We start from the raw sequence: 71,818 nt of genomic DNA on the forward strand, positions 1-71,818 counted from the left end.
ACAATTGGCAGCTGTTGGAACCGCTTATCCTTCTGTTGCTGTCTGCTGTATAAACTGGAGGGTTTTTAAATCTCTCTTTCCTACAACACAGTTCATAGCCTCACCTGGCTAATCCCAGACTGTTCCTTTACCTTCCCCCACTTTGACAGTGATCCTGGATTTATTTTTCCGTAATGAAGCTGGGCTGACCTCTCAGTGAGGAAGCATTTTGCAGGCAGTAATCATAACTCAAGATTAACATGGAAAAAGACAAGGATGAGGGGGAAATCAAAGTTCTAAACTGTGGGAATAAGATCGGGTGTGATTAGACCGAGAGCAGAAACGTTTAAATAAATCCATGTCAGAGCAGTGGGATGTATTGAAGGCGGAAACAGGGAAATTACAGGGTCACAATGTTCAATGAAAGATAAAAGGTGGTACTCGGAAATGATGTGAACTCTGCATATCAGGGGATTTCCAGGATAACTTCACCGGTAATGCAAAAATTGTTGGAAATTGGAATTCAATCCATGAATGTGAGCTGATGCACTTGGCGGGACACAAAACACAAGGGATACATTATGAATATAGAAACCTGGGAAATACTGAATCAGGGGGATCTTGGTGCACATGAAGGTCTTAAGGTAGTAGGACAGGTCGATGAAATGGTTGAGAAGGTATTGGGATTTTTTGGCTTTTAAATGCAAGACATAGAGTTTAGGAGCAGGGACAATATGTTGGCACTGTATAAAATATTGGCCAGGCTACAGCTAGAATGTTGGAGTACTTTGATTGTCTGAAAGAAGGTGGAGATTTCTTGAAAGACTCCAAGTAGTAAAGTTTTGGGCATGAAGGGAGATTGGATGGACTGGGATTGTTTTCCTTGGAGCAGGGGAGATTGATAAGGGGCATCATTTAAAAGTATATTGTTATAAGGAGCATTGACAGCACAAAAGGAACTATGTTTTCCCCTTTGTGGTCTGGTCAAGCGAGGCAGAGGTTTGAGTTTTCTCGGTGTAGGGATGCAGAGGTTTGAGTTTTCCACCGGAAGTATTGTGACAATGTGGAACTTGCTTCCTGGAAGGATAGTAGAAGCAGATCCCCGATGGCATAGAACTTTAAATGTGCACTTGGAATGCCTGGGTTATGGACTTAATGCTGGAAAACTGGATGAGAATTCTGAGGCAATTGTTTCATGGATTCTGTTGGGCAAAGTGCATTTTTATTTTCTGTGCATTAAGTCTCTATGTCTCCAAACTTTCTCCAACTCCCAGCTGGACCATTGTATTTTTAACCAATACTTCCCCCAGAGCCATTGACTCCAACAATGACCCTGACTGCCATTGTCCCAAATTCTGTTACTGTTCGGGGTATCTTTTTGCTTTTGCAGCATCTCTGCCATTTCAGCAACTTTCCCAGTGATGCAGCATTCCATGCCAGTGCCTTTGAAATTGCAGCAACCCCTCCAACATTGAGCAAGCCATCCTCAGGCATTTCACACTGTTCAGCTATAGACACCATGTAATGTGTCTTGCCTCACAAGGTATTCCACTGGCTCTGCTGATAGGCAGGCTTCCTCTTCCATCATCTCTGTCATTTACCATTTTTTAATAAACCCTGAATTGATTTAATTTATTATTATATTGTCACGTTTACCTCTGTACTGTGTGAAAGAAACTTGTTCTGTTTGCAGTGCAGCGAATCTTCAGTGCAAAGACACAAAGGCCACCGGGTGATTGAACAGAGTGAGGGATACAGAGGTACAGCTACAAGGAAGGTGCACAAGAAGCAAGATCAACATTAGGTTTAACATTTGAGGTCCATTCAGAATTCAAATAACAATGGGGAAGACCCTAGTCTTGAACATCTTGTTCTCTGTGTTTGTGGTTTTGCATCTCCTGACTGACGGAAGAAGTTGGAGGAGAGTTTAATCGGGGCGGGAGGGTCTTTAATGGTGTTGGCTGGCTTTCTGTGGCAACAAGAAATGTACATTCTGTCAATGGATGGAAGGTTGGCTTGTGTCTGATCTGGCCTGTGTTCACAACTCTCTGTAGTTTCTTGCATTCCTGGGCACAGCAGTAGCAGAGCACTCAGTACGGTTCTGTTTGATCACGAGTTTCATTCCCTCTTATTTCCTTTCATCTACTCTTGTAGGAGCATACAAGTGTATGTAGGTGGGACTGAAACTAATGTTCACTTCTTTCTCTGTAGGTACCTGTCCACATGAAACCTTCTGTAACACTGAAGTTACAGTGTATGCCTGGATAGTTTATTTTGCTGAAGGTGCCCTGGGGATCTGCCCGAGCTTCTCCACAACACCCGGTTTACCTCAACTTTCTGCCTTTGTATACGGCTCCTACATCTTTACATTTTAAACTGAATGATGAACAGCATATTATTAATTTTCAATATCTTGCAGGAATCCAGTTGAAAGTAAAGAATCCAGTGTCAATTCACTGCAGTTATCTTCTTGGATGTTATGTGTTGATAATTGAGGAACATTAATGCAGCTTTGCCGGGGGTGGCAATTTTCTTTTACTGTCACCCCTACGTCCGGGCATCCACAATGTTGCTTCAATCGACAGGGTCTGCCCCTCATTCTCCATCATATTTACAGAGGGTTGGGGTTCGCGCTTGACCAGATTTACAACAATCCCCCCTCCCTCATCTTTCATTGTGCTTCGAGAGTCAGCATTTGCCTCTGCCTGGAAATCACATTTTAACACCATGGATTATCACTGCCTCGGATCATTATCCCTTTGTAGTTAAACTGCATCTGCCCTCAAACTGATCATTAAAAAAAACTTTCTCTACCTGTCCGCATACCCCTTTTCTCTTTCATAACAATCGATTTATATATGCCCTTTTTTGATATTTAACAGCTGTGATGATTTTTTTCCTCCTCATAAGTTAATGCTAGGATTCACTGTAGAGATTTACTTCACTTTTCAGAATCTCAGAATGGCCTCAGGCACACACACACACACACACACACAGACACGCACATGCACTGAGCCTCAGAGAGCGGGGCACACACACATGCACACAGACACACACACAGTCTCAGAGAGAGGGGCACACACACACACACATGCACACAGACACACAGACACACACACACACAGAGTCTCAGAGAGAGGGGCACACACACACACACACACATGCACACAGACACACACACACACACAGAGTCTCAGAGAGAGGGGCGCACACATACACACACACATAGGGAATACGAAATGAAAAGAAGAGTGGTTAAACCTTTGGTAGTTCCCTATCGTGTGGAGTCATCCAATTCTCTCACCACATTATACAGCTGTATTGATACTTCTTGGGGGAATCATGGCTACATGTGGTGTAAATTCATCCTGCTAAATGTTACATGTTTTGGGGGTACCTTTATGACCGGTATCCTAGATTCCAACTGCTGTTCACCGGCTGCCTGTTTCTATTCAAGCTAGAAATTGGCAAGTTACACATTTACAGTTGACATCACAATTCTTTTAATACTGGGTGATCACATGTCCCTGTCATTGCAAGTATACAGATTGACTTTAAATTTATGCAGAAAAGAGTGTTCATTAACATGAAGTCATTTTTCCATTATCCTCTGACAGTGAATTTCGTGGCTATTACGATTCTCTCCCAGGGAAAGTGTGGCCTCGCTCTCTGCACAACACGCTATCTGGTGGCCATGGCAGCAGCAGATCTACTGGTCATTATCAGTGAGGTCATACTGAGGCAAATAAATTTTTATTATTTCCCAGTATGTTTCCTGGACATCACTCCTGTGTGCAGTGTTATCCATGTCCTGATCCGTGCATCCATAGACTGTTCTGTCTGGTTCACCATTGCATTTACCTTTGATCGGTTCGTCAGCTTTTGTTGCCACAAACTGAAAACTAAATATTGCACTGGGAAAAACGCATCTGTAATTCTCTCAATAACCGGGATTCTGCTTTGTTTAAAAAATGTCCCTCGGTACTTTAGATTTGAGCCCACAAAGATAATCGGGAACATACCATTTTTCTGCAGGAATAAGCGAAGCTACTTCACTGACTCTCGCTGGATTGGATACAACTCATTTGCTGTGGCTCTAACCCCATTGGTGCCATTCTTTTTCATTGTGTTCCTCAATGTTCTGACAATCGCACGCATTTTATTTAAATCAAGTCAAGTTCATAAGGGATTGAGGGGTCAGAGTAAGGAAGGGGAGCAGGTTGACCCCGAAATGAAGAGTAGAATTAAGGCAGTGATTTTACTCTTCACCATATCTGGAAACTTCATCCTTCTCTGGCTACTATATGCTTTATATATTCTCGATGTCCCAGATCATTTAAATGATTATGACTATGAAATCTTTGAAGAAGTTGGGTACATGCTGCGCAATTTAAGCTGCTGCACAAACACCCTTATTTATATGGCAGCTCTGCCCAAGTTCAGAGCTCAGTTCAATAGAGCGGTGAAATATCCAGTTTCCGGAATTATTAAACTAATCACTGCATAAATCTGACAAAAGCTCAAAGTCCCGTGGGTGATGGGCAAGAAATGACCATGGAGGACCAAAGGGATCCCTTCAAGAGATGCAAATCTGTCAGAGAGATCAGAGAAGATGGAATATTTAGCAGACATCAAAAGACTCGAAAGAAGATGAAGGTAAGGACACAGGTTTCCCATTCAGAGATCAGAGGTAATATTTCGGTCCTGAAAGAAGGTCACTGGACCTGAAACATTCACTCTGATTTCTCTCCCACAGATGGTGCCAAACCTGCAGAGTCTTTGCAACAATTCCTGTTTTGTTTTGGTTTAACATTTTGGGGACCAGTGTGAATGAGCTGGAGACACTGCACAGGCCAAAGGTCAGTGGAGCAAGGGGAAAGAGCCATGATTTGTCCAAGATAACCAGGTGGGAAGTAGCAGGAGCAGGGTCTCTGCTTTCTCCTGTATCAGAGGAAGTGATCCAGGTTGTCGACTCCAACTCTGCTTTTTCAGGTCTCAGCTCCATCCGAGAAAACAAACAACATTTCTGTTTTCAAAATGAGAATCCATGTCGACGCTGGAATGCTTCGTATGTTAATAAAACCATCCATATTATTTATATAATTCGGATTCTCACTCTAGTAGCTGGTGCGGGGGATATTCTTTTCTCGAACTGCCTATTGAGAGTGCTCGGGTGATTGGGAAGTGGGGGAGATGAGGGTGGGGGGGGACGGTAATCTAGACAGATTATTTGTGTCGATGATTGTTAACATTAAGTATCTCAGTGCAAGGAACCTGTCTAAAGGATTGGGAGAAAAGCTGGAGACAGTTCCAGGAACTGAGTCTGCATTCAGCACAGGGGTCAATGTCATCACTTGACAGCAGATCACCTACTCCACACCTTCCCGGGAATTGTCTCAGAAAGTTCCCAATCTCAGTTTTTAATCCGAGTTTTTGGATAACTTCGAACCAGGTCTCAGCATCAAGTGAGTTTGTTTGTGTTTAATTACTGCATCAATCCACATGCTGTTTAAATCTTCCTATACCCTGTTCTTACACCATTACTGGAAATTTCAGACTCAGACTTGACATGTTAACCATGATTTTATTGTCAGTCGGCTTCATGTCGCTGAAGTGTCTGCCATCCATTAGGTAACTCCATGTGGTTTCCATCTGAACTGCGCTGTCTCCAGCAACATCTGCGTTTCAAAGTGGCTTTGCCTTCAAATCTGTATTTTAATGTTATCTTGCTATCAGATATGTCAATGATTTCACCCAGCCCGAAGCATCCATGAGTGTGCACGGCCTCTATCTCTGTAAGTATCTCCAACCTGGAAACGTTCCCTGTTTCAGGAATCCATCTCAATAAGCAGCATTGGTCTGTACAGCCACCTAGTGACTCACTCAGAGTGGAAGAGAATCATCCTCAATGTGAGAGACCCCAGTGATGCTGTGTGGAGAATGTGTTACAGAGCGATTGTGTGACAGAGGATCCAAGGGGATATTAATATCTTCAATGAAAGGGAAAACCTGGCTGAGAAAGTTTCACAGCAGACTACCTCCCTGTCCTTATCCGGTCTGCTGGAAATAACTGACAATGTAGCCTTTATCCTCCTCCTCATTGACTCCACTATCAGTTACATTTCTGATCCCATAAATCCCTCTGGATAATGATATTAAATAACTTCTCACTATTTTCAACCGAGTCATTCTGTTTTTTATTTCTGTTCCTCCTACAAATGTGAACCACATGCCATTGTACCATCCTCCACCACTTCCTCTGACAGCTCATTAGCTTCACTCAGCAGGTCCCAGGGATGACAGGGCTGTCCCATGAGAGGTTGGTTTATCTGGGCATGTATTCAGGACAATGAGAGGGGGGTCTAATGGATATGCATCCAATTCTAACGGTTGGACAGACGAGATACAGGGGGTGGGCTGTATCCCCTGGGCAGGTATTCTCAGAACAAGCATCACAGTCTCAGGACATGGGCTCAACCATTTCTTGTAGGGAGGAAGAGAATTATCTTCACACAGAGTGAGCAACCTGAGGAATTCTCTCCCACAGAAGGCTGTGGAGCACAGGTTACTGAGTAAATTCAGTAAAGACATTGATCATGTTTTTTACTGGTTAATGACATCACACGGTTTGGAGAGAAATTGGGAATATAGCGGCGAGATAGAGAGTCAGACATGACCACACTAAATGGGAGAGCAGGTTGGAAGGGCTGAATGGCCTCTTCCTGCTCCTGGTTTCTGTGCTTTTGTCAGTTTAATGTCCTCCTGAAAACCTCCCCCCTGAAAAGTATCAGTGATTACATTGGGGAAGCACATCAGTAGCTGTTTTCGTTCACATTCCTGCATCTTGAAAATGTGGTTTTATTTGCAGAGACGATGAACAGTCAGTGTGAGGATCAAAGTGGGCCACAGGATTCCTGATGCTGCCTCAGGGAAACAGTCACAGGAAGGCTTCCTTACTGTCGAAGGCCAATCGCCTGCAATAAAGACCGACACCTCATGGACCTTCCGGATTGTTCACGGTCCCTGGGTGTGAATGTTCTGTGTGATTTACGGACAATATAAATGTAGCAGAAATACACTGAATATCCTCATTTAAACGGAGGGAGTGGGCAGTTATAAAGCACTTTCTGTTTTATATCTTAAGGGTATCCCAAAATGTTTTACAGGGAATCGAACTGTTTTGGAATATATCCGGCATTGTAGGGAATGGAGGTAATTTTAGAAACAGGAGACTTACAGACACTGATACAGAGCCAGAGCCACAGATACAGGATGATGTTGTCCTGGAGATGTTTCAGAGCTCAATCTGTGACCAACACAAGACCGGGACACCAGTGGATGGAAGACAATCAGTTTTTGGTCATATGGAGAAAGTGTTTTATTGTCTCTGTGATTGTTATCGATCTAGACTTCCAAAAGGCCTTTGATAAGGTGCCTCATGGGAGGCTGCTGAGTAAGGGGAAGGGCCATAGTGTTCGAGGTGAGCTCCTGGCATGGATTCAGGTTTGGCTGTCTGACTGAAGGCAGAGAGGTGGGATAAAAGGTTCTTCTTCAGAATGGCAGTTAGTGATAAGTGGTGTCCCACAGGGTTCAGTGTTGGGACTGCGGCTGTTCTCTTTATATATTAATAATCTGGATGGAGGGACTGGGGGCATTCTGGCAAAGTTTGCCAATAATATGAAATTAGGTGGACAGACAGGTAGCACTGAGGAGGTGGGGAGGCTGCAGAAAGATTAAGACAGTTTAGGAGAGTAGTCCAGGAAATGGCTGATGAAATTCAATGTGAACAAATGCGAGGTGTTGCTCATTGGAATACAGAATACAGACATGGGCTATTTTTTAAACGGTGAGAAAAGTCCTAAGCCAAAGTACAAAGGGATCTGGGAGTGCGAGTCCAGGATTCTCTAAAGGTTGACTTGTAGGTTGAATCTGTGGTTAAGTAAGCAAATGTAATGTTGTCATTTATCTCAAGAGGGTTGGAATGTAAAAGCAGCGATGTGCTTCTGAGACTTTATAAAGCTCTAGTTAGGCCCCATTTCGAATATTGTGTCCAGTTTTGGGCCCCACACCTGAGGAAGGACATACTGGCACTGGAGCATGTCCAGCAGAGATTCACAAGGATGATCCCTGGAATGGTAGGCCTAACATACGATTGGCTGAGGATCCTGGGATTGTATTCATTCGAGTTTAGAAGGTTGAGGGGAAAGCGAATAAAAACTTACAAGATAATGCATGGCTTAGAAAGGGTGGATGCTGGGAAGTTGTTTCTGTTAGGTGGGGAGATTAGGACCCATGGGCACAGCTTTAATATTAGAGGGAGTCAGTTTGGAATGGAAATGAGGAGACATGGAAATGATCTCGCAGGGAATTAAGGGCTACTGGGAGAGTGTGGGTAAGTGGAATTGAAACACCCACCAGCCATGATTAAATGGTGGAATGGACACAATGGGCTGAATGGCCTTGCTTCCACTCCGATGTCTTATTATCTTATGGTCTTATGGTCCCTATCCTGGGAGGGTTTCATGGGGGTGATGTAAAGGGAGCTTTGCTCCTCATCTAACTCCATACTGTACCTGTCCTGGGATTGGTTGATGGGGACAGTGTAGAGAAAGCTTTACTCTGTACCTAACCCCATGTGGACCCTTTTTCTGCGAGAGTTTAATGGGGACAGTATCGGGTGGTTTAAACCAACCTAACCTCACGCTGAACATGGCCTGAGTTTCCAAAGGGCTTCAGTCTATTGTTAGGTTACTCGACAATGAGCCTCCAGAAACAACTAAAATATTTTCTCCCTATCTAACACAACATTCCCTGTCATAAATCTCAAACTGACATAACTTTTGATCTTTCTAAATCCCAGTGACACCATCCTGGGCTTGTGTCATTTCCCTGGCCATTGAACCCGTGCTGTCCAGCTATAGTTCTGTGAATCTTCGCTGCATTCACTTGCACATGGACTCCCAAGTCCCCACTCGGTCTTGCCTTTCCCTGTTTATAAAGTCACTGTCAGTGCTGTGCTAACATGAAATGGCTGCTTTCAACAAACCTAAAATGGCTAACTGACTGACACTTCTGAAAACATTTGTCCTGCTTTGCAGATTAAGACACACCTTACACTTTGTACATTATCATCTCTCGGCCTCCTGCAGATGAAATAAAGCGAGATGGGAACCGATGTATTTTGGATGTTAGAGGAGGGACAATCTAAACTAAATGATACAATGGTAATCTGGGTGCAGGAACAGGGAAGGCTTCAGTTTGAGTCTGGAATTCAGTTAGCACAGAAGAGAGGGGCAAATGAATGAAAAGCCTTTTCCATTCATGTATTCCTGCATTGAGGAAATGTTAATTTCCAAATTAAACAGCAAAAGCAGGATATGGAGAACTATGTTACAAAGTTTCAATTGATTAAGATGTGGATTCAAGAATCTGTTTAAAGTCAGTGCCCTGAGATAATTAAAAATGTCAGCAGTCTGTCTGACTTTCCAAACTTCAACCATTAAAAACGATGGAAATACACATAAAATAACATAACAGGTCTGCTACTGAATTGTAATTATGAAGACTTGCGCAGAATCTGTCAGAGTTTTGGTGTGGAATCAGGAGCATTTATCCAGAAAACGGGCATTTACCAAGTGTCACACTGACGCACTTTGTGTATTTGAATCTTCATTGACTGCCAGGGCCATTCGGTAACATGTCTCCCTCTGTGCTGTAAGGAACAAACAAACACAAGAAAAATGAGCAGGAGTCAGGAATTCGGCCCCTCGAGCCTGCTCCGATATTTAATACAGTCATGGCTGAACCCATCTATGAAGTGCTTTGAGAGGTTAGGAATGGCACACATTAACTCCAGCCTCCCAGAATGCCTCAGTCCACTATAATTCACCTCCCATCGAAATAGATCCATGCAGACACCATCTTCCCCCGCTTCACACATCCCAGGAACGTCTGGATAACAAGGACACCTCCGTCAGACTCCGAGATATTGACTTTAGCTCTGCCTTGATCACCATAATGCCAACAAGACCCATCGACACAGTCTGAGCCCTGGGACTCTTTCCTCACCTCTACAACTGGATCCTCACCTTTCTGACCTGCAGATCAGAATCAATAAGGATGGTTGAGAACACCTCCTCTATGATAATCCGCAATGCTGGTGCCCTGCAAGGCTGTGTACTCAGCCCCCTTCTATATTTCTTACCCTCTCATGACTGTATGGCCACATTCAGCTCCAACTCCATTTACAGATTAGCTAATGACACCACCATAGTGGGTAGGATCTCAAATAACGTTGAGACAGAGTACAGGAAAGTGAGCTTAGTGGTATGGTGTAAAGACAACAATCTCTCCCTCAATGTCAGCAAGACAAAGGAACTGGTCATTGACTTCAGGAAGTGGACTGAAGGACAGACCCTAGTCTCTGTCATTGGTGCTGAGGTGGAGGTGATTGAGAGCTTCAAGTTCTGAGGAATGAATATTACCAGCAATCAGTCCATCCAGGTCAGCTCTACAGCCAAGAAAGCTCATCAATGCCTCTACTTCCTCAGAAGGTGAAGGAAATTTAGCATTTCGGCAATGACTCTGACCAATTTTTATATTGCACTGTAGAAAGCATCCTATCCAGATGCATCACACCTTGGTATGGTACCTGCTCTGTCCGTACTGCAAGGAATTACAGAGAGGCATGAGCCCAACCCAGTCCATCACCCAAATCACATTTCCTTCCATCTGACTCGGTCTCGACTTCCCTCTGCTACAGGAAAGCAGCCATCATAATCAAAGGCTCCTCCCACCCCTGCAATACTCTCTTCCACCTTCTTCCATTGGACAGAAGATACAAAAGTTTGTAAACATGTACTAATAGGTTCAGGAACAGTTTCTTCCCTGCTGTTATCAGACGTATGACTGGGCCTGTCATATATTAGAGTTCATCCTTCTCTGTACCTGTTCTATGGCCACAACACTATATTAACCCGATGTCCTTATATAAGGCATGATTTGTACTGGATATCACACAGAACAATACTTTTCACGCTTTTCACAATGTCTCGGAAAATGTCACAGTCATAATTATCAAATAAATCAAAGCTCCTCACCAATAGGTTTGGGTCTGGTCTGGTCTATAACACCTTAAACCTATGTCTCCTGTAGCCTGTGTAAAAGGCTTCGGCTATCCATTACATCCATACCTGTCATAATTTGGTAAGGATATATTAGATCACCCTCAGTCTTGACATTCAAGTGAAAGCAATGATTTATTAAATTGTCCTCCATCATTCACGATGGGAGGTGGCAGGACTGCAGAGCTTATGTCTGATTCATGGGGGCAGGAGTCACTTATTTTGCTGCTCATGGTTTCTGACATGCAAGTATTTCTGTGTTGTACCTACACCCGGTTGACTCCTTACTTTTAGATATACCCAATCCTGCACTCTTCATTTAACCAGGTTTGATAACTGGCTCCATGTAATAACCTTCCCATTCATCTGTTTCCCCAGCCCCTCCATTTCTTAGTTGTCATGCCTTTGGAATGTGCTTCCTTTAGAGCCTTGGTAAATTTGTGCATTGCATCTTGCAGGCTGTCATTGATTTACAAGAGGCAGAAGGACTGGTTAATACTTATAGACAGCCCCTAACACACTTATTAAAAGGCAGAGCTCATAGGAACAGCTGAAACAAAAATAAACCAGGTTTCTTCAGGATTAAACTGCCTTTTACTGCAGAGAACAGAGAGAGCTCCTGAGCAGCTGAAGACTTCTCTGTATCTTGTTCAGGGTCCCAAGCTGTTTAGCTGCATGAGAACCAATCACTTCACTGTTGGCAGGCAGACAGCCTTTGTCATTGGTGAACTAGTAGCCAATTATCAATCAGCTCCTTGTTTCAATCCAAAGTTCCATCTGTGAATAACTCCGTTCATCTCCAACCAGACTTCGTTCATTGGCTCACTCTCAGGTGAATTGCTGTCAAACCGTGCAGCAATCTTCCACTAATCGGCTGTTTGTAAGGTCGCTTTTTTCACATTTTAGTCCACAATTAAACTGAAGATTTAAACAAAAATTGTTTGATTTGCAGTCGCCCTGAGAAAACTAAAATGCCATTTCAAAAACGCATTTACTTGAAAAATACAAGATGCACAAAATTTACAAAAAACTGCAATCTATTTATTCTTTCTCCTTTCTTACAATGTTATGCAATCATAGCATTCCTTAAATCTTTTACATATTCCAGTATCTGACTCTTGGGGCAATCCATCTGAATTCACATGGAGTTATCCAATAATGTGTATGACATTTACATAAAATGGTGACAACAAAAGATTCGATCGGAACGGCCTTGCATTGTTTATTTGAACCTTTGTAAAGAAGGCCAGTGGATTACAATCTGTGTCGTTTAGTATTTCATTGTTCTTTGTTGGATAGACTTCAAAGTGCTGAAGAGCCAACAGTAATCCCAAAGCCCCCTTTTCTATGGGAGAGGATTTTTCCCAATGACTGGTATTGTTTCTAATAGCAGCATCCTCCAGGTTTCACAATTCCTAACTCATCATCCTGGAACAAGACAGCACTTTGCCCCAATTCACCAGCATCAGCGGCCATTGTGATAAGACTGGAAAACTCAGGGATGGCCAAAAGTGGTTCATTGATTCAAACTGCTTTCACCTTTCAAAGGTAACCTCGCATTCTGGGAACTAAGTCACTTTTTCTTATTTCCATCACAAATTTGTTAAAGGCACAGCCATCCAGCTAAAATAATGGACAACTTTCGAGTAAAGTCAAATGTTCCCAAAAAAAACCTATTAATTTCTCATTTAGTTTCAGGAACAATGAATTCTGTTAGTGTCTTCTCTTTTGCTGTCTCCATCAATATCTGTCTGTGTGTTTGTGTGTGTGTGTGCCTGTGTGATTGTATTTGTCTCTCTATGTTCTGCTGTATGTTTCTCTGCACATCTCTCACACACACACAGACATGAAACATACACGCATACACACACACACATTGACATCTGTCACACACACACAGACACGAAACATACACACATACACACACAAACACGCATCAATATGACCAAAAGCATTGTGTCACTTTAAACATAAGAGAAATACACAGAGATACAGATAGAGGCGAGTTTAAGCCCCACTTTAATACATTTAATTCCCAACAGGGAGCCCACTGCACAGAGATACAGACACAGAGATACATAAAAATGGAGACACTCACTAAAACACACAATGAGACACACACATACTCACACAGGCACAGATAGTCAAACAGAGATAGATGGGTAGACACAGACAGAAACACAGAGAAAGAAACACACACGGTAATTGCGCACACACGTTAAGAGATACACGTGCAAAAAGACAGACAGAATCGGTGTGCAGTGAGTGACACTGCCCTGAGCTTAACCATCTGGAACACAGTCTGTGTCCCATCAGCTCATTCCCAGCTTTAACAGATGGAATGTCCATGAGAAAGTGCAACAGTCGCGGGATGTCCCTCAGCCCATTGTCAGGGAAGAGGGCAATCTGGTTACAACCTCATGGTCATTGGGACAATTAACAGATCCGTGTAATCACTGGGTGTCCGTCTGGGAAATGGATTGATGATGATGGAGAGGAGTTGTGTTCTCCATAATTAGGTGGAATAAACTTGCAGTGCAGCTTGCTCAGCACCACAGCCACAAACAGCCCCTGTCTCCACCACCGACACTCAGTAGCAGCAGTGTGAACCATAGACAAGATGTACTGGAGACATTCCCCAAGGTTCCTTCCAGAGCAGCTTCCAGACCCATGGCACTATCATGTGGAATGCTGAGCACAGCAGATACACGGGAACACCACCAGTTGGCAATTCCACATCAAGCCACTCCCACCCTGGCTTGGAAAAACATCTCAGTCCCACAAGTGCCATTGGTTGGAAATCCTGGAATTCCCTCCCTTACATCATTGTGGGTTTATCTGCCCCAAATAAATGGCAGCAGTTCAAGGCAATAACTCACCGTCACCTTCATCTGAGCAATCCGTGGTGACCCAGCGGCAATGACCCAAACACATTCATGAATCACAAAATAAAGCTCAGTATTTGGGACCCGTGTGCTCCAGTGCTGAGCTTGTAGAAAATTGAAAGGCGATTTCATTGGAATGTATCTGATTGTAAAGATGCTTGAGAGGGTAGATACTGAGAAATTAATCCTGTGTGTCTGAGAATCTGAAACACAATAACACAGTCTCAGGATTTGCTGGAAAAGCTCAGCAGGTCAGGCAGCATCTGTGCAGAGAAATCAGCGTTAACGTTACAGCATTCACAGTTCATTCGGGTAAGATTGCCACCCTCTCAGGGTAAGGGGCAGGTTATTTGGGACTGAGATGAGGAGACAGTGCTTCTTTCTAAGGCCTCTGATTCTTTAATATTCTCTCTCCCTGAGGATTGTGGATGCTCCCTCACTGAGTACATTTCAGATTGGAATAGACAGATTGCCGGGGTCTCAGGGAGTCACGGGATATGGGGAGTGGATAGGAAACCGGATGTGAAATCTCAAACCAGCTCTGATTGGATTGACTGCCAGAACAGCTTCCTCTGGCAGTTCATGCACACAGTGCCCTCTGCGTGAAAAATGTCCCCCTTAGGTCCATTTTAAGTTTCCCCTCTCAACGTTAACACATGCCATCTGCTTCTGGACTCCCCCACCACAGGGAAATCACCTTGTCTTTTTACCCTAATGATGGTTTCATGGTTTTGTGAACCTCTATGAGGTTACCCGTCAGTCACTGATGCTCCAGGGATAATAGCCTCAAACTATATAATCTTACCCTCCAGCACATACCCTCCAACCTTGGCAACATCCTTGTAAATCTTTTTGAAACCTTTAACGTTTCACAACACCCTTCTTATAGGAGGGAGTCCAGAACTGCAAACTGTGGCCGAACCCATACCGCAACATGACCTCCCAACTCCTTCACACAGTTAACTGAGCAATAAAGACAAAAGTGCCAAACAGCTTCTTCACTCTCCTATCGAAATGTTAGTCCACCTTCAACGATCTATGAAGCTGCACTCCAGGTCTATTTGTTCAGCAACACCCCTCGTACCTTGTCATTAAGTGTGTAAGTCCTGCTCTCTTTTGCCTTTCCAAAATGCAGCACCTCACATTTATCTAAATTAATCTCCATCTGCCACTCCTCAGCCCATTGGCCCATCTGATCAAGATCCCGTTGTCCTCTGAGGTAACCATCTTCACTGTCCTCGACACCTCCAAATTTACTGTCGTCTGCAAACTTACTAACCATTCATCCTATGGTCACATCCAAATCATTTATATAAATGACAAAACAACTGGGCCCAGCACCGATCCTTGTGGCACACCGCTGGTCACAGGCCTCCAGTCTGAAAAGCAACCCTCCCCCATTACACTCTGTCTTCTACCTTCGAGCCAGTTCTCTACCCAAAGGGTAATTCTACTGCCCCAATACACAAGTTTGAAAATATGACACCAGTCTCAAAAGTATAACAAGAATCTATTCCTGATGACAACAGGCGGGTCAGTTTGCCACCGGTGCTGTTTACACTTGGAATATACCTGGAGCAGAGCAAGATTAGAGAATTCTGTCAGCGGACTACTAAATGGGAGAATTGTTGCAGGGAAATACTGAATGGAAGACCTGGTGCACAGTGGGTCTAAATTAGAGAATGGGTGCGGGCCATCAGTAAATGGGAGAATTAGAGTAGCGCACCCTTAAATGGTAGAATCGGGCTCGGGCATCAGTAAATGGAAGAATTAGTACAGGGACAACAGTAAATGGGAGATTTGGTGGAAAAAAAAACAAATGGGAGATTTGGTGCGCAGTGCCGTTACATTGGAAAACTGGTGTGAGTGCCAATACATGAGAAAATTGGAGCTGAGCTTGTCTAAATTGGAGAATAGGGGCCAGGGAATCAACAACATAAGACATGATGCAAGCATCGGTAAATTGGAGATTCAGCTCAGTGCATCACTAAATGAAAACAATTCAGCAGGGCACCCGTACGTGGAAGATGTGTGTCAGGGAATGACGAAATGGCAGGAACTGATGCAGGGCAACAATAATTGGAGAATTCATGCAGGTGCCATTAAATTCCAAGTGGGAAGACTGAGGCAGGATAACCTCAATGGGGGAGTTGGTGAAATTCCCGAATTAGTGAAGGATTGGTAAATGGGAGAATTGGTGCAGGGAAGCGGAGCACGAATTACAGCCTTAGAGATGTACAGCACGGAAACAGACCCTTCAGTCCAACTTGTCCACACCTACATTTAAGAATTCTGTCAGCTCTCCACTAAATTTGAGTATCATTGCAAGAAACTACTAAATGGAAAATTGGAATAGGGCTTATTGAAATGTGAGAATTTGCAACAGGGCATCAGATAATGGGTGAATTAGTGCAGTTCCGCACAAAATGGGTGAGTTATGCTGTGTTGCACGAAATGGCAGAATTGGGGCAGGAAAATACCTTTTGGGACATTGAGAGTAGGGCACCCCTAAATTGGGTGAGGACATCAGTCAGTGTGAGGATTGGTGTAAGGCAAAACTGAGTAGTGAACTTGTTCAGGGCGTCAGTAATTGGGGGAAATGGTGGGAAGCAACACTGAATTGGAGAATTGGTGCCGGCCAACAGTAAATGGGAGAATTAGTACAGGGATATGAGTAACTGGGAGATTCTGTGGGAATCAATAAATGGGAAATTTGATGCACAGTGCCATTACTTTGGAAAAATGGTTTGTGTGTCAATATATGAGAGAATTGGCACACAGCATGTCTAAATTAGGGAATAGGGCCAGGGAATCAATAAAAAGAAGAAATGTTACAAGCATAGGTAATTTGGAGATTCAGTTCAGTGCACCACTAAATGAAAACAATTCAGCAGGGCACCCATACGTGGAAGAGGTGTTTCAGGGAACAATTAAATGGAAGGAATTGATGCAGGGCATCAGTAATTGGAGAATTCATGCAAGTGCCTTTAAATTGGGCAGGATAATACTCAATGGGAGAGTGGGTGCTGTTTCAGGATTTGTGCAGGATTGGTAAATGGGAGAAATGGTGCAGAGCAGCAGAGCCATAAACAGAGTCAGATAATCATAGAGATGTACAACATGGAAACAGACACTTCAGTCCAACTTGTCTATGACTCAATTTTAGAATTCTGGCAGCACTCCATGAAATTGGAGAATCATTCCCAGGAACTACTACATTGAGGAATTGGGCAAGGGCTTATCGAAATCAGAGAATTTGGAACGTGGCATCCGATAATGGCAAATTGGTGCAGTGGGGCACGGATGTCCAGCACGGAAACAGACCCTTCAGTCCAACTTGTCCACGCCTAAATTTCAGAATTCTGGAAGCTCTCCACTAAATTTGAGAATCATTGCAACAAACTACAAAATGGAAAAATTGGGAAAGGGATTAACGAAGTGTGAGAATTTGCAACACAGCATCAGATAATGTGTGAATTAGTGCAGTTCAGCACTAAATGGGTGAGTTATTGCTGTGTTGCACGAAATGGGAGAATTGGGGCAGGAAACCTTTTGAGAGATTTAGTGTAGGGTACCCCTAAATTGGGCGAGAGTATCAGTCAATATGAGGATTGCTGAGTGGAGACCTTGTTCAGGACATCAGTAATTGGGGGAAATAGTGCTAAGCAACACTGAATTGGAGAATTGTGTGGTGTATCAGTAAATGGTGCAGGGTGATGATAACTTAGAAAATTGGAGCAAATGGGAGAACACGGGCTGTGAATCAGTAAATAGGAGAAATGTTGCAAAGGATTAGTGGTGGAGATTCAATAGCATGTACCATGAAATGGGGGAGTTGGTGCAGTTCACCACTATATGTAGGATATGTGTAGGATCGGTAATTTGGAGATTTGATGCAGGGATCGCAAGATTAGAGAATTCTGGCAGCAGGCTACTAAATGGGAGAATTGTTGCAGGGAAGGACTGAATGGAAGACCTGGTGCACAGTGGAGCTAAATTAGAGAATGGGTACATGGTAAATGGGGGAATTAGAGTAGCGCACCCTTAAATGGTAGAATCTGCTAAGGCATCAGTAAATGGAAGAATTAGTACAGGGACATGAGTAAATGGGAGATTTGGTGGAAACAATAATTGGGAGATCTGCTGCACAGTGCCGTTACATTAGAAAATTGGTGGGAGTCACGTGTATTACAGAAAATAAAGGAGCTGTAGCAGCGTCACTGCTTCCTCCTGTATTATAGAAACTAAAGGAGCTGGAGCAGCGTCACTGCTTCCTCCAGTATCATAGAAAATAAAGGCGCTGGAGCAGCATCACTGCTTCCTCCTGTTTTATAGAAAAGAAAGGAGCTGGAGCAGATTCAGTGCTTCCTCCTGTATTATAGAAAAGTAAGAAGCTGGAGCAGCGTCACTGCTTCCTCTTGTATTTTAGAAAATAAAGGAGCTGGAGCAGCGTCACTGCTTCCTCCTGTATTATAGAAAATAAAGGAGCTGGAGCAGCGTCACTGCTTGATCCTGTATTATAGAAAATTAAGGAGCTGGAGCAGCGTCACTGCTTCCTCCTGTATTATAGAAAATAAAGGAGCTGGAGCAGCGTCACTGCTTCCTCCTGTATTATAGAAAATAAAGGAGCTGGAGCAGCGTCACTGTTTCCTCCTGTATTATAGAAAATAAAGGCGCTGGAGCAGCATCACTGCTTCCTCCTGTTTTATAGAAAAGAAAGGAGCTGGAGCAGATTCAGTGCTTCCTCCTGTATTATCGAAAAGTAAGAAGCTGGAGCAGCGTCACTGCTTCCTCTTGTATTTTAGAAAATAAAGGAGCTGGAGCAGCGTCACTGCTTCCTCCTGTATTATAGAAAATAAAGGAGCTGGAGCAGCGTCACTGATTCCTCCTGTATTATAGAAAATAAAGGAGCTGGAGCAGTGTCACTGCTTCCTCCTGTATTATAGAAAATAAAGGAGCTGGAGAAGCGTCACTGCTTCCTCCTGTATTATGGAAAATAAAGGAGCTGGAGTAGCGTCACTGCTTCGTCCTGTATTATAGAAAATAAAGGAACTGGAGCAGCATCACTGCTTCCTCCTGAATTATAGAAAATAAAGGAGCTGGAGCAGCGTCACTGCTTCCTCCTGTATTATAGAAAATAAAGGAGCTGGAGCAGCGTCACTGCTTCCTCCTGTATTATAGAAAATAAAGGAGCTGGAGCAGCGTCTCTGCTTCCTGCTGTATTATAGTAAATAAAGGAGCTGGAGCAGCGTCACTGATTCCTCCTGTATTATAGAAAATAAAGGAGCTGGAGCAGCGTCTCTGCTTCCTCCTGTATTATAGAAAATAAAGGAGCTGGAGCAGCGTCTCTGCTTCCTCCTGTATTATAGAAAATAAAGGAGCTGGAGCAGCGTCTCGACTTCCTCCTGAATTATAGAAAATAAATGAGCTGGAGCAGCGTCACTGCTTCCACCTGGATGATAGAAAATAAAGGAGCTGGAGCAGCGTCCCTGCTTCCTCCTGTATTATAGAAAATAAAGGAGCTGGAGCAGCGTCACTGCTTCCCCCTGTATTATAGAAAATAAAGGTGCTGGAGCAGCGTCTCTGCTTCCTCCTGTATTATAGAAAATAAAGGAGCTGGAGCAGCGTAACTGCTTCCTCCTGTATTATAGAAAATAAAGGAGCTGGAGCAGCGTCACTGCTTCCTCCTGTATTATAGTAAATAAAGGAGCTGGAGCAGCGTCTCTGCTTCCTCCTGTATTATAGAAAATAAAGGAGCTGGAGCAGCGTCTCTGCTTCCTCCTGTATTATAGAAAATAAAGGAGCTGGAGCAGCGTCACTGCTTCCCCCTGTATTATAGAAAATAAAGGTGCTGGAGCAGCGTCTCTGCTTCCTCCTGTATTATAGAAAATAAAGGAGCTGGAGCAGCGTAACTGCTTCCTCCTGTATTATAGAAAATAAAGGAGCTGGAGCAGCGTCACTGCTTCCTCCTGTATTCTAGAAAATAAAGGAGCTGGAGCAGCGTCTCTGCTCCACCTGGATTATAGAAAATAAAGGAGCTGGAGCAGCGTCACTGCTTCCTCCTGTATTATAGAAAATAAAGGAGCTGGAGCAGCGTGTCTGCTTCCTCCTGTATTATAGAAAATAAAGGAACTGGGGCAGCGTCTCTGCTTCCTCCCTTATTACAGAAAATAAAGGAGCTGGAGCAGCATCTCTGCTTCGTCCTGTATTATAGAAAATAAAGGAGCTGGAGCAGCGTCACTGCTTCCTCCTGTATTATAGAAAATAAAGGAGCTGGATTACCTTCACTGCTTCCTCCTGGATTATAGAAAATAAAGGAACTGGAGCAGCATCACTGCTTCCTCCTGTATTATAGAAAATAAAGGTGCTGGAGCAGCGTCTCTGCTTCCTCCTGTATTATAGAAAATAAAGGAGCTGAAGCAGCGTCACTGCTTCCTCCTGTATTATAGAAAATAAATGAGCTGGAGCAGCGTCTCTGCTTCCTCCTGTATTATAGAAAATAAAGGAGCTGGAGCAGCGTCACTGCTTCCTCCTGTATTATAGAAAATAAAGGAGCTGGAGCAGCGTCTCTGCTTCTTCCTGAATTATAGAAAATAAAGGAGCTGGAGCAGCGTCTCTGCTTCCTCCTGTATTATAGAAAATAAAGGAGCTGGAGCAGCGTCTCTGCTTCCTCCTGTATTATAGTAAATAAAGGAGCTGAAGCAGCGTCACTGCTTCCTCCTGTATTATAGAAAATAAAGGAGCTGGAGCAGATTCAGTGCTTCCTCCTGTATTATAGAAAATAAAGGAGCTGGAGCAGCGTTACTGCTTCCTCCTGCATTATAGAAAATAAAGGAGCTGGAGCAGCGTCTCTGCTTCCTCCTGTATTGTAGAAAATAAAGGAGCTGGAGCAGCGTCACTGCTTTCTCCTGTATTACAGAAAATAAAGGAGCTGGAGCAGCGTCACTGCTTAATCCTGTATTATAGAAAATAAAGGAGCTGGAGCAGCGTCACCGCTTCCTCCTGTATTATAGAAAATAAAGGAGCTGGAGCAGCGTCACCGCTTAATTCCGGAATTATAGAAAATAAAGGAGCTGGAGCAGCGTCACTGCTTCCTCCTGCATTATAGAAAATAAAGGAGCTGGAGCAGTGTCACTGCTTCCTCCTGTATTATAGAAAATAAAGGAGCTGGAGCAGCGCTCTGCTTCCTCCTGGATTATAGAAAATAAAGGAGCTGGAGCAGCGTCACCGCTTCCTCCTGTATTTTAGAAAACATAGGAGCTGGAGCAGCGTCACTGCTTCCTCCTATATTATAGAAAATAAAGGAGCTGGAGCAGCGTCACTGCTTCCTCCTGTATTATAGAAAATAAAGGAGCTGGAGCAGCGTCACCGCTTCCTCCTGTATTTTAGAAAACAAAGGAGCTGGAGCAGCGTCACTGCTTCCTCCTGTATTATAGAAAATAAAGGAGCTGGAGCAGCGTCACTGCTTCCTCCTGTATTATATAAAATAAAGGAGCTGGAGCAGCGTCTCTGCTTCCTCCTGTATTAGAGAAAATAAAGGAGCTGGAGCAGCGTCACTGCTTCCTCCTGCATTATAGAAAATAAAGGAGCTGGAGCAGCGTCACTGCTTCCTCCTGTATTATAGAAAATAAAGGAGCTGGAGCAGCGTCACTGCTTCCTCCTGTATTATAGAAAATAAAGGAGCTGGAGCAGCGTCACTGCTTCCTCCTGTATTATAGAAAATAAAGGAGCTGGAGCAGCGTCTCTGCTTCCTCCTGTATTGTAGAAAATAAAGGAGATGGAACTGCGTATTGCTTCCTCCTGTAGTATAGAAAATAAAGGAACTGGAGCAGCGTCCCTGCTTCCTCCTGTATTACAGAAAATAAAGGAGCTGGAGCAGCGTCACTGCTTCCTCCTGTATTATAGAAAATAAAGGAGCTGGCGCAGCGTCACTGCTTCCTCCTGTGTTATAGAAAATAAAGGAGCTGGAGCAGCGTCACTTCCTCCTGTATTATAGAAAATAAAGGAGCTGGAGCAGTGTCTCTGCTTCCTCCTGCATTATAGAAAATAAAGTAGCTGGAGCAGAGTCTCTGCTTCCTCCTGTATTATAGAAAATAAAGCAGCTGGAGCAGCGTCTCTGCTTCTTCCTGAATTATAGAAAATAAAGGAGCTGGAGCAGCGTCACTGCTTCCTCCTGTATTATAGAAAATAAAGGAGCTGGAGCAGTGTCACTGCTTCCTCCTGTATTATAGAAAATAAAGGAGATGGAGCAGCGCTCTGCTTCCTCCTGTATTATAGAAAATAAAGGAGCTGGAGCAGCGTCACCGCTTCCTCCTGTATTTTAGAAAACATAGGAGCTGGAGCAACGTCACTGCTTCCTCCTGTATTATAGAAAATAAAGGAGCTGGAGCAGCGTCACTGCTTCCTCCTGTATTATAGAAAATAAAGGAGCTGGAGCAGCGTCACCGCTTACTCCTGTATTTTAGAAAACAAAGGAGCTGGAGCAGCGTCACTGCTTCCTCCTGTATTATAGAAAATAAAGGAGCTGGAGCAGCGTCACTGCTTCCTCCTGTATTATAGAAAATAAAGGAGCTGGAGCAGCGTCTCTGCTTCCTCCTGTATTAGAGAAAATAAAGGAGCTGGAGCAGCGTCACTGCTTCCTCCTGCATTATAGAAAATAAAGGAGCTGGAGCAGCGTCACTGCTTCCTCCTGTATTATAGAAAATAAAGGAGCTGGAGCAGCGTCACTGATTCCTCCTGTATTATAGAAAATAAAGGAGCTGGAGAAGCGTCACTGCTTCCTCCTGTATTATAGAAAATAAAGGAGCTGGATCAGCGTCTCTACTTCCTCCTGTATTATAGAAAATAAAGGAGCTGGAGCAGCGTCACTGTTTCCTCCTGTATTATAGAAAATAAAGGAGCTGCAGAAGCGTCACTGCTTCCTCCTGTATTATAGAAAATAAAGGAGCTGGAGCAGCGTTTCTGCTTCCTGATGTATTGTAGAAAATAAAGGAGCTGGAGCAGCGTCACTGCTTCCTCCTGTTTTATAGAAAATAAAGGAGCTGGAGCAGCGTCACTGCTTCCTCCTATATTATAGAAAATATAGGAGCTGGAGCAGCGTCACTGCTTCCTCCTGTATTATAGAAAATAAAGGAGCTGGAGCAGCGTCTCTACTTCCACCTGTATTATAGAAAATAAAGGAGCTGGAGCAGCGTCACTGCTTCCTCCTGTATTATAGAAAATAAAGGAGCTGGAGAAGCGTCACTGCTTCCTCCTGTATTATAGAAAATAAAGGAGCTGGATCAGCGTCTCTACTTCCTCCTGTATTATAGAAAATAAAGGAGCTGGAGCAGCGTCACTGTTTCCTCCTGTATTATAGAAAATAAAGGAGCTGCAGAAGCGTCACTGCTTCCTCCTGTATTATAGAAAATAAAGGAGCTGGAGCAGCGTTTCTGCTTCCTGATGTATTGTAGAAAATAAAGGAGCTGGAGCAGCGTCACTGCTTCCTACTGTATTATAGAAAATAAAGGAGCTGGAGCAGCGTCTCTGCTTCCTCCTGTATTATAGAAAATAAAGGAGCTGGAGCAGCGTCACTGCTTCCTCCTGTATTATAGAAAATAAAGGAGCTGGAGCAGCGTCTCTGCTTCTTCCTGAATTATAGAAAATAAAGGAGCTGGAGCAGCGTCACTGCTTCCTCCTGTATTATAGAAAATAAAGGAGCTGGAGCAGCGTCTCTGCTTCCTCCTGTATTATAGAAAATAAAGGAGCTGGAGCAGCGTCACTGCTTCCTGCTGTGTTATAGTAAATAAAGGAGCTGGAGCAGCGTCACTGCTTCCTCCTGTATTATAGAAAATAAAGGAGCTGGAGCAGCTTCTCTGCTTCCTCCTGTATTATAGAAAATAAAGGAGCTGGAGCAGCGTCTCTGCTTCCTCCTGTATTATAGAAAATAAAGGAGCTGGAGCAGGGTCACTGCTTCCTGCTGTGTTATAGTAAATAAAGGAGCTGGAGCAGCGTCACTGCTTCCTCCTGTATTATAGAAAATAAAGGAGCTGGAGCAGCGTCTCTGCTTCTTCCTGAATTATAGAAAATAAAGGAGCTGGAGCAGCGTCACTGCTTCCTCCTGTATTATAGAAAATAAAGGAGCTGGAGCAGCGACACTGCTTCCTCCTGTATTACAGAAAACTAAGGAGCTGGAGCAGCGACACTGCTTCCTCCTGTATTATAGAAAATAAAGGAGCTGGAGCAGCGTCACTGCTTCCTCCTGTATTATAGAAAATAAAGCAGCTGGAACAGCGTCTCTGCTTCCTCCTGTATTATAGAAAATAAAGGAGCTGGAGCAGCGTCACTGCTTCCTCCTGTATTATAGAAAATAAAGGAGCTGGAGCAGCGTCACTGCTTCGTCCTGTATTATAGAAAATAAAGGAGCTGGAGCAGCGTCACTGCTTCCTCCTATATTATAGAAAATATAGGTGCTGGAGCAGCGTCACTGCTTCCTCCTGTATTATAGAAAATAAAGGAGCTGGAGCAGCGTTACTGCTTCCTCCTGTATTATAGAAAATAAAGGAGCTGGAGCAGCGTCACTGCTTCCTCCTGTATTATAGAAAATAAAGGAGCTAGCGCAGCGTCACTGCTTCCTCCTGTATTATAGAAAATTAAGGAGCTGGAGCAGCGTCACTGCTTCCTCCTATATTATAGAAAATAAACGAACTGGAGCAGCGTCACTGCTTCCTCCTGTATTATAGAAAATAAAGGAGATGGAGCAGCGTCTCTGCTTCCTCCTGTATTATAGAAAATAAAGGAGCTAGAGCAGCGTCACCGCTTCCTCCTGTATTATAGAAAATAAAGGAGCTGGATCAGCGTCACTGCTTCCTCCTGTATTATAGAAAATAAAGGAGCTGGAGCAGCGTCACTGCTTCCTCCTATATTATAGAAAATATAGGAGCTGGAGGAGCGTCACTGCTTCCTCCTGTATTATAGAAAATAAAGGAGCTGGAGCAGCGTTACTGCTTCCTCCTGTATTATAGAAAATAAAGGAGCTGGAGCAGCGTCACTGCTTCCTCCTGTATTATAGAAAATAAAGGAGCTAGCGCAGCGTCACTGCTTCCTCCTGTATTATAGAAAATTAAGGAGCTGGAGCAGCGTCACTGCTTCCTCCTATATTATAGAAAATAAACGAACTGGAGCAGCGTCACTGCTTCCTCCTGTATTATAGAAAATAAAGGAGATGGAGGAGCGTCTCTGCTTCCTCGTGTATTATAGAAAATAAAGGAGCTGCAGCAGCGTCACTGCTTCCTCCTGTATTATAGAAAATAAAGGAGCTCGAACAGCGTCTCTGCTTCCTCCTGTATTATAGAAAATAAAGGAGCTGGAGCAGCGTCTCTGCTTCCTCATGTATTACAGAAAACTAAGGAGCTGGAGCAGCGACACTGCTTCCTCCTGTATTATAGAAAATAAAGGAGCTGGAGCAGCGTCACTGCTTCCTCCTGTATTATAGAAAATAAAGGAGCTGGAGAAGTGTCACTGCTTCGTCCTGTATTATAGAAAATAAAGGAGCTGGAGCAGCGTCACTGCTTCCTCCTATATTGTAGAAAATATAGGAGCTGGAGCAGCGTCACTGCTTCCTCCTGTATTATAGAAAATAAAGGAGCTGGAGCAGCGTTACTGCTTCCTCCTGTATTATAGAAAATAAAGGAGCTGGAGCAGCGTCACTGCTTCCTCCTGTATTATAGAAAATAAAGGAGCTAGCGCAGCGTCACTGCTTCCTCCTGTATTATGGAAAATTAAGGAGCTGGAGCAGCGTCACTGCTTCCTCCTATATTATAGAAAATAAACGAACTGGAGCAGCGTCACTGCTTCCTCCTGTATTATAGAAAATAAAGGAGATGGAGCAGCGTCTCTGCTTCCTCGTATATTATAGAAAATAAAGGAGCTGCAGCAGCGTCACTGCTTCCTCCTGTATTATAGAAAATGAAGGAGCTGGAGCAGCGTCACTGCTTCCCCCTGTATTATAGAAAATGAAGGAGCTGGAGCAGCGTCACTGCTTCCCCCTGTATTATAGAAAATAAAGGACCTGGAACAGCGTCTCTGCTTCCTCCTGTATTATAGAAAATAAAGGAGCTGCAGCAGCGTCACTGCTTCCTCCTGCATTATAGAAAATAAAGGAGCTGAAGCAGCGTCACTGCTTCCTCCTGTATTATAGAAAATAAAGGAACTGGAGCAGCGTCTCTGCTTCCTCCTGTATTATAGAAAATAAAGGAGCTGGAGCAGCGTCACTGCTTCCTCCTGTATTATAGAACATAAAGGAGCTGGAGCAGCGTCTCTGCTTCCTCGTGTATTACAGAAAATAAAGGAGCTGGAGCAGCGTCACTGCTTCCTCCTGTATTATAGAAAATAAAGGAGCTGGATTACCTTCACTGTTTCCTCCTGGATTATAGAAAATAAAGGAACTGGAGCAGCATCACTGCTTCCTCCTGTATTATAGAAAATAAAGGTGCTGGAGCAGCGTCTCTGCTTCCTCCTGTATTATAGAAAATAAAGGAGCTGAAGCAGCGTCACAGCTTCCTCCTGTATTATAGAAAATAAAGGAGCTGGAGCAGCGTCTCTGCTTCCTCCTGTATTATAGAAAATAAAGGAGCTGGAGCAGCGTCACTGCTTCCTCCTGTATTATAGAAAATAAAGGAGCTGGAGCAGCGTCTCTGCTTCTTCCTGAATTATAGAAAATAAAGGAGCTGGAGCAGCGTCTCTGCTTCCTCCTGTATTATAGAAAATAAAGGAGCTGGAGCAGCGTCTCTGCTTCCACCTGTATTATAGAAAATAAAGGAGCTGAAGCAGCGACAGTGCTTCCTCCTGTATTACAGAAAACTAACAAGCTGGAGCAGCGACACTGCTTCCTCCTGTATTATAGAAAATAAAGGAGCTGGAGCAGCGTCACTGCTTCCTCCTGTATTATAGAAAATAAAGGAGCTGGAACAGCGTCTCTGCTTCCTCCTGTATTATAGAAAATAAAGGAGCTGGAGCAGCGTCACTGCTTCGTCCTGTATTATAGAAAATAAAGGATCTGGAGCAGCGTCACTGCTTCCTCCTGTATTATAGAAAATAAAGGAGCTGGAGCAGCGTCACTGTTTCGTCCTGTATTATAGAAAATAAAGGAGCTGGAGCAGCGTCACTGCTTCCTCCTATATTATAGAAAATATAGGAGCTGGAGCAGCGTCACTGCTTCCTCCTGTATTATAGAAAATAAAGGAGCTGGAGCAGCGTTACTACTTCCTCCTGTATTATAGAAAATAAAGGAGCTGGAGCAGCGTCACTGCTTCCTCCTGTATTATAGAAAATAAAGGAGCTAGCGCAGCGTCACTGCTTCCTCCTGTATTATAGAAAATTAAGGAGCTGGAGCAGCGTCACTGCTTCCTCCTATATTATAGAAAATAAACGAACTGGAGCAGCGTCACTGCTTCCTCCTGTATTATAGAAAATAAAGGAGATGGAGCAGCGTCTCTGCTTCCTCCTGTATTACAGAAAATAAAGGAGCTAGAGCAGCGTCACTGCTTCCTCCTGTATTATAGAAAATAAAGGAGCTGGAGCAGCGTCACTGCTTCGTCCTGTATTATAGAAAATAAAGGAGCTGGAGCAGCGTCACTGCTTCCTACTATATTATAGAAAATATAGGAGCTGGAGGAGCGTCACTGCTTCCTCCTGTATTATAGAAAATAAAGGAGCTGCAGCAGCGTCACTGCTTCCTCCTGTATTATAGAAAATGAAGGAGCTGGAGCAGCGTCACTGCTTCCCCCTGTATTATAGAAAATAATGGAGGTGGAACAGCGTCACTGCTTCCCCCTGTATTATAGAAAATAAAGGAGCTGCAGCAGCGTCACTGCTTCCTCCTGCATTATAGAAAATAAAGGAGCTGGAGCAGCGTCTCTGCTTCCTCCTGTATTATAGAAAAATAAAGGAGCTAGAGCAGCGTCTCTGCTTCCTCGTGTATTATAGAAAATAAAGGAGCTGGAGCAGCGTCTCTGCTTCCTCGTGTATTACAGAAAATAAAGGAGCTGGAGCAGCGTCACTGCTTCCTCCTGTATTATAGAAAATAAAGGAGCTGGATTACCTTCACTGCTTCCTCCTGGATTATAGAAAATAAAGGAACTGGAGCAGCATCACTGCTTCCTCCTGTATTATAGAAAATAAAGGTGCTGGAGCAGCGTCTCTGCTTCCTCCTGTATTATAGAAAATAAAGGAGCTGCAGCAGCGTCTCTGCTTCCTCCTGTATTATAGAAAATAAAGGAGCTGGAGCAGCGTCTCTGCTTCCTCCTGTATTATAGAAAATAAAGGAGCTGGAGCAGCGTCACTGCTTCCTCCTGTATTATAGAAAATAAAGGAGCTGGAGCAGCGTCTCTGCTTCTTCCTGAATTATAGAAAATAAAGGTGCTGGAGCAGCGTCTCTGCTTCCTCCTGTATTATAGAAAATAAAGGAGCTGGAGCAGCGTCTCTGCTTCCTCCTGTATTATAGAAAATAAAGGAGCTGAAGCAGCGTCACTGCTTCCTCCTATATTATAGAAAATAAACGAACTGGACCAGCGTCACTGCTTCCTCCTGTATTATAGAAAATAAAGGAGATGGAGCAGCGTCTCTGCTTCCTCGTGTATTATAGAAAATAAAGGAGCTGCAGCAGCGTCACTGCTTCCTCCTGTATTATAGAAAATGAAGGAGCTGGAGCAGCGTCACTGCTTCCCCCTGTATTATAGAAAATGAAGGAGCTGGAGCAGCGTCACTGCTTCCCCCTGTATTATAGAAAATAAAGGAGCTGGAACAGCGTCTCTGCTTCCTCCTGTATTATAGAAAATAAAGGAGCTGGAGCAGCGTCTCTGCTTCCTCCTGTATTATAGAAAATAAAGGAGCTGGAGCAGCGACACTGCTTCCTCCTGTATTACAGAAAACTAAGGAGCTGGAGCAGCGACACTGCTTCCTCCTGTATTATAGAAAATAAAGGAGCTGGAGCAGCGTCACTGCTTCCTCCTGTATTATAGAAAATAAAGGAGCTAGAGCAGCGTCACTGCTTCCTCCTGTATTATAGAAAATAAAGGAGCTGGAGCAGCGTCACTGCTTCGTCCTGTATTATAGAAAATAAAGGAGCTGGAGCAGCGTCACTGCTTCCTCCTATATTATAGAAAATATAGGAGCTGGAGCAGCGTCACTGCTTCCTCCTGTATTATAGAAAATAAAGGAGCTGGAGCAGCGTTACTGCTTCCTCCTGTATTATAGAAAATAAAGGAGCTGGAGCAGCGTCACTGCTTCCTCCTGTATTATAGAAAATAAAGGAGCTAGCGCAGCGTCACTGCTTCCTCCTGTATTATAGAAAATTAAGGAGCTGGAGCAGCGTCACTGCTTCCTCCTATATTATAGAAAATAAACGAACTGGAGCAGCGTCACTGCTTCCTCCTGTATTATAGAAAATAAAGGAGATGGAGCAGCGTCTCTGCTTCCTCGTGTATTATAGAAAATAAAGGAGCTGCAGCAGCGTCACTGCTTCCTCCTGTATTATAGAAAATGAAGGAGCTGGAGCAGCGTCACTGCTTCCCCCTGTATTATAGAAAATGAAGGAGCTGGAGCAGCGTCACTGCTTCCCCCTGTATTATAGAAAATAAAGGAGCTGGAACAGCGTCTCTGCTTCCTCCTGTATTATAGAAAATAAAGGAGCTGCAGCAGCGTCACTGCTTCCTCCTGCATTATAGAAAAATAAAGGAGCTAGAGCAGCGTCTCTGCTTCCTCGTGTATTATAGAAAATAAAGGAGCTGGAGCAGCGTCTCTGCTTCCTCGTGTATGACAGAAAATAAAGGAGCTGGAGCAGCGTCACTGCGTCCTCCTGTATTATAGAAAATAAAGGAGCTGGATTACCTTCACTGCTTCCTCCTGGATTATAGAAAATAAAGGAACTGGAGCAGCATCACTGCTTCCTCCTGTATTATAGAAAATAAAGGTGCTGGAGCAGCGTCTCTGCTTCCTCCTGTATTATAGAAAATAAAGGAGCTGCAGCAGCGTCTCTGCTTCCTCCTGTATTATAGAAAATAAAGGAGCTGGAGCAGCGTCTCTGCTTCCTCCTGTATTATAGAAAATAAAGGAGCTGGAGCAGCGTCACTGCTTCCTCCTGTATTATAGAAAATAAAGGAGCTGGAGCAGCGTCTCTGCTTCTTCCTGAATTATAGAAAATAAAGGAGCTGGAGCAGCGTCTCTGCTTCCTCCTGTATTATAGAAAATAAAGGAGCTGGAGCAGCGTCTCTGCTTCCTCCTGTATTATAGAAAATAAAGGAGCTGAAGCAGCGTCACTGCTTCCTCCTGTATTATAGAAAATAAAGGAGCTGGAGCAGCGTCTCTGCTTCCTCCTGTATTATAGAAAATAAAGGAGCTGGAGCAGCGTTCCTGCTTCCTCCTGCATTGTAGAAAATAAAGGAGCTGGAGCAGCGTCTCTGCTTCCTCCTGTATTGTAGAAAATAAAGGAGCTGGAGCAGCGTCACTGCTTTCTCCTGTATTACAGAAAATAAAGGAGCTGGAGCAGCGTCACTGCTTAGTCCTGTCCTATAGAAAATAAAGGAGCTGGAGCAGCGTCACTGCTTCCTCCTGTATTATAGAAAATAAAGGAGCTGGAGCAGTGTCACTGCTTCCTCCTGTATTATAGAAAATAAAGGAGCTGGAGCAGCGCTCTGCTTCCTCCTGTATTATAGAAAATATAGGAGCTGGAGCAGCGTCACTGCTTCCTCCTGTATTATAGAAAATAAAGGAGCTGGAGCAGCGTTACTGCTTCCTCCTGTATTATAGAAAATAAAGGAGCTGGAGCAGCGTCACTGCTTCCTCCTGTATTATAGAAAATAAAGGAGCTAGCGCAGCGTCACTGCTTCCTCCTGTATTATAGAAAATTAAGGAGCTGGAGCAGCGTCACTGCTTCCTCCTATATTATAGAAAATAAACGAACTGGAGCAGCGTCACTGCTTCCTCCTGTATTATAGAAAATAAAGGAGATGGAGCAGCGTCTCTGCTTCCTCCTGTATTACAGAAAATAAAGGAGCTAGAGCAGCGTCACTGCTTCCTCCTGTATTATAGAAAATAAAGGAGCTGGAGCAGCGTCACTGCTTCGTCCTGTATTATAGAAAATAAAGGAGCTGGAGCAGCGTCACTGCTTCCTACTATATTATAGAAAATATAGGAGCTGGAGGAGCGTCACTGCTTCCTCCTGTATTATAGAAAATAAAGGAGCTGGAGCAGCGTCTCTGCTTCCTCCTGTATTATAGAAAATAAAGGAGCTAGCGCAGCGTCACTGCTTCCTCCTGTATTATAGAAAATTAAGGAGCTGGAGCAGCGTCACTGCTTCCTCCTATATTATAGAAAATAAACGAACTAGAGCAGCGTCACTGCTTCCTCCTGTATTATAGAAAATAAAGGAGATGGAGCAGCGTCTCTGCTTCCTCGTGTATTATAGAAAATAAAGGAGCTGCAGCAGCGTCACTGCTTCCTCCTGTATTATAGAAAATGAAGGAGCTGGAGCAGCGTCACTGCTTCCCCCTGTATTATAGAAAATGAAGGAGCTGGAGCAGCGTCACTGCTTCCCCCTGTATTATAGAAAATAAAGGAGCTGGAACAGCGTCTCTGCTTCCTCCTGTATTATAGAAAATAAAGGAGCTGGAGCAGCGTCTCTGCTTCCTCCTGTATTATAGAAAATAAAGGAGCTGGAGCAGCGACACTGCTTCCTCCTGTATTCCAGAAAACTAAGGAGCTGGAGCAGCGACACTGCTTCCTCCTGTATTATAGAAAATAAAGGAGCTGGAGCAGCGTCACTGCTTCCTCCTGTATTATAGAAAATAAAGGAGCTAGAGCAGCGTCACTGCTTCCTCCTGTATTATAGAAAATAAAGGAGCTGGAGCAGCGTCACTGCTTCGTCCTGTATTATAGAAAATAAAGGAGCTGGAGCAGCGTCACTGCTTCCTCCTATATTATAGAAAATATAGGAGCTGGAGCAGCGTCACTGCTTCCTCCTGTATTATAGAAAATAAAGGAGCTGGAGCAGCGTTACTGCTTCCTCCTGTATTATAGAAAATAAAGGAGCTGGAGCAGCGTCACTGCTTCCTCCTGTATTATAGAAAATAAAGGAGCTAGCGCAGCGTCACTGCTTCCTCCTGTATTATAGAAAATTAAGGAGCTGGAGCAGCGTCACTGCTTCCTCCTATATTATAGAAAATAAACGAACTGGAGCAGCGTCACTGCTTCCTCCTGTATTATAGAAAATAAAGGAGATGGAGCAGCGTCTCTGCTTCCTCGTGTATTATAGAAAATAAAGGAGCTGCAGCAGCGTCACTGCTTCCTCCTGTATTATAGAAAATGAAGGAGCTGGAGCAGCGTCACTGCTTCCCCCTGTATTATAGAAAATGAAGGAGCTGGAGCAGCGTCACTGCTTCCCCCTGTATTATAGAAAATAAAGGAGCTGGAACAGCGTCTCTGCTTCCTCCTGTATTATAGAAAATAAAGGAGCTGCAGCAGCGTCACTGCTTCCTCCTGCATTATAGAAAATAAAGGAGCTGGAGCAGCGTCTCTGCTTCCTCCTGTATTATAGAAAAATAAAGGAGCTAGAGCAGCGTCTCTGCTTCCTCGTGTATTATAGAAAATAAAGGAGCTGGAGCAGCGTCTCTGCTTCCTCGTGTATTACAGAAAATAAAGGAGCTGGAGCAGCGTCACTGCTTCCTCCTGTATTATAGAAAATAAAGGAGCTGGATTACCTTCACTGCTTCCTCCTGGATTATAGAAAATAAAGGAACTGGAGCAGCATCACTGCTTCCTCCTGTATTATAGAAAATAAAGGTGCTGGAGCAGCGTCTCTGCTTCCTCCTGTATTATAGAAAATAAAGGAGGTGCAGCAGCGTCTCTGCTTCCTCCTGTATTATAGAAAATAAAGGAGCTGGAGCAGCGTCTCTGCTTCCTCCTGTATTATAGAAAATAAAGGAGCTGGAGCAGCGTCACTGCTTCCTCCTGTATTATAGAAAATAAAGGAGCTGGAGCAGCGTCTCTGCTTCTTCCTGAATTATAGAAAATAAAGGAGCTGGAGCAGCGTCTCTGCTTCCTCCTGTATTATAGAAAATAAAGGAGCTGGAGCAGCGTCTCTGCTTCCTCCTGTATTATAGAAAATAAAGGAGCTGAAGCAGCGTCACTGCTTCCTCCTGTATTATAGAAAATAAAGGAGCTGGAGCAGCGTCTCTGCTTCCTCCTGTATTATAGAAAATAAAGGAGCTGGAGCAGCGTTCCTGCTTCCTCCTGCAGTATAGAAAATAAAGGAGCTGGAGCAGCGTCTCTGCTTCCTCCTGTATTGTAGAAAATAAAGGAGCTGGAGCAGCGTCACTGCTTTCTCCTGTATTACAGAAAATAAAGGAGCTGGAGCAGCGTCACTGCTTAATCCTGTACTATAGAAAATAAAGGAGCTGGAGCAGCGTCACTGCTTCCTCCTGTATTATAGAAAATAAAGGAGCTGGAGCAGTGTCACTGCTTCCTCCTGTATTGTAGAAAATAAAGGAGCTGGAGCAGCGTCACTGCTTCCTCCTGTATTATAGAAAATAAAGGAGCTGGAGCAGCGTCTCTGCTTCCTCCTGTATTATAGAAAATAAAGGAGCTGGAGCAGCGTCACCGCTTCCTCCTGTATTTTAGAAAACAAAGGAGCTGGAGCAGCGTCACTGCTTTCTCCTGTATTATAGAAAATAAAGGAGCTGGAGCAGCGTCACTGCTTCCTCCTGTATTATAGAAAATAAAGGAGCTGGAGCAGCGTCTCTGCTTCCTCCTGTATTAGAGAAAATAAAGGAGCTGGAGCAGCGTCACTGCTTCCTCCTGCATTATAGAAAATAAAGGAGCTGGAGCAGCGTCACTGCTTCCTCCTGTATTATAGAAAATAAAGGAGCTGGAGCAGCGTCACTGCTTCCTCCTGTATTATAGAAAATAAAGGAGCTGGAGCAGCGTCACTTCCTCCTGTATTATAGAAAATAAAGGAGCTGGAGCAGCGTCTTTGCTTCCTCCTGTATTGTAGAAAATAAAGGAGATGGAGCTGCGTTACTGCTTCCTCCTGTAGTATAGAAAATAAAGGAACTGGAGCAGCGTCCCTGCTTCCTCCTGTATTACAGAAAATAAAGGAGCTGGAGCAGCGTCACTGCTTCCTCCTGTATTATAGAAAATAAAGGAGCTGGCGCAGCGTCACTGCTTCCTCCTGTGTTATAGAAAATAAAGGAGCTGGAGCAGCGTCACTTCCTCCTGTATTATAGAAAATAAAGGAGCTGGAGCAGTGTCTCTGCTTCCTCCTGCATTATAGAAAATAAAGTAGCTGGAGCAGAGTCTCTGCTTCCTCCTGTATTATAGAAAATAAAGGAGCTGGAGCAGCGTCTCTGCTTCTTCCTGAATTATAGAAAATAAAGGAGCTGGAGCAGCGTCACTGCTTCCTCCTGTATTATAGAAAATAAAGGAGCTGGAGCAGCGTCTCTGCTTCATCCTGTATTATAGAAAATAAAGGAGCTGGAGCAGCGACACTGCTTCCTCCTGTATTACAGAAAATTAAGGTGCTGGAGCAGCGACACTGCTTCCTCCTCTATTATAGAAAATAAAGGAGCTGGAGCAGCGTTACTGCTTCCTCCTGTATTATAGAAAATAAAGGAGCTGGATCAGCGTCTCTACTTCCTCCTGTATTATAGAAAATAAAGGAGCTGGAGCAGCGTCACTGTTTCCTCCTGTATTATAGAAAATAAAGGAGCTGAAGAAGCGTCACTGCTTCCTCCTGTATTATAGAAAATAAAGGAGCTGGAGCAGCGTTTCTGCTTCCTCATGTATTGTAGAAAATAAAGGAGCTGGAGCAGCGTCACTGCTTCCTACTGTATTATAGAAAATAAAGGAGCTGGAGCAGCGTCTCTGCTTCCTCCTGTATTATAGAAAATAAAGGAGCTGGAGCAGCGTCACTGCTTCCTCCTGTATTATAGAAAATAAAGGAGCTGGAGCAGCGTCTCTGCTTCTTCCTGAATTATAGAAAATAAAGGAGCTGGAGCAGCGTCACTGCTTCCTCCTGTATTATAGAAAATAAAGGAGCTGGAGCAGCGTCTCTGCTTCCTCCTGTATTATAGAAAATAAAGGAGCTGGAGCAGCGTCACTGCTTCCTCCTGTATTATAGAAAATAAAGGAGCTGGAGCAGCTTCTCTGCTTCCTCCTGTATTATAGAAAATAAAGGAGCTGGAGCAGCGTCTCTGCTTCCTCCTGTATTATAGAAAATAAAGGAGCTGGAGCAGCGTTACTGCTTCCTCCTGTATTATAGAAAATAAAGGAGCTGGAGCAGCGTCACTGCTTCCTCCTGTATTATAGAAAATAAAGGAGCTAGCGCAGCGTCACTGCTTCCTCCTGTATTAGAGAAAATTAAGGAGCTGGAGCAGCGTCACTGCTTCCTCCTATATTATAGAAAATAAAGGAGCTGAAGAAGCGTCACTGCTTCCTCCTGTATTATAGAAAATAAAGGAGCTGGAGCAGCGTTTCTGCTTCCTGATGTATTGTAGAAAATAAAGGAGCTGGAGCAGCGTCACTGCTTCCTACTGTATTATAGAAAATAAAGGAGCTGGAGCAGCGTCTCTGCTTCCTCCTGTATTATAGAAAATAAAGGAGCTGGAGCAGCGTCACTGCTTCCTCCTGTATTATAGAAAATAAAGGAGCTGGAGCAGCGTCTCTGCTTCTTCCTGAATTATAGAAAATAAAGGAGCTGGAGCAGCGTCACTGCTTCCTCCTGTATTATAGAAAATAAAGGAGCTGGAGCAGCGTCTCTGCTTCCTCCTGTATTATAGAAAATAAAGGAGCTGGAGCAGCGTCACTGCTTCCTCCTGTATTATAGAAAATAAAGGAGCTGGAGCAGCTTCTCTGCTTCCTCCTGTATTATAGAAAATAAAGGAGCTGGAGCAGCGTCTCTGCTTCCTCCTGTATTATAGAAAATAAAGGAGCTGCAGCAGCGTTACTGCTTCCTCCTGTATTATAGAAAATAAAGGAGCTGGAGCAGCGTCACTGCTTCCTCCTGTATTATAGAAAATAAAGGAGCTAGCGCAGCGTCACTGCTTCCTCCTGTATTAGAGAAAATTAAGGAGCTGGAGCAGCGTCACTGCTTCCTCCTATATTATAGAAAATAAACGAACTGGAGCAGCGTCACTGCTTCCTCCTGTATTATAGAAAATAAAGGAGATGGAGCAGCGTCTCTGCTTCCTCCTGTATTACAGAAAATAAAGGAGCTAGAGCAGCGTCACTGCTTCCTCCTGTATTATAGAAAATAAAGGAGCTGGAGCAGCGTCACTGCTTCGTCCTGTATTATAGAAAATAAAGGAGCTGGAGCAGCGTCACTGCTTCCTACTATATTATAGAAAATATAGGAGCTGGAGGAGCGTCACTGCTTCCTCCTGTATTATAGAAAATAAAGGAGCTGGAGCAGCGTCTCTGCTTCCTCCTGTATTATAGAAAATAAAGGAGCTAGCGCAGCGTCACTGCTTCCTCCTGTATTATAGAAAATAAAGGAGCTGGAGCAGCGTCACTGCTTCCTCCTATATTATAGAAAATAAACGAACTGGAGCAGCGTCACTGCTTCCTCCTGTATTATAGAAAATAAAGGAGATGGAGCAGCGTCTCTGCTTCCTCGTGTATTATAGAAAATAAAGGAGCTGCAGCAGCGTCACTGCTTCCTCCTGTATTATAGAAAATGAAGGAGCTGGAGCAGCGTCACTGCTTCCCCCTGTATTATAGAAAATGAAGGAGCTGGAGCAGCGTCACTGCTTCCCCCTGTATTATAGAAAATAAAGGAGCTGGAACAGCGTCTCTGCTTCCTCCTGTATTATAGAAAATAAAGGAGCAGGAGCAGCGTCTCTGCTTCCTCCTGTATTATAGAAAATAAAGGAGCTGGAGCAGCGACACTGCTTCCTCCTGTATTACAGAAAACTAAGGAGCTGGAGCAGCGACACTGCTTCCTCCTATATTATAGAAAATAAAGGAGCTGGAGCAGCGTCACTGCTTCCTCCTGTATTATAGAAAATAAAGGATCTAGAGCAGCGTCACTGCTTCCTCCTGTATTATAGAAAATAAAGGAGCTGGAGCAGCGTCACTGCTTCGTCCTGTATTATAGAAAATAAAGGAGCTGGAGCAGCGTCACTGCTTCCTCCTATATTATAGAAAATATAGGAGCTGGAGCAGCGTCACTGCTTCCTCCTGTATTATAGAAAATAAAGGAGCTGGAGCAGCGTTACTGCTTCCTCCTGTATTATAGAAAATAAAGGAGCTAGCGCAGCGTCACTGCTTCCTCCTGTATTATAGAAAATTAAGGAGCTGGAGCAGCGTCACTGCTTCCTCCTATATTATAGAAAATAAACGAACTGGAGCAGCGTCACTGCTTCCTCCTGTATTATAGAAAATAAAGGAGATGGAGCAGCGTCTCTGCTTCCTCGTGTATTATAGAAAATAAAGGAGCTGCAGCAGCGTCACTGCTTCCTCCTGTATTATAGAAAATGAAGGAGCTGGAGCAGCGTCACTGCTTCCCCCTGTATTATAGAAAATGAAGGAGCTGGAGCAGCGTCACTGCTTCCCCCTGTATTATAGAAAATAAAGGAGCTGGAACAGCGTCTCTGCTTCCTCCTGTATTATAGAAAATAAAGGAGCTGCAGCAGCGTCACTGCTTCCTCCTGCATTATAGAAAATAAAGGAGCTGGAGCAGCGTCTCTGCTTCCTCCTGTATTATAGAAAAATAAAGGAGCTAGAGCAGCGTCTCTGCTTCCTCGTGTATTATAGAAAATAAAGGAGCTGGAGCAGCGTCTCTGCTTCCTCGTGTATTACAGAAAATAAAGGAGCTGGAGCAGCGTCACTGCTTCCTCCTGTATTATAGAAAATAAAGGAGCTGGATTACCTTCACTGCTTCCTCCTGGATTATAGAAAATAAAGGAACTGGAGCAGCATCACTGCTTCCTCCTGTATTATAGAAAATAAAGGTGCTGGAGCAGCGTCTCTGCTTCCTCCTGTATTATAGAAAATAAAGGAGCTGCAGCAGCGTCTCTGCTTCCTCCTGTATTATAGAAAATAAAGGAGCTGCAGCAGCGTCACTGCTTCCTCCTGTATTATAGAAAATAAAGGAGCTGGAGCAGCGTCACTGCTTCCTCCTGTATTTTGGAAAATATAGGAGCTGGAGCAGCGTCACTGCTTCCTCCTGTATTATAGAAAATAAAGGAGCTGGATCAGCGTCTCTACTTCCTCCTGTATTATAGAAAATAAAGGAGCTGGAGCAGCGTCACTGCTTCCTCCTGTATTATAGAAAATAAAGGAGCTGGAGAAGCGTCACTGCTTCCTCCTGTATTATAGAAAATAAAGGAGCTGGATCAGCGTCTCTACTTCCTCCTGTATTATAGAAAATAAAGGAGCTGGAGCAGCGTCACTGTTTCCTCCTGTATTAAAAAAAATAAAGGAGCTGAAGAAGCGTCACTGCTTCCTCCTGTATTATAGAAAATAAAGGAGCTGGAGCAGCGTTTCTGCTTCCTGATGTATTGTAGAAAATAAAGGAGCTGGAGCAGCGTCACTGCTTCCTACTGTATTATAGAAAATAAAGGAGCTGGAGCAGCGTCTCTGCTTCCTCCTGTATTATAGAAAATAAAGGAGCTGGAGCAGCGTCACTGCTTCCTCCTGTATTATAGAAAATAAAGGAGCTGGAGCAGCGTCTCTGCTTCTTCCTGAATTATAGAAAATAAAGGAGCTGGAGCAGCGTCACTGCTTCCTCCTGTATTATAGAAAATAAAGGAGCTGGAGCAGCGTCTCTGCTTCCTCCTGTATTATAGAAAATAAAGGAGCTGGAGCAGCGTAACTGCTTCCTGCTGTGTTATAGTAAATAAAGGAGCTGGAGCAGCGTCACTGCTTCCTCCTGTATTATAGAAAATAAATGAGCTGGAGCAGCTTCTCTGCTTCCTCCTGTATTATAGAAAATAAAGGAGCTGGAGCAGCGTCTCTGCTTCCTCCTGTATTATAGAAAATAAAGGAGCTGGAGCAGCGTTACTGCTTCCTCCTGTATTATAGAAAATAAAGGAGCTGGAGCAGCGTCACTGCTTCCTCCTGTATTATAGAAAATAAAGGAGCTAGCGCAGCGTCACTGCTTCCTCCTGTATTAGAGAAAATTAAGGAGCTGGAGCAGCGTCACTGCTTCCTCCTATATTATAGAAAATAAACGAACTGGAGCAGCGTCACTGCTTCCTCCTGTATTATACAAAATAAAGGAGATGGAGCAGCGTCTCTGCTTCCTCCTGTATTACAGAAAATAAAGGAGCTAGAGCAGCGTCACTGCTTCCTCCTGTATTATAGAAAATAAAGGAGCTGGAGCAGCGTCACTGCTTCGTCCTGTATTATAGAAAATAAAGGAGCTGGAGCAGCGTCACTGCTTCCTACTATATTATAGAAAATATAGGAGCTGGAGGAGCGTCACTGCTTCCTCCTGTATTATAGAAAATAAAGGAGCTGGAGCAGCGTCTCTGCTTCCTCCTGTATTATAGAAAATAAAGGAGCTAGCGCAGCGTCACTGCTTCCACCTGTATTATAGAAAATAAAGGAGCTGGAGCAGCGTCACTGCTTCCTCCTATATTATAGAAAATAAACGAACTGGAGCAGCGTCACTGCTTCCTCCTGTATTATAGAAAATAAAGGAGATGGAGCAGCGTCTCTGCTTCCTCGTGTATTATAGAAAATAAAGGAGCTGCAGCAGCGTCACTGCTTCCTCCTGTATTATAGAAAATGAAGGAGCTGGAGCAGCGTCACTGCTTCCCCCTGTATTATAGAAAATGAAGGAGCTGGAGCAGCGTCACTGCTTCCCCCTGTATTATAGAAAATAAAGGAGCTGGAGCAGCGTCTCTGCTTCCTCCTGTATTATAGAAAATAAAGGAGCTGGAGCAGCGTAACTGCTTCCTGCTGTGTTATAGTAAATAAAGGAGCTGGAGCAGCGTCACTGCTTCCTCCTGTATTATAGAAAATAAATGAGCTGGAGCAGCTTCTCTGCTTCCTCCTGTATTATAGAAAATAAAGGAGCTGGAGCAGCGTCTCTGCTTCCTCCTGTATTATAGAAAATAAAGGAGCTGGAGCAGCGTTACTGCTTCCTCCTGTATTATAGAAAATAAAGGAGCTGGAGCAGCGTCACTGCTTCCTCCTGTATTATAGAAAATAAAGGAGCTAGCGCAGCGTCACTGCTTCCTCCTGTATTAGAGAAAATTAAGGAGCTGGAGCAGCGTCACTGCTTCCTCCTATATTATAGAAAATAAACGAACTGGAGCAGCGTCACTGCTTCCTCCTGTATTATACAAAATAAAGGAGATGGAGCAGCGTCTCTGCTTCCTCCTGTATTACAGAAAATAAAGGAGCTAGAGCAGCGTCACTGCTTCCTCCTGTATTATAGAAAATAAAGGAGCTGGAGCAGCGTCACTGCTTCGTCCTGTATTATAGAAAATAAAGGAGCTGGAGCAGCGTCACTGCTTCCTACTATATTATAGAAAATATAGGAGCTGGAGGAGCGTCACTGCTTCCTCCTGTATTATAGAAAATAAAGGAGCTGGAGCAGCGTCTCTGCTTCCTCCTGTATTATAGAAAATAAAGGAGCTAGCGCAGCGTCACTGCTTCCTCCTGTATTATAGAAAATAAAGGAGCTGGAGCAGCGTCACTGCTTCCTCCTATATCATTGAAAATAAACGAACTGGAGCAGCGTCACTGCTTCCTCCTGTATTATAGAAAATAAAGGAGATGGAGCAGCGTCTCTGCTTCCTCGTGTATTATAGAAAATAAAGGAGCTGCAGCAGCGTCACTGCTTCCTCCTGTATTATAGAAAATGAAGGAGCTGGAGCAGCGTCACTGCTTCCCCCTGTATTATAGAAAATGAAGGAGCTGGAGCAGCGTCACTGCTTCCCCCTGTATTATAGAAAATAAAGGAGCTGGAACAGCGTCTCTGCTTCCTCCTGTATTATAGAAAATAAAGGAGCTGGAGCAGCGTCTCTGCTTCCTCCTGTATTATAGAAAATAAAGGAGCTGGAGCAGCGACACTGCTTCCTCCTGTATTACAGAAAACTAAGGAGCTGGAGCAGCGACACTGCTTCCTCCTGTATTATAGAAAATAAAGGAGCTGGAGCAGCGTCACTGCTTCCTCCTGTATTATAGAAAATAAAGGATCTAGAGCAGCGTCACTGCTTCCTCCTGTATTATAGAAAATAAAGGAGCTGGAGCAGCGTCACTGCTTCGTCCTGTATTATAGAAAATAAAGGAGCTGGAGCAGCGTCACTGCTTCCTCCTATATTATAGAAAATATAGGAGCTGGAGCAGCGTCACTGCTTCCTCCTGTATTATAGAAAATAAAGGAGCTGGAGCAGCGTTACTGCTTCCTCCTGTATTATAGAAAAGAAAGGAGCTGGAGCAGCGTCACTGCTTCCTCCTGTATTATAGAAAATAAAGGAGCTAGCGCAGCGTCACTGCTTCCTCCTGTATTATAGAAAATTAAGGAGCTGGAGCAGCGTCACTGCTTCCTCCTATATTATAGAAAATAAACGAACTGGAGCAGCGTCACTGCTTCCTCCTGTATTATAGAAAATAAAGGAGATGGAGCAGCGTCTCTGCTTCCTCGTGTATTATAGAAAATAAAGGAGCTGGAGCAGCGTCACTGCTTCCTCCTGTATTATAGAAAATGAAGGAGCTGGAGCAGCGTCACTGCTTCCCCCTGTATTATAGAAAATGAAGGAGCTGGAGCAGCGTCACTGCTTCCCCCTGTATTATAGAAAATAAAGGAGCTGGAACAGCGTCTCTGCTTCCTCCTGTATTATAGAAAATAAAGGAGCTGCAGCAGCGTCACTGCTTCCTCCTGCATTATAGAAAATAAAGGAGCTGGAGCAGCGTCTCTGCTTCCTCCTGTATTATAGAAAAATAAAGGAGCTAGAGCAGCGTCTCTGCTTCCTCGTGTATTATAGAAAATAAAGGAGCTGGAGCAGCGTCTCTGCTTCCTCATGTATTACAGAAAATAAAGGAGCTGGAGCAGCGTCACTGCTTCCTCCTGTATTATAGAAAATAAAGGAGCTGGATTACCTTCACTGCTTCCTCCTGGATTATAGAAAATAAAGGAACTGGAGCAGCATCACTGCTTCCTCCTGTATTATAGAAAATAAAGGTGCTGGAGCAGCGTCTCTGCTTCCTCCTGTATTATAGAAAATAAAGGAGCTGCAGCAGCGTCTCTGCTTCCTCCTGTATTATAGAAAATAAAGGAGCTGGAGCAGCGTCTCTGCTTCCTCCTGTATTATAGAAAATAAAGGAGCTGGAGCAGCGTCACTGCTTCCTCCTGTATTATAGAAAATAAAGGAGCTGGAGCAGCGTCTCTGCTTCTTCCTGAATTATAGAAAATAAAGGAGCTGGAGCAGCGTCTCTGCTTCCTCCTGTATTATAGAAAATAAAGGAGCTGGAGCAGCGTCTCTGCTTCCTCCTGTATTATAGAAAATAAAGGAGCTGAAGCAGCGTCACTGCTTCCTCCTGTATTATAGAAAATAAAGGAGCTGGAGCAGCGTCTCTGCTTCCTCCTGTATTACAGAAAATAAAGGAGCTGGAGCAGCGTTCCTGCTTCCTCCTGCATTATAGAAAATAAAGGAGCTGGAGCAGCGTCTCTGCTTCCTCCTGTATTGTAGAAAATAAAGGAGCTGGAGCAGCGTCACTGCTTTCTCCTGTATTACAGAAAATAAAGGAGCTGGAGCAGCGTCACTACTTAATCCTGTACTATAGAAAATAAAGGAGCTGGAGCAGCGTCACTGCTTCCTCCTGTATTATAGAAAATAAAGGAGCTGAAGCAGTGTCACTGCTTCCTCCTGTATTATAGAAAATAAAGGAGCTGGAGCAGCGTCACTGCTTCCTCCTGTATTATAGAAAATAAAGGAGCTGGAGCAGCGTCTCTGCTTCCTCCTGTATTATAGAAAATAAAGGAGCTGGAGCAGCGTCACCGCTTCCTCCTGTATTTTAGAAAACAAAGGAGCTGGAGCAGCGTCACTGCTTCCTCCTGTATTATAGAAAATAAAGGAGCTGGAGCAGCGTCACTGCTTCCTCCTGTATTATAGAAAATAAAGGAGCTGGAGCAGCGTCTCTGCTTCCTCCTGTATTAGAGAAAATAAAGGAGCTGGAGCAGCGTCACTGCTTCCTCCTGCATTATAGAAAATAAAGGAGCTGGAGCAGCGTCACTGCTTCCTCCTGTATTATAGAAAATAAAGGAGCTGGAGCAGCGTCACTGCTTCCTCCTGTATTATAGAAAATAAAGGAGCTGGAGCAGCGTCACTTCCTCCTGTATTATAGAAAATAAAGGAGCTGGAGCAGCGTCTCTGCTTCCTCCTGTATTGTAGAAAATAAAGGAGATGGAGCTGCGTTACTGCTTCCTCCTGTAGTATAGAAAATAAAGGAACTGGAGCAGCGTCCCTGCTTCCTCCTGTATTACAGAAAATAAAGGAGCTGGAGCAGCGTCACTGCTTCCTCCTGTATTATAGAAAATAAAGGAGCTGGCGCAGCGTCACTGCTTCCTCCTGTGTTATAGAAAATAAAGGAGCTGGAGCAGCGTCACTTCCTCCTGTATTATAGAAAATAAAGGAGCTGGAGCAGTGTCTCTGCTTCCTCCTGCATTATAGAAAATAAAGTAGCTGGAGCAGAGTCTCTGCTTCCTCCTGTATTATAGAAAATAAAGGAGCTGGAGCAGCGTCTCTGCTTCTTCCTGAATTATAGAAAATAAAGGAGCTGGAGCAGCGTCACTGCTTCCTCCTGTATTATAGAAAATAAAGGAGCTGGAGCAGCGTCTCTGCTTCCTCCTGTATTATAGAAAATAAAGGAGCTGGAGCAGCGACACTGCTTCCTCCTGTATTACAGAAAATTAAGGTGCTGGAGCAGCGACACTGCTTCCTCCTCTATTTTAGAAAATAAAGGAGCTGGAGCAGCGTCACTGCTTCCTCCTGTATTATAGAAAATAAAGGAGCTGGAGCAGCGTCACTGCTTCCTCCTATATTATAGAAAATATAGGAGCTGGAGCAGCGTCACTGCTTCCTCCTGTGTTATAGAAAATAAAGGAGCTGGAGCAGCGTCACTGCTTCCTCCTATATTATAGAAAATATAGGAGCTGGAGCAGCGTCACTGCTTCCTCCAGTATTATAGAAAATAAAGGAGCTGGAGCAGCGTCACTGCTTCCTCCTATATTATAGAAAATATAGGAGCTGGAGCAGCGTCACTGCTTCCTCCTGTATTATAGAAAATAAAGGAGCTGGATCAGCGTCTCTACTTCCTCCTGTATTATAGAAAATAAAGGAGCTGGAGCAGCGTCACTGCTTCCTCCTGTATTATAGAAAATAAAGGAGCTGGAGAAGCGTCACTGCTTCCTCCTGTATTATAGAAAATAAAGGAGCTGGATCAGCGTCTCTACTTCCTCCTGTATTATAGAAAATAAAGGAGCTGGAGCAGCGTCACTGTTTCCTCCTGTATTATAGAAAATAAAGGAGCTGCAGAAGCGTCACTGCTTCCTCCTGTATTATAGAAAATAAAGGAGCTGGAGCAGCGTTTCTGCTTCCTGATGTATTGTAGAAAATAAAGGAGCTGGAGCAGCGTCACTGCTTCCTACTGTATTATAGAAAATAAAGGAGCTGGAGCAGCGTCTCTGCTTCCTCCTGTATTATAGAAAATAAAGGAGCTGGAGCAGCGTCACTGCTTCCTCCTGTATTATAGAAAATAAAGGAGCTGGAGCAGCGTCTCTGCTTCTTCCTGAATTATAGAAAATAAAGGAGCTGGAGCAGCGTCACTGCTTCCTCCTGTATTATAGAAAATAAAGGAGCTGGAGCAGCGTCTCTGCTTCCTCCTGTATTATAGAAAATAAAGGAGCTGGAGCAGCGTCACTGCTTCCTGCTGTGTTATAGTAAATAAAGGAGCTGGAGCAGCGTCACTGCTTCCTCCTGTATTATAGAAAATAAAGGAGCTGGAGCAGCTTCTCTGCTTCCTCCTGTATTATAGAAAATAAAGGAGCTGCAGCAGCGTCTCTGCTTCCTCCTGTATTATAGAAAATAAAGGAGCTGGAGCAGCGTCACTGCTTCCTGCTGTGTTATAGTAAATAAAGGAGCTGGAGCAGCGTCACTGCTTCCTCCTGTATTATAGAAAATAAAGGAGCTGGAGCAGCGTCTCTGCTTCTTCCTGAATTATAGAAAATAAAGGAGCTGGAGCAGCGTCACTGCTTCCTCCTGTATTATAGAAAATAAAGGAGCTGGAGCAGCGACACTGCTTCCTCCTGTATTACAGAAAACTAAGGAGCTGGAGCAGCGACACTGCTTCCTCCTGTATTATAGAAAATAAAGGAGCTGGAGCAGCGTCACTGCTTCCTCCTGTATTATAGAAAATAAAGGAGCTGGAACAGCGTCTCTGCTTCCTCCTGTATTATAGAAAATAAAGGAGCTGGAGCAGCGTCACTGCTTCGTCCTGTATTATAGAAAATATAGGAGCTGGAGCAGCGTCACTGCTTCGTCCTGTATTATAGAAAATAAAGGAGCTGGAGCAGCGTCACTGCTTCCTCCTATATTATAGAAAATATAGGAGCTGGAGCAGCGTCACTGCTTCCTCCTGTATTATAGAAAATAAAGGAGCTGGAGCAGCGTTACTGCTTCCTCCTGTATTATAGAAAATAAAGGAGCTGGAGCAGCGTCACTGCTTCCTCCTGTATTATAGAAAATAAAGGAGCTAGCGCAGCGTCACTGCTTCCTCCTGTATTATAGAAAATTAAGGAACTGGAGCACCGTCTCTGCTTCCTCCTGTATTATAGAAAATAAAGGAGCTGGAGCAGCGTCACTGCTTCCTCCTATATTATAGAAAATAAACGAACTGGAGCAGCGTCACTGCTTCCTCCTGTATTATAGAAAATAAAGGAGATGGAGCAGCGTCTCTGCTTCCTCCTGTATTATAGAAAATAAAGGAGCTAGAGCAGCGTCACCGCTTCCTCCTGTATTATAGAAAATAAAGGAGCTGGAGCAGCGTCACTGCTTCCTCCTGTATTATAGAAAATAAAGGAGCTGGAGCAGCGTCACTGCTTCCTCCTATATTATAGAAAATATAGGAGCTGGAGGAGCGTCACTGCTTCCTCCTGTATTATAGAAAATAAAGGAGCTGGAGCAGCGTTACTGCTTCCTCCTGTATTATAGAAAATAAAGGAGCTGGAGCAGCGTCACTGCTTCCTCCTGTATTATAGAAAATAAAGGAGCTAGCGCAGCGTCACTGCTTCCTCCTGTATTATAGAAAATTAAGGAGCTGGAGCAGCGTCACTGCTTCCTCCTATATTATAGAAAATAAACGAACTGGAGCAGCGTCACTGCTTCCTCCTGTATTATAGAAAATAAAGGAGATGGAGCAGCGTCTCTGCTTCCTCGTGTATTATAGAAAATAAAGGAGCTGCAGCAGCGTCACTGCTTCCTCCTGTATTATAGAAAATGAAGGAGCTGGAGCAGCGTCACTGCTTCCCCCTGTATTATAGAAAATAAAGGAGCTGGAACAGCGTCTCTGCTTCCTCCTGTATTATAGAAAATAAAGGAGCTGGAGCAGCGTCTCTGCTTCCTCCTGTATTACAGAAAACTAAGGAGCTGGAGCAGCGACACTGCTTCCTCCTGTATTATAGAAAATAAAGGAGCTGGAGCAGCGTCACTGCTTCCTCCTGTATTATAGAAAATAAAGGAGCTGGAGCAGTGTCACTGCTTCGTCCTGTATTATAGAAAATAAAGGAGCTGGAGCAGCGTCACTGCTTCCTCCTATATTATAGAAAATATAGGAGCTGGAGCAGCGTCACTGCTTCCTCCTTTATTATAGAAAATAAAGGAGCTGGAGCAGCGTTACTGCTTCCTCCTGTATTATAGAAAATAAAGGAGCTGGAGCAGCGTCACTGCTTCCTCCTGTATTATAGAAAATAAAGGAGCTAGCGCAGCGTCACTGCTTCCTCCTGTATTATGGAAAATTAAGGAGCTGGAGCAGCGTCACTGCTTCCTCCTATATTATAGAAAATAAACGAACTGGAGCAGTGTCACTGCTTCCTCCTGTATTATAGAAAACAAAGGAGATGGAGCAGCGTCTCTGCTTCCTCGTGTATTATAGAAAATAAAGGAGCTGCAGCAGCGTCACTGCTTCCTCCTGTATTATAGAAAATGAAGGAGCTGGAGCAGCGTCACTGCTTCCCCCTGTATTATAGAAAATGAAGGAGCTGGAGCAGCGTCACTGCTTCCCCCTGTATTATAGAAAATAAAGGAGCTGGAACAGCGTCTCTGCTTCCTCCTGTATTATAGAAAATAAAGGAGCTGCAGCAGCGTCACTGCTTCCTCCTGCATTATAGAAAATAAAGGAGCTGGAGCAGCGTCTCTGCTTCCTCCTGTATTATAGAAAAATAAAGGAGCTCGAGCAGCGTCTCTGCTTCCTCGTGTATTATAGAAAATAAAGGAGCTGGAGCAGCGTCTCTGCTTCCACGTGTATTACAGAAAATAAAGGAGCTGATGCAGCGTCACTGCTTCCTCCTGTATTATAGAAAATAAAGGAGCTGGATTACCTTCACTGCTTCTTCCTGGATTATGGAAAATAAAGGAACTGGAGCAGCATCACTGCTTCCTCCTGTATTATAGAAAATAAAGGTGCTGGAGCAGCGTCTCTGCTTCCTCCTGTATTATAGAAAATAAAGGAGCTGGAGCAGCGTCACTGCTTCGTCCTGTATTATAGAAAATAAAGGAGCTGGAGCAGCGTCACTGCTTCCTCCTATATTATAGAAAATATAGGAGCTGGAGCAGCGTCACTGCTTCCTCCTGTATTATAGAAAATAAAGGAGCTGGAGCAGCGTTACTGCTTCCTCCTGTATTATAGAAAAGAAAGGAGCTGGAGCAGCGTCACTGCTTCCTCCTGTATTATAGAAAATAAAGGAGCTAGCGCAGCGTCACTGCTTCCTCCTGTATTATAGAAAATTAAGGAGCTGGAGCAGCGTCACTGCTTCCTCCTATATTATAGAAAATAAACGAACTGGAGCAGCGTCACTGCTTCCTCCTGTATTATAGAAAATAAAGGAGATGGAGCAGCGTCTCTGCTTCCTCGTGTATTATAGAAAATAAAGGAGCTGCAGCAGCGTCACTGCTTCCTCCTGTATTATAGAAAATGAAGGAGCTGGAGCAGCGTCACTGCTTCCTCCTGTATTATAGAAAATGAAGGAGCTGGAGCAGCGTCACTGCTTCCCCCTGTATTATAGAAAATAAAGGAGCTGGAACAGCGTCTCTGCTTCCTCCTGTATTATAGAAAATAAAGGAGCTGCAGCAGCGTCACTGCTTCCTCCTGCATTATAGAAAATAAAGAAGCTGGAGCAGCGTCTCTGCTTCCTCCTGTATTATAGAAAAATAAAGGAGCTAGAGCAGCGTCTCTGCTTCCTCGTGTATTATAGAAAATAAAGGAGCTGGAGCAGCGTCTCTGCTTCCTCGTGTATTACAGAAAATAAAGGAGCTGGAGCAGCGTCACTGCTTCCTCCTGTATTATAGAAAATAAAGGAGCTGGATTACCTTCACTGCTTCCTCCTGGATTATAGAAAATAAAGGAACTGGAGCAGCATCACTGCTTCCTCCTGTATTATAGAAAATAAAGGTGCTGGAGCAGCGTCTCTGCTTCCTCCTGTATTATAGAAAATAAAGGAGCTGCAGCAGCGTCTCTGCTTCCTCCTGTATTATAGAAAATAAAGGAGCTGGAGCAGCGTCTCTGCTTCCTCCTGTATTATAGAAAATAAAGGAGCTGGAGCAGCGTCACTGCTTCCTCCTGTATTATAGAAAATAAAGGAGCTGGAGCAGCGTCTCTGCTTCTTCCTGAATTATAGAAAATAAAGGAGCTGGAGCAGCGTCTCTGCTTCCTCCTGTATTATAGAAAATAAAGGAGCTGGAGCAGCGTCTCTGCTTCCTCCTGTATTATAGAAAATAAAGGAGCTGAAGCAGCGTCACTGCTTCCTACTGTATTATAGAAAATAAAGGAGCTGGAGCAGCGTCTCTGCTTCCTCCTGTATTACAGAAAATAAAGGAGCTGGAGCAGCGTTCCTGCTTCCTCCTGCATTATAGAAAATAAAGGAGCTGGAGCAGCGTCTCTGCTTCCTCCTGTATTGTAGAAAATAAAGGAGCTGGAGCAGCGTCACTGCTTTCTCCTGTATTACAGAAAATAAAGGAGCTGGAGCAGCGTCACTGCTTAATCCTGTACTATAGAAAATAAAGGAGCTGGAGCAGCGTCACTGTTTCCTCCTGTATTATAGAAAATAAAGGAGCTGAAGCAGTGTCACTGCTTCCTCCTGTATTATAGAAAATAAAGGAGCTGGAGCAGCGTCACTGCTTCCTCCTGTATTATAGAAAATAAAGGAGCTGGTGCAGCGTCTCTGCTTCCTCCTGTATTATAGAAAATAAAGGAGCTGGAGCAGCGTCACCGCTTCCTCCTGTATTTTAGAAAACAAAGGAGCTGGAGCAGCGTCACTGCTTCCTCCTGTATTATAGAAAATAAAGGAGCTGGAGCAGCGTCACTGCTTCCTCCTGTATTATAGAAAATAAAGGAGCTGGAGCAGCGTCTCTGCTTCCTCCTGTATTAGAGAAAATAAAGGAGCTGGAGCAGCGTCACTGCTTCCTCCTGCATTATAGAAAATAAAGGAGCTGGAGCAGCGTCACTGCTTCCTCCTGTATTATAGAAAATAAAGGAGCTGGAGCAGCGTCACTGCTTCCTCCTGTATTATAGAAAATAAAGGAGCTGGAGCAGCGTCACTTCCTCCTGTATTATAGAAAATAAAGGAGCTGGAGCAGCGTCTCTGCTTCCTCCTGTATTGTAGAAAATAAAGGAGATGGAGCTGCGTTACTGCTTCCTCCTGTAGTATAGAAAATAAAGGAACTGGAGCAGCGTCCCTGCTTCCTCCTGTATTACAGAAAATAAAGGAGCTGGAGCAGCGTCACTGCTTCCTCCTGTATTATAGAAAATAAAGGAGCTGGCGCAGCGTCACTGCTTCCTCCTGTGTTATAGAAAATAAAGGAGCTGGAGCAGCGTCACTTCCTCCTGTATTATAGAAAATAAAGGAGCTGGAGCAGTGTCTCTGCTTCCTCCTGCATTATAGAAAATAAAGTAGCTGGAGCAGAGTCTCTGCTTCCTCCTGTATTATAGAAAATAAAGGAGCTGGAGCAGCGTCTCTGCTTCTTCCTGAATTATAGAAAATAAAGGAGCTGGAGCAGCGTCACTGCTTCCTCCTGTATTATAGAAAATAAAGGAGCTGGAGCAGCGTCTCTGCTTCCTCCTGTATTATAGAAAATAAAGGAGCTGGAGCAGCGACACTGCTTCCTCCTGTATTACAGAAAATTAAGGTGCTGGAGCAGCGACACTGCTTCCTCCTCTATTTTAGAAAATAAAGGAGCTGGAGCAGCGTCACTGCTTCCTCCTGTATTATAGAAAATAAAGGAGCTGGAGCAGCGTCACTGCTTCCTCCTATATTATAGAAAATATAGGAGCTGGAGCAGCGTCACTGCTTCCTCCTGTGTTATAGAAAATAAAGGAGCTGGAGCAGCGTCACTGCTTCCTCCTATATTATAGAAAATATAGGAGCTGGAGCAGCGTCACTGCTTCCTCCTGTATTATAGAAAATAAAGGAGCTGGAGCAGCGTCACTTATTCCTCCTATATTATAGAAAATATAGGAGCTGGAGCAGCGTCACTGCTTCCTCCTGTATTATAGAAAATAAAGGAGCTGGATCAGCGTCTCTACTTCCTCCTGTATTATAGAAAATAAAGGAGCTGGAGCAGCGTCACTGCTTCCTCCTGTATTATAGAAAATAAAGGAGCTGGAGAAGCGTCACTGCTTCCTCCTGTATTATAGAAAATAAAGGAGCTGGATCAGCGTCTCTACTTCCTCCTGTATTATAGAAAATAAAGGAGCTGGAGCAGCGTCACTGTTTCCTCCTGTATTATAGAAAATAAAGGAGCTGCAGAAGCGTCACTGCTTCCTCCTGTATTATAGAAAATAAAGGAGCTGGATCAGCGTTTCTGCTTCCTGATGTATTGTAGAAAATAAAGGAGCTGGAGCAGCGTCACTGCTTCCTACTGTATTATAGAAAATAAAGGAGCTGGAGCAGCGTCTCTGCTTCCTCCTGTATTATAGAAAATAAAGGAGCTGGAGCAGCGTCTCTGCTTCCTCCTGTATTATAGAAAATAAAGGAGCTGGAGCACCGTTTCTGCTTCCTACTGTAATATAGAAAATAAAGGAGCTGGAGCAGCGTCTCTGTTTCCTCCTGTATTATAGAAAATAAAGGAGCTGGAGCAGCGTCACTGCTTCCTCCTGTATTATAGAAAATAAAGGAGCTGGAGCAGCGTCTCTGCTTCCTCCTGTATTATAGAAAATAACGGAGCTGGAGCAGCGTCACTGCTTCCTCCTGTATTTCAGAAAATAATTGAGCTGGAGCAGCGTCTCTGCTTCCTCCTGTATTATAGAAATTAAAGGAGATGGAGCTGCGTTACTGCTTCCTCCTGTCTTATAGAAAATAAAGGAACTGGAGCAGCGTCCCTGCTTCCTCCTGTATTACATAAAATAAAGGAGCTGGAGCAGGGTCACTGCTTCCTCCTGTTTTTTCGAAAATAAAGGAGCTGGAGCAGCGTCACTGCTTCCTCCTGTGTTATAGAAAATAAAGGAGCTGGAGCAGCGTCACTTCCTCCTGTATTATAGAAAATAAAGGAGCTGGACCATTGTCTCCTCTTCCTCCTGCATTATAGAAAATAAAGTAGCTGGAGCAGCGTCTCTGCTTCCTCCTGTATTATAGAAAATAAAGGAGCTGGAGCAGCGTCTCTGCTTCCTCCTGTATTATAGAAAATAAAGGAGCTGGAGCAGCGTCACTGCTTCCTCCTGTCTTATAGAAAATAAAGGAGCTGGAGCAGCGTCACTGCTTCCTCCTGTATTATAGAAAATAAAGGAGCTGGAGCAGTGTCACTGCTTCCTCCTGTATTATAGAAAATAAAGGAGCTGGAGCAGCGTCACTGCTTCCTCCTGTATTATAGAAAATAAAGGAGCTAGCGCAGCGTCACTGCTTCCTCCTGTATTATAGAAAATTAAGGAGCTGGAGCAGCGTCACTGCTTCCTCCTATATTATAGAAAATAAACGAACTGGAGCAGCGTCACTGCTTCCTCCTGTATTATAGAAAATTACGGAGATGGAGCAGCGTCTCTGCTTCCTCGTGTATTATAGAAAATAAAGGAGCTGGAGCAGCGTCACTGCTTCCTCCTGTATTATAGAAAATGAAGGAGCTGGAGCAGCGTCACTGCTCCCTCCTGTATTATAGAAAATGAAGGAGCTGGAGCAGCGTCACTGCTTCCCCCTGTATTATAGAAAATAAAGGAGCTGGAACAGCGTCTCTGCTTCCTCCTGTATTATAGAAAATAAAGGAGCTGGAGCAGCGTCTCTGTTTCCTCCTGTATTATAGAAAATAAAGGAGCTAGAGCAGCGTCACTGCTTCCTCCTGTATTATAGAAAATAAAGGAGCTGGAGCAGCGTCACTGCTTCGTCCTGTATTATATAAAATAAAGGAGCTGGAGCAGCGTCACTGCTTCCTCCTATATTATAGAAAATATAGGAGCTGGAGCAGCGTCACTGCTTCCTCCTGTATTATAGAAAATAAAGGAGCTGGAGCAGCGTCACTGCTTCCTCCTATATTATAGAAAATATAGGAGCTGGAGCAGCGTCACTGCTTCCTCCTATATTATAGAAAATATAGGAGCTGGAGCAGCGTCACTGCTTCCTCCTGTATTATAGAAAATAAAGGAGCTGGAGCAGTGTCACTGCTTCCTCCTGTATTATAGAAAATAAAGGAGCTGGAGCAGCGTCACTGCTTCCTCCTGTATTATAGAAAATAAAGGAGCTAGCGCAGCGTCACTGCTTCCTCCTGTATTATAGAAAATTAAGGAGCTGGAGCAGCGTCACTGCTTCCTCCTATATTATAGAAAATAAACGAACTGGAGCAGCGTCACTGCTTCCTCCTGTATTATAGAAAATTACGGAGATGGAGCAGCGTCTCTGCTTCCTCGTGTATTATAGAAAATAAAGGAGCTGGAGCAGCGTCACTGCTTCCTCCTGTATTATAGAAAATGAAGGAGCTGGAGCAGCGTCACTGCTCCCTCCTGTATTATAGAAAATGAAGGAGCTGGAGCAGCGTCACTGCTTCCCCCTGTATTATAGAAAATAAAGGAGCTGGAACAGCGTCTCTGCTTCCTCCTGTATTATAGAAAATAAAGGAGCTGGAGCAGCGTCACTGCTTCCCCCTGTATTATAGAAAATGAAGGAGCTGGAGCAGCGTCACTGCTTCCCCCTGTATTATAGAAAATAAAGGAGCTGCAGCAGCGTCACTGCTTCCTCCTGCATTATAGAAAATAAAGGATCTGGAGCAGCGTCTCTGCTTCCTCCTGTATTATAGAAAATAAAGGTCCTGGCGCAGCATCACTGCTTCCTCCTGTATTATAGAAAATAAAGGAGCTGGAGCAGCGTCACTGCTTCCTCCTGTATTATAGAAAATATAGGAGCTGGAGCAGCGTCACTGCTTCCTCCTGTATTATAGAAAATAAAGGAGCTAGCGCAGCGTCACTGCTTCCCCCTGTATTTTTGAAAATAAAGGAGCTGGAGCAGCGTCACTGCTTCCCCCTGTATTATAGAAAATAAAGGAGCTGGAGCAGTGTCACTGCTTCCTCCTGTATTATAGAAACTAAAGGAGCTGGAGCAGCGTCTCTGCTTCCTCCTGTATTATAGAAAATAAAGGAGCTGGAGCAGCGTCACTGCTTCCTCCTGTATTATAGAAATAAAAGGAGCTGGAGCAGCGTCACTGCTTCCCCCTGTATTATAGAAAATAAAGGAGCTGGAGCAGGGTCACAGCTTCCTCCTGCATTATAGAAAATAAAGGAGCTGGAGCAGCGTCTCTGCTTCCTCCTGTATTATAGAAAAATAAAGGAGCTGGAGCAGCGTCACTGCTTCCTCCTGTATTATAGAAAATAAAGGAGCTGGCGCAGCGTAACTGCTTCCTCCTGTATTATAGAAAATAAAGGAGCTGGAGCAGCGTCACTGCTTCCTCCTGTATTATAGAAAATACAGGAGCTTGAGCAGCGTCACTGCTTCCTCCTGTATTATAGAAAATAAAGGAGCTAGCGCAGCGTCACTGCTTCCCCCTGTATTTTTGAAAATAAAGGAGCTGGAGCAGCGTCACTGCTTCCCCCTGTATTATAGAAAATAAAGGAGCTGGAGCAGCGTCACTGCTTCCTCCTGTATTATAGAAAATAAAGGAGCTGGAGCAGCGTCACTGCTTCCTCCTGTATTATAGAAAATAAAGGAGCTGGAGCAGCGTCTCTGCTTCCTCCTGTATTATAGAAAATAACGGAGCTGGAGCAGCGTCACTGCTTCCTCCTGTATTTCAGAAAATAATTGAGCTGGAGCAGCGTCTCTGCTTCCTCCTGTATTATAGAAAATAAAGGAGATGGAGCTGCGTTACTGCTTCCTCCTGTATTATAGAAAATAAAGGAACTGGAGAAGCGTCCCTGCTTCCTCCTGTATTACAGAAAATAAAGGAGCTGGAGCAGGGTCACTGCTTCCTCCTGTATTATAGAAAATAAAGGAGCTGGAGCAGCGTCACTGCTTCCTCCTGTGTTATAGAAAATAAAGGAGCTGGAGCAGCGTCACTTCCTCCTGTATTATAGAAAATAAAGGAGCTGGACCATTGTCTCCTCTTCCTCCTGCATTATAGAAAATAAAGTAGCTGGAGCAGCGTCTCTGCTTCCTCCTGTATTATAGAAAATAAAGGAGCTGGAGCAGCGTCTCTGCTTCCTCCTGTATTATAGAAAATAAAGGAGCTGGAGCAGCGTCACTGCTACCTCCTGTCTTATAGAAAATAAAGGAGCTGGAGCAGCGTCACTGCTTCCTCCTGTATTATAGAAAATAAAGGAGCTGGAGCAGCGTCTCTGCTTCCTCCTGTATTATAGAAAATAAAGGAGCTGGAGCAGCGTCTCTGCTTCCTCCTGTATTATAGAAAATAAAGGAGCTGGAGCACCGTTTCTGCTTCCTACTGTAATATAGAAAATAAAGGAGCTGGAGCAGCGTCTCTGTTTCCTCCTGTATTATAGAAAATAAAGGAGCTGGAGCAGCGTCACTGCTTCCTCCTGTATTATAGAAAATAAAGGAGCTGGAGCAGCGTCTCTGCTTCCTCCTGTATTATAGAAAATAACGGAGCTGGAGCAGCGTCACTGCTTCCTCCTGTATTTCAGAAAATAATTGAGCTGGAGCAGCGTCTCTGCTTCCTCCTGTATTATAGAAATTAAAGGAGATGGAGCTGCGTTACTGCTTCCTCCTGTCTTATAGAAAATAAAGGAACTGGAGCAGCGTCCCTGCTTCCTCCTGTATTACATAAAATAAAGGAGCTGGAGCAGGGTCACTGCTTCCTCCTGTTTTTTCGAAAATAAAGGAGCTGGAGCAGCGTCACTGCTTCCTCCTGTGTTATAGAAAATAAAGGAGCTGGAGCAGCGTCACTTCCTCCTGTATTATAGAAAATAAAGGAGCTGGACCATTGTCTCCTCTTCCTCCTGCATTATAGAAAATAAAGTAGCTGGAGCAGCGTCTCTGCTTCCTCCTGTATTATAGAAAATAAATGAGCTGGAGCAGCGTCTCTGCTTCCTCCTGTATTATAGAAAATAAAGGAGCTGGAGCAGCGTCACTGCTTCCTCCTGTCTTATAGAAAATAAAGGAGCTGGAGCAGCGTCACTGCTTCCTCCTGTATTATAGAAAATAAAGGAGCTGGAGCAGCGTCTCTGCTTCCTCCTGTATTATAGAAAATAAAGGAGCTGGAGCAGCGTCTCTGCTTCCTCCTGTATTATAGAAAATAAAGGAGCTGGAGCACCGTTTCTGCTTCCTACTGTAATATAGAAAATAAAGGAGCTGGAGCAGCGTCTCTGTTTCCTCCTGTATTATAGAAAATAAAGGAGCTGGAGCAACGTCACTGCTTCCTCCTGTATTATAGAAAATAAAGGAGCTGGAGCAGCGTCACTGCTTCCTCCTGTATTATAGAAAATAAAGGAGCTGGAGCAGCGTCACTGCTTCCTCCTGTATTATAGAAATTAAAGGAGCTGGAGCAGCGTCACTGCTTCCCCCTGTATTATAGAAAATAAAGGAGCTGGAGCAGGGTCACTGCTTCCTCCTGTATTATAGAAAATAAAGGAGCTGGAGCAGCGTCAATGCTTCCTCCTGTATTATAGAAAATAAAGGAGCTGGAGCAGCGTCACTGCTTCCTCCTGTATTATAGAAAATAAAGGAGCTGAAGCAGCGTCACTGCTTCCTCCTGTATTATAGAAAATAAAGGAGCTGGAGCAGCGTCACTGCTTCCTCCTCTATTATAGAAAATAAAGGAGCTGGAGCAGCGTCTCTGCTTCCTCCTGTATTATAGAAAATAAAGCAGCTGGAGCAGCGTCACTGCTTCCTCCTGTATTATAGAAAATAAAGGAGCTGGAGCAGCGTCACTGCTTCCTCCTGTATTATAGAAAATAAAGGAGCTGGAGCAGCGTCTCTGCTTCCTCCTGTATTATTGAAAATAAAGGAGCTGGAGCAGTGTCTCTGCTTCCTCCTGTATTACAGAAAATAAAGGATCTGGAGCAGCGTCTCTGCTTCCTCCTGTATTATAGAAAATAAAGGAGCTGGAGCACCGACAATGCTTCCTCCTGTATTATAGAAAATAAAGGAGCTGGAGCAGCGTCTCTGCTTCCTCCTGTATTATAGAAAATAAAGGAGCTGGAGCAGCGTCTCTGCATCCTCCTGTATTATAGAAAATAAAGGAGCTGGAGCAGCGTCTCTGCTTCCTCCTGTATTATAGAAAATAAAGGAGCTGGAGCAGCGTCACTGCTTCCTCCTGTATTATAGAAAATAAAGGAGCTGGAGCAGCGTCTCTGCTTCCTCCTGTATTATAGAAAATAAAGGAGCTGGAGCAGTGTCACTGCTTCCTCCTGTATTATAGAAAATAAAGGAGCTGGAGCAGCGTCTCTGCTTCCTCCTGTATTATAGAAAATAAAGGAGCTGGAGCAGCGTCACTGCTCCCTCCTGTATTATAGAAAATAAAGGAGCTGGAGCAGCATCACTGCTTCCTCCTGTATTATAGAAAATAAAGGAGCTGGAGCAGCGTCTCTGCTTCCTCCTGTATTATAGAAAATAAAGGAGCTGGAGCAGCGTCTCTGCTTCCTCCTGTATTATAGAAAATAAAGGATCTGGAGCAGCGTCTCTGCTTCCTCCTGTATTATAGAAAATAAAGGAGCTGGAGCAGCGTCACTGCTTCCTCCTGTATTATAGAAAATAAAGGAGCTGGAGCAGCATCACTGCTTCCTCCTGTATTATAGAAAATAAAGGAGCTGGAGCAGCATCTCTGCTTCCTCCTGTATTATAGAAAATAAAGGAGCTGGAGCAGCGTCACTGCTTCCTCCTGTATTATAGAAAATAAAGGAGCTGGAGCAGCGTCACTGCTGCAGATGCTGCAGATCTGAGAGACAGCACAGATATTGCTGGGGAAACTCAGCAGGTCTGGCAGCATCTGTGGGGAGGGAACCTTTCGGATCCAGGGATTGTTCTTCAGAACTGAAGGCTTCTGATTCTGGTGCTGTCAGACCTGCTGAGCTTCACCTGCAATTTCTTGTTTGGATTTCAGCCCCAATCCAGTTGGTGATGATCACGGCCTTGTTAAGGGTGTTTGGGAATGGGGAGGGGGCAGCTAGCAGGGCGATGGTGGGATAGTGGGGAGCATAGCTGCCTTCCAAGCAGTTAACCCCGGTTCGATTCCCTGCTATCACAGTGTTGTGGTTTGCAAATTCTTTTCGAAAGGAAAAGCGCTGGGATAAATCGAGGAAATTAATCTTTCATTCTGCGGTGAAACGGATCTGTCAGATTGTTCCTTGCTTTTCCTGGCGATGGTTCCTGTGAATTGCAGTGTGGAACCGGGCAGCATTGCTCGGCATCTCGGAAGCTTTCCCCTCTGCTGCTTCCCATTTCTTATTGAAATATTGGGTGCAGCACAAGGATGGGTTTGTTTTATTCGAAAAGTGAGAGACTGCTCCCGTCAGGAACCTGAAATAATTACAGAAGCCGCTGGAAACACTGAACAGTTCCAACAGCTTCTGTAGTGGTGGGGAGGGAGGGTTAATGTGTCACATCTATACAAGGATAAAATAAACTCCAGCCACAAAACAGTCAGAGTTCCGAAGTTTTACAAACATCAGTATAACATTTTCTGAGCCATCAATTCACCTTAAACCCTTCCAATGTGGAATAGCATCTCTCTGATTCTCACTCTGAGAGATGTCCCTCAGTGAGCTCCTCCCCCATTCTTTCCATTTCACTGGGGACCCACTATCCACAGTCTCCAATCAAATGACCTGAACTCAGACACACAGAGATCTTAAAGAGTGACACAATGCAGATAGGAAGTTGATTTCATTTCTGTTTCTGAGTCCAACCTTCACTCAGTGAGACAGAGTCAGGTATTCAAGGCTCCAACAAGAGCTGGATTCTGCTTCTGGTGATTGTCTTCATTCAGTGAGAAGGAGGGCCGTGGGCCGGAAGGAGCTCATCATTGTGCTTCGGGTTGTCTGCTCAGTCTGCAGCATTGCAGGCCGTGGGGGCAGGGCATTGGGAAAGGTACCTCGTGTGGACTGCAATAGGACTTTCCACACATTGTTCCAGGGCAGTTACAGAGCTCCAGGAATTCTGAATGAGGATCTGAAAAATGCATTGCTTGAAGGAGGAGGATCAGGGAAACAGTATAAAGCTGATTAGATCAGCAGGATTTCTCGGTCTAACGCTGTACCATTTTCTGCTTCATAAATCTACAATCCGGAGCTCAACCCACTCAGAGCAATATAAGCTCAGAAACAAATCAGTCCAACACATCCATGCCGAACTGATATCCGATGTAAATCTCATCCTATTTGTCGGAATCTGGCCCATGTTCCTCTGAACCCTTTTTAATTCCTACACCCACCCAGAGACCTTTTAAATGTTGTAATTGCACCAGCCTCCACTACTTCCTCTGGTGGGGCGGGGTGGGGGGGGGGTGAAATGTCTAGGGGGTGGGAGGAGAGAGAGGCAGAGGCCGAGAGAGGCAGAGGCCGAGAGAGGGAGAAAAAGAGGACAGAGAGGGAGAGAGAGAGAAAGAGGACAAAGAGAGAGGGAGAGAGAGAGAAAAAGAGGACAAAGAGAGAGAGAGGGAGAGAGAGAGAGAGAAAAAGAGGACAAAGAGAGAGAGAGGGAGAGAGAGAGAGAAAAGAGAGAGAGAAAAAAGAGGACAAAGAGAGAGAGGGAGAGAGAGAAAAAGAGGACAAAGAGAGAGGGAGAGAGAGAGAAAAAGAGAACAAAGAGAGAGGGAGAGAGAGAGAGAAAAGAGGACAAAGAGAGTGAGAGAGAGAGAGAAAAAGAGGACAGAGAGAGAGAAAAAGAGGACAAAGAAAGAGAGGAAAAGAGGACAAAGAGAGAGGGAGAGAGAGAGAGAAAAAGAGAAGAGGGAGAGAGAGAGAGAGAAAAGAGGACAAAGAGAGTGAGAGAGAGAGAAAAAGAGGACACAGTGAGAGAGAAAAAGAGGACAAAGAAAGAGAGGAAAAGAGGACAAAGAGAGAGGGAGAGAGAGATAAAAAAGAGGACAAAGAGAGAGGGCGAGAGGGAGAGAAAAAGGAGGACAAAGAGAGAGAGAGAGAGTGAGGGGAGAGAGAGAGAGAGATAAAGAGGACAAAGAGAGAGAGGGGGGGAGAGAGAGAGAAAGAAAAAGAGGGGGAGAGAGAGAAAAAGAGGACACAGAGAGAGGGAGAGAGAGAGAGAGAAAGAAAAAGAGAACAAAGAGGGAGAGAGAGAAAAAAAAGGACAAAGAGAGAGGGCAAGAGGGAGAGAGAGAGAGAGAATATAAAAGAGGGGGAGAGAGAGAAAGAGAGGACAAAGAGAGGGAGAGCGAGAGAAAGAAAAAGAGGACAAAGAGAGAGGGAGAGAGAGAGAGAAAGAAAAAGAGGACAAAGAGAAAGGGAGAGAGAGAGAGAAAGAAAAAGAGGACAAAGAGAGAGGGAGAGAGAGAGAGAAAGAAAAAGAGGACAAAGAGAGAGGGAGAGAGAGAGAGAAAGAAAAAGAGGACAAAGAGAGAGGGAGAGAGGGAGAGAAAAAGAGGACAAAGAGAGAGAGAGAGGGAGAGAGAGAAAAAAGAGAGAGAGAGAAAGAGAGGACAGAGAGAGAGAGAGAAAGAGGACAAAGAGAGAGGAAGAGAGAGAGAGAGAAAGAAAAAGAGGACAAAGAGAGAGGGAGAGAGAAAGAGAAAAAGAGGACAAAGAGAGAGGGAGAGAGAGAGAGAAAGAAAAAGAGGACAAAGAGAGAGGGAGAGAGAGAGAGAAAGAAAAAGAGGACAAAGAGAGAGGGAGAGAGAAAAAGAAAAAGAGGACAAAGAGAGAGGGAGAGAGAGAGAGAAAGAAAAAGAGGACAAAGAGAGAGGGAGAGAGAGAGCGAGAGAAAGAAAAAGAGGACAAAGAGAGAGGGAGAGAGAGAGAAAAAAAGAGGACAAAGAGAGGGAGAGAGAAAGAAAGAAAAAGAGGACAAAGAGAGAGAGAGAGAGAAAGAAAAAGAGGACAGAGAGAGAGAGAAAGAAAGAGGACAGAGAGAGATAGAGAAAAAGAGGACAAAGAGAGAGGGAGATAGAGAGAGAGAGAAAAAAGAGGACAACAAGAGAGAATAAAAAGGACAGAGAGAGGGAGAGATAGAGAGAAAAAGAGGACCAAGAGAGAGAGGGAGAGAGCGCAAAAAAGAGGACAGAGAGAGAGAAAATGGAAGAAAGGCAGACAGAGATAAAGAAAGTGAGATAGAAGGAGAGAACACAAGACAGATAGAAAGGTGGATGGAGAGACACAGAGACAGAGAGGGAAGGGGGAAAGTGAGGTCGAGAGAAAAGTGAGGCAAGGGCAGACATGGAGAGGGTAAGGAGCCCCATACTCACCATCCCCCCCCCCCCCCCCCCCACAGCTGCTGTCGGCTCAATCTCCCCAAGGTCTCTCTCTGTGTCCCATCAGGGACTGAGGCTGCTTAAAGGGTCAACCCTGGGATTGAGATTCAAACACAACTCACACATTCTCTCTCACACACTCACACAGAGAGACATAGATTCACTAACTCACCACTAGGCACACCACATGGCAAAAGGAATGATGGCTTCCTGAGCCTGGTTTAAATAGCCCCAGGTCAGTCACTGAACCCCCATCTCCTCCCAAATCCCAGCTGATCCAGTCAGCTCTCAACTCCCAGCTCCATTACCTGGAACACAACTCCCCCAGGTATGGAACACATCAACTACCATCTTTGTGAGATTGCAGGGGGGGCCTGGGAGGAAACAGCAGGTCAATGGGTTAGACCAGGGCTGACCCTGTCTGTTCCTGTGTCTGTTCCCCAACCCCCCCCCCCCAAACCATCCACTCAGCCCAGCCTGGGAATACACACACAGACACAGACACAAAGCTGCAGGTTCAAATCCTAAACAACCCCAGACACACACGGTGGCCCAGTGGTTAGCACTGCTGCCTCACAGCGCCGGAGACCCGTGTTCAATTCCCGCCTCAGGCGACTGACTGTGTGGAGTTTGCACGTTTTCCCCGTGTCTGTGTGGGTTTGCTCCGGTTTCCTCCCACAGTCCATAGATGTGCAGGACCAGGTGAATTGGCCATGCTAAATTGTCCGTAGTGTTAAGGTAGGGGTATGGGTGGGTTGCGCTTCGGCAGGGCGGTGTGGACTTGTTGGGCCGAAGGGCCTGTTTCCACACTGTAATCTAATCTAATCTAAAAAAACACAAAACCACACATGTTTCCCCAACAAACTGACACAATACGTTTGTACAAGTTCACACACATTCTTTGGACAAATTCATCCAACATTTGTGCCTGGCTGAGCACAGGCTTATTGCACAAATTAAGACAAGAGTTTTGTGCAGATTGATACAACAGTTTGGCCCAAATTAACCCAAGTTTCTTCCACAAGTTTACACAAGGTGTTTGCACAGACTGATGCAAATACCATGAACAAGTGAGCCTCTGCGAACTTGCTGAGTTTGAGTTTGATCCGAATGAGAATACATCTTCTCCAGATGAACACAGTCCCTTTCCTTTTCTGGGTTTAAGCATCGGTCCTGTCACATTTGGATGCTCCTGAAAAGAAATGCTGCATTACATTAACGTCCAGTTGAAAATATCCTCTTTTTAATGTGTAATTCTCTCCAAAAGCTGTTTGGTTTGGATTGCTACATAACGCCTCTTTTCTCCTTCTCATTACAGCGTGTTTTACCAAGATGTAAAATGTTGGGAACATTATACTGCTTCTTGTCTTCAGTGCTTACATTTAATGTAATTTTATTCTGATCTCTGTCCAGAATCTGCCTGACTGCCCCATGGGGAGTTTACAATAGTCTGCCCTCTCGTGGGGACAGAGCACATTGCCGTGAGTCTGCCTGACTGCTCCATGGGGAGTTTACAATAGTCTGCCCTCTAGTGGGCTCATAGCACATTGCCGTGAGTCTGTCTGACTGCTCCATGGGGAGTTTACAATAGACTGCCCTCTCGTGGGGACAGAGCACATTGCCGTGAGTCTGCCTGACTGCCCCATGGGGAGTTTACAATAGTCTGCCCTCTAGTGGGCTCAGAGCGCATTGCCGTGAGTCTGCCTGACTGCCCCATGGGGTGTTTACAATAGTCTGCCCTCTAGTGGGGACAGAGCACATTGCCGTGAGTCTGCCTGACTGCTCCATGGGGAGTTTACAATAGTCTGCCCTCTAGTGGGCTCAGAGCGCATTGCCGTGAGTCTGCCTGACTGCCCCATGGGGAGTTTACAATAGTCTGCCCTCTAGTGGACTCAGAGCGCATTGCCGTGAGTCTGCCTGACTGCCCCATGGGGAGTTTACAATAGTCTGCCCTCTATTGGGGACAGAGCGCATTGCCGTGAGTCTGCCTGACTGCCCCATGGGGAGTTTACAATAGACTGCCCCATGGGGAGTTTACAATAGTCTGCCCTCTAGTGGGGACAGAGCACATTGCTGTGAGTCTGCCTGACTGCCCCATGGGGAGTTTACAATAGTCTGCCCTCTAGTGGGCTCAGAGCGCATTGCCGTGAGTCTGCCTGACTGCCCCATGGGGAGTTTACAATAGACTGCCCCATGGGGAGTTTACAATAGTCTGCCCTCTAGTGGGGACAGAGCACATTGCTGTGAGTCTGCCTGACTGCCCCATGGGGAGTTTACAATAGTCTGCCCTCTAGTGGGCTCAGAGCGCATTGCCGTGAGTCTGTCTGACTGCCCCATGGGGAGTTTACAATAGTCTGCCCTCTAGTGGGGACAGAGCGCATTGCCGTGAGTCTGCCTGACTGCCCCATGGGGAGTTTACAATAGACTGCCCCATGGGGAGTTTACAATAGTCTGCCCTCTAGTGGGGACAGAGCACATTGCTGTGAGTCTGCCTGACTGCCCCATGGGGAGTTTACAATAGTCTGCCCTCTAGTGGGCTCAGAGCGCATTGCCGTGAGTCTGCCTGATTGCCCCATGGGGAGTTTACAATAGTCTGCCCTCTAGTGGGGACAGAGCGCATTGCCGTGAGTTTGCCTGACTGCCCCATGGGGTGTTTACAATACTGATGCTTGCAACATTTCTTCTTTTTATTGACTCCCTGGCCCCTATTCTCCAATTAAGACATGCTCTGCTCCAATTCTCTCATGTAATGGCACTGTGCACCTAATGTCCCATTTATTGATTCCCACCAAATCTCCCATTTACTCATACCCCTGTACTAACTCTCCCACTTACTGATGCCCTAACCCAATTCTACCATTTAGCAGGAGCCTCAGCTTTGGGAAGTGCGACTTGACTACGAAACCAGAAGGGACAGAAAACCAATTAAGTGAGAGAAACTAAAAGCAATGGAGTTGTCAGAGGGAGATCACAGGAAGTGACACCTTTTCCTACAGCAAAGAACCTAAGACCAGGAGGCAGTGTTTCTCCCTTTCTTCCGATTTTTACAGCGTGAAAAAGACCTTTCGGCCCATCTGCAGTGCGGGTCATTGGACTTCCATCTATTCCAGTCCCAGTTCCCACAAACCTGCGTTTCTGATGTTACCAGGGCGAATCTAAATGGGATTCTCCCTGTGATCTTAAATGACACAACAATGGAACTGAAGGTGGACATGGTCACATTATGTTGTAACACCGCCGAGGAACTCAACCTCATATTTACCCACAGAGGGAAACAAACAGAGGGCTCAGGATTAGTCCCGCTCCATATGCTTCACATCTGCCAACAACTTTTCCCACTTCTTATTTGCGAGACAGGAGTTTTGTTAATGAAACGTTCCAAGAACAGGAACAATCTTCTGAAGCCGTTTCCAATTTAAAGTGGAATGGTTGTCCCTTTCACACGGGAAGAGCCGTTCCTGGGGAAGGATTTTCCATGTGCTGTGTCCCAGGGCTGAGCAGGAAGCCGCTGATTGAAGCTGCAGGAGCCGCTTTCTGTTGGCAGCGGGGCCTTGGAGAGATTGGGGCCACATCCAGCTGCGGACTCGGGTGAGTTCTCCTGGTTGCAGTGTCGGTACATGGTTGGTCTCAATGCTGGAACTGAAATAATTGAGGCTTGGTGCTAAGAGCGGGCTCGAACCATCAAACTTTCAGCCAAATGCGCTGACCATTTGAGACACAGAAACTGGCACCAAAATTGGCCACGCGCACATTGGAAAGCCGTGCGGATGAGGAGGCTCCCACTATTTTCAGAATCAGTCTGAATCAGAGGCCTGAGCAGCTGCAATCACAACAACGCATAGGGCTGTACAGGTTCGGCGATGTGTCTCTGCCTGCAGTAGAACAGCCACAACGACGGTAGCGGTGGGATTCAAACCCACGAATCGATAGAGATTAAAACTTAAACCCAGCGCCTCAGACCACTCGGCCACACGACCCAACCAAACCAGGGGGTCAAAATTGTCATTATTAGTGTTTCAGCGTCGCTTCACCTCAGGCACTAACAGATCGCGCATTCAGGAAAGAACGTGGTGCAATTTAGAAAGTATTTGAAAGGGTTTGCAAGGTTTGCACTGTTTGGACAATAGCTTGAAGCTGAATAGACTTCGACAATTTTCCCTGGAGCTTCAGGGCTGAGGAATGGCCTTACAGAATTTTATAAAGTCATGAGGCAGGCGGACAGAGAAAAGAGTCAGGGAGTAATTTTTCACAAGGCGAGATAGCATTGGTTTAATGTGAGAACAGGAACAGTTAAAGAGGATGTGAGGGACACTTGTTTTGCACACAGACATTTCCGTGTGTACAGAATGAATTGCCATATTTAGTGGCAGAGACTGGTGCGCTCACAACATTTCAAAGGCATCTCAAAGGGTTTGGAGAGATAAGGGACAAATTTTGGCAAATATTGGTTAGAATAATTTTGGTTATCTGTTTAGCAGTGGCAAGTTGGATAGTAGGGTCTGGTTTCTGTGCTTGGCAACTCTGAGACGCTCCAGAAGCTGACACCAGCTTGAATAGACCATTTACTAAAAAAACGCGTGCTGTTTGTTACTCAGCGCGTTTGGCTGTTTTTCCTGGAGGGTGGAGTTTGGCCTGAAGAAAAATACCACACAAATTGTGTTACCCCCTCAGCACTCCAGCGAATCCAAAAACTGACAGCTCTTAGCGTGGAACAGAAGCAAACCAGAAAAGGCGGAACCATTGCCAGACACACTGGCATGCTGACTTTGAGGGAGTGCGAGTCGTCTATGTCATGTACTGCTCACACAAATGGCAGCGAGACAATTCCAAACCGTGCTTCCAAACATACTGCAGCTTTAATGCATTGTCAAGTCCCAGAAAGTGCTCAAGGAACATACAACAAAACAGAACAGCAATGAACCATGGGAAGTGAAGATGACCAATGACATTCTTGATTAAATTGGGTCAACAATGCGCTGGTACCTCCCTCTGATGGAGAGGACCAATCCCCAGCCTCCCTGACCAGGACAGGAATGAAGGAAACCAGAGAGCTAGAACAACGTTTCACCCCGTGATTGCCCACCGTTTCACCACAGCAACAAAAACCGGCGAGCAGATTCAGTGTAGGATCTGGTTTCACACCAGCAATGAAATATCAATCTCCACTCACTTTCAGGGAAAACGGTGACCAACCGTAAATTGTCTGGAATATGAATCCCCAGCGCAGACTGTTTGGGTCCCGGGTTATACTGCTGCACAGACTTTCATATGGACCAAGTACTTTTCAAAGGGTGTGTTTGTGGCTGTCCATCCGACAATGGCAGCTGTTGCCCTCGCTCTCACTGCCGTTCCTGGCCGTGTACGGGTTGGCATCCTCACCTTGCTCCCGGGGGTTCAGGGTACAATACTCTGCTGCAGAAAACCGGAGCGTTTTGGAGCAGAAAGGTGTTGATCTCGTGTGCCTCCTGGAGTTGTTGTTGGAATGTTTGGCGGAGCTGGGAAGATGGTTTGCAGTATTTTCCTTTACTCCAAAGAGAAACTCACCAGCCAGAGACCTGATCGAGCTGTCCCCCAGCGGCGGTTGGGTTGTTCAGCACAGATTGGGTATGCCGTGCGGGACTGAAACTCAGCTCGATCACCCAGAGGCACAGTGTAACAGCTTTACTCCAAAGAGAAACTCACCAGCCTCGGGAATCTCTCCACAAAATGGGACTTCTCATCCCTGGACACGGTGCAAGACAGGATTGTGAAGAGATTTGGGGAAAATATTGTCAGTTGGTAAGTGCACAAATGTTAAAGGCGCAACCCTTATAACACAGTTTCCAGCTTTGTGAATGTTCGGGAACTCTTTGGGAAATGGAAGCTGAGGAGAATGAAGAAGGGCGAACTGTCGGGCTGAGCAGAAACAGTCAAGATACCTTCCCCTTCTTTCAGAGGACTCCACATGAACTGATCGGAGACATTGAAAGAATTCTCCTTCCTGTACATGAGGAATACAAACCTCATCTGGACTCTAGATCAATGAAATAACTCAGGACCACACAAGACACGGGGAGGCTCGAAGGAGGATGGTCCCGGTTGGAGGAGAGCTGGTTCCCAGTGCCTTGGGTGTGTCTGTAGTGGGTGGGATCAGACTGTTCCCATGCCGCCATAATGAATGTCTCAGTCTATATTCTGGTTAAGTAAAACTGATAGAGGACAGTTGGCGTTCTGGGAAGGGTAGACTGAAGTGGGCAGTCAGTCACAGGCTGCTTTAGAGGACCGTGCAAGGTGTTAGGTTAGAAGTTTCAGCGCATTCTGCTGTTAAATGAAAGGTTCCTGGTTCAGGAGCCCCCAGGACGACAGCGATGGTTATTCTTGCTGCATCTGTTTTAGATGCTGCACAGTTTCGTGTGTCGAGTGGGGTCATGAAAATGTTCTCCAAACGGAACCCTTTCGTGTGAGGAACCACAAAGAAGTTTCTGCATTGCTTTAGTGGGTAATGTAAAGAACTGTGGATTCTTGGAATCTGAAGCAAAAACAGAAACTGCTGTTGAATCTAACGGGTTTGGCAGTACCTGTGGGAGATTACCGAGTTCAGATGAAGTTTTGAAATGTTGTCTCTGATTTTCTCTGTATAGATGCTGTAGGATCTGCTGAGTTTCTCTTGCAATTCCTGCTCTTGGTTTTAAATGAATGTCCGTTCCATCTATCAGGATGATGCAACAGGCCCACCATGCACCAAAATCTAACACTTTTGCAAACTGTGAAGTGATTGGATTCAAACAAACCCGACAATGATTCACTCTTCATCAGCTCCACAATGAGAGACACCTGGAAAGTGTGGTTCTGTAGTGGTCGATGGGTGTTTAAGGCAATGGGCTTGAAATTCATTTGGCCTTCCCCTCACAGCCTGGAATGCTACCGGTTGTGATTCAGTAATATCAACAAGTAAAAAGGGAGATTACACCCTATCTTCATCTTTCACATACAAACCACAGGAGAAGGGAAAAAAGACATTCCAGACAGGTTGGGAATGGTGGCAATCCGCAACCCTCTGCCTTTCAGGGTACAACACGCAGAAATCCCCAGAGAAAGTTGAGACACTATGAGTTGAACAATTCCATCCCAACTTTGTTGAAGCTACGAGCCTACCGTTGGAAAACGAGATGAAAACAGTCAGGGGCCAGTCTTCGACTGGTGCAGACTTGATGGCCCGAAGGGCATTTTCTGTGCTGCAGACCTCTTTGCCCAGCTGCGGTGAGCTGGTCGGGGAAACTGGCGGATGTGAAGCAGATGGAGCGGGACTAATCCTGAGCCCTCTGTTTGTTTCCCTCTGTGGGTAAATATGAGGTTGAGTTCCTCGGCGGTGATACAACATAATGTGACCATGTCCAACTTCAGTCCCATTGTTGTGTCATTTAAGCTCACAGGGAGAATCCCATTTAGATTCGCCCTGGGAACATCAGAAATGCAGGTTTATGGGAACTGGGACTGGAATAGATGGAAGTCCAATGACCCGCACTGCAGATGGGCCGAAAGGTCTTTTTCACGCTGTAAAAATCGGAAGAAAGGGAGAAACTAATCTGCAACTAAAATGATCACAGATGAAAAGACAAAAGCGGTTTCATGATGAAAACACACAGTGCCTTTTCTTTTCGCTTTCTCTGTTAGCCTACTGGTGAGGATTCAGTTTTCTCACTGTTGCAGCAAGTGGAGTTTTCCTCGTACCATTAATCGTGGGGACAGCTTTCCCGAAGCAGGGAATGAAGTATGGAGCTGACAATTGATCAAGTGTAGTCCCATATTTAATGCAGAGTAACTTTAAGCAAAGCACTGCGAATGCTGGAATTCTGAATCCGAAAGGGAAATTGACAGAGAAACTCGGCAGATTTGGCAGCATCTGTGGAGAGAAACAGGTTTAATGTTTCAGATCGACAGAACCAGAGTAGTTATGCATTTTATTGTTTTAATGCTAGAGTAATTGTCAGTTTTACTTTGCAAATCAGCATGTTTATCAGAATATTACATTAGCCGGGAAATGTCAACTTTCTGAATGTCAACCGACGTTTCCGGTTGTGATGCTGATTCCGTTCCCTTGAGCTGGTGAAACGCTGGCCTTCAATTGTTCTTTTTACTTCCCCTTTCTGTCAGTGAGCACCCATTTTAAATGGAGAGTTTCTATTTTCAGGCTCTATCTCAATATGCGTCTCTACGTGTCTATCATTTCCTCTGCGTATCCACCTCACTCTCTTCCACATTCTCCCACTCTCTGTCTATCAATATCCCTTATTTTCCATTTCTGCTCTTTGAAAAGTCTGACATTCGGAGATAGTTTGAGAGTAGACCCTCTAAGCACAATTGCCAAAAGTGTTTGGTGCATCAGCCAGAAGGAAATGGGTCTGGGTGGGTTACTCTCTGGAGGGCCAGTGTTGGACTGAAGGGTCTGTTTCCACGCGATAGTGAATCTAACCACCCTGTTCAAAACTCATTCGTGGCGTAGGACGCCACTCAATGGGTTGGAATCACTGTCCATCCCTATTTACTCCAGAGGTTGAGATGTTGAGTTACTTGACAGAACCCTGGAAGAACTCAAGGTACAGCCATGATACTGCTAGGGAGGGAGTTCCAGGATCTAGACCCAAAAGCACTGTAGGAGCAGCGAGATATTTCCAACTCAGAAAGGCGAGATCCTAGATTTGTGGTTACAGTTCTCTCGTGTATCTGTTGCTATTGTCCTTCTAGATAGATGGGTTGGTCTGGGTCTGTGTTCTGTGAGGAAACAGGAGTTAGTTTTCAATAAGATAACTCACAAGAAGAGAAATAAATCTTCATTTCCTGACTGGGAATTGTATCCCGGTCTGGGCATTGCAAACTCAGGCTCCGAACCAGGGACCCTACTGAAGCTGACAGTAACATTTGTGACCCGATCTGTCCAGACTCTGTGCATGACCTTCACGTCATCATCATCTTCAGCAGCAATGTTTCTCTCTCTAAGTTTCCAAACAATTCATATTGCCGCCCTGGTTTCAATGTGAAGAAAGCGGAGCTGTGCTAACCTGATTTACTGCAGGAAGGTACAGAACAGTTTGATACTAACAGCGGCTCGTTTTGAGGCGTTGATCTGCGGTGATGGGGCGGCCCCAATAAATCCTTCTTTCAAATCGTCTGATTCCAAATTCCATGCTGGAAATGACCAGAGGTTTCTCGCTGAATTTGTTCAGGACCTTGACTGGAAGTGGCACTAAATCCAAGTATGAAAGTATATTTCAGTGGAGTGCATCATAAGATAGCGCAGTGACTGTGAATAAAATGCTGGAGACGTCCTGCAGAAGAACAGGCGACACAGAAGCAGGCACCTGAGGACCAATGTATTTGCTTTGCCATTGAAAGGCCCTGTTACACAAAGTGGATTATCTTTGCTGGTTGATCACCTTATGAATGTTGTTTCCCAGATCTCCATGTTTACATCACATATGGAAAGGTGTTCAGCGTGTGCGTGTACATCCTGCCAGTGAAGCAATAGATAAAACATCTGACTTTGAATCAGACGACTGTAGGTTTACATCCTACATGTCTCGGGTGTAACGTGTTAGTCCAGCCAATTGCATGTTGTCAGTTGCTATTTTCTTAGGTCCTTTCGAGCTGCAGGGATTGGATCAGTGTGTATTAAAATGGAATGTTGCTTTTGGGTCCTTTACAGCTCAATGTCAGACAGGTGTATGGCTGGTCCTGTTTTGTCAGGTTCTGAGGGTCTGAATGGCTTGGATCAGTGTATTGTCGAATTTAAAATTTGCATTTAGGTCTATTGCCCATTTTAAATTCCAGCTCAGCTCAACATCTCTCATTGCCCGTCAAACTGGCGAGTGTTCAACCTAAAGCTGCCTTTGTCAGAGAAGCTGTTGTGTGGGGCAGAGAGCGGAAGTGACGCACAAGGAGCTGGTATGATCCTGAGACATCTGTTCCTCCCGGGATATGTTTCTGTGTGTCTCCCTCTGTGGGTGACAATGAGGGTCAGTTCCTCAAGGTGGTTACAACACAGTGTGACCATGTCAAACCTCAGTCCCATTGTACTGTCTTTTAAATTCACAGTGAGAATCGCATTCGCATTTGCTCTGGAAACATTAGTACACAACATTTTGAGCCAAAACTAGAAACTGGGACAGTAATACTTGGATACCTGATGAACTGCAATGCACGATGGGCCGAACGGTCTATTCCCACTCTGTGAAAGCTCGAAGGCAAGGAGAACCTAATCTGCAGCAAAACTGATCAGAAATGAAAAGGCAAAAGTGTTTTCATTCTGAATAAATACAAGGGCGCCTTCTGCCTTCCCTTGTGGTCTAGTAGCCAGCATTTGGCGCTCTCGCCGCCGTGACACGGGTTCTATTCCCGGTCAAGGAATGCGTGCTTTGTTCTGCACACACATCGTGGGAAGAATATTTCTGACCACTTTTCCAAAGCTGGCAGAACATCGGTTTTGTGCCAACCGATTTAAAGTTGAACAGAAAACCAAGAGAATGCAGATGTTGGAAATCTGAACCAAAAACAAGAATTGACGTGCAAACTGACTAGTCCTGGCAACATCTGTGGGGAGAAACAGAGACAATGGTTCACAACGACACAACCAGGTTAGTTCTTCATTTCTACACCACAATGCTGGGATAATGGTCAGTTTTATCTGTCGAATGAGGATAGTTATCAAAATCTATTTGTTTTTGCCAGTTAGCAGCCATGTCGACCCGAGAATTGGGTTCTTTCAGTGTCTACCTCAAGATGGGTCTCTAATTTTCTGTCTTTATCTCTGTGTATCTAC

Source organism: Chiloscyllium plagiosum, unplaced genomic scaffold (genome assembly GCF_037043375.1).
Source record: "Chiloscyllium plagiosum isolate Xiang-an unplaced genomic scaffold, Cpla_swu_hap1 HiC_scaffold_43, whole genome shotgun sequence".
Lineage (NCBI taxonomy): Eukaryota > Metazoa > Chordata > Chondrichthyes > Orectolobiformes > Hemiscylliidae > Chiloscyllium > Chiloscyllium plagiosum.